The sequence below is a fragment of the Juglans regia genome, chromosome 6, assembly GCF_001411555.2.
Source record: "Juglans regia cultivar Chandler chromosome 6, Walnut 2.0, whole genome shotgun sequence".
NCBI classification, from domain to species: Eukaryota; Viridiplantae; Streptophyta; class Magnoliopsida; order Fagales; family Juglandaceae; genus Juglans; species Juglans regia.
This window is the reverse complement of record NC_049906.1, coordinates 5069060-5141148: the sequence shown is the minus strand read 5'-3', so window position 1 is coordinate 5141148 and position 72089 is coordinate 5069060. Positions and strand designations below refer to the sequence as shown.

The 72089-nt window shown below is 36.7% G+C and overlaps 4 protein-coding genes across 10 annotated transcripts; all 4 read left to right on the top strand.

Annotated features, from left to right (window-relative positions):
* The first annotated feature begins 10473 nt into the window (after window positions 1-10473).
* On the top strand, window positions 10474-15514 carry LOC108979594 (TMV resistance protein N-like). 4 transcript variants are annotated; one of them, XM_035690923.1, is made up of 6 exons: window positions 10474-11073; window positions 11531-12635; window positions 12753-13031; window positions 13133-14188; window positions 14757-14781; window positions 14813-14959. In XM_035690923.1, exons 1-6 carry the CDS (start codon window positions 10583-10585, stop codon window positions 14842-14844), a joined length of 2988 nt encoding a protein of 995 aa, XP_035546816.1. In that variant the 5' UTR covers window positions 10474-10582; the 3' UTR covers window positions 14845-14959. The 4 variants fall into 4 exon arrangements, with proteins under 4 accessions (XP_035546816.1, XP_035546819.1, XP_035546817.1 ...); XM_035690926.1 differs by having other exon boundaries at window positions 13133-14192; window positions 14813-14911; XM_035690924.1 differs by having other exon boundaries at window positions 13133-14192; window positions 14757-14874.
* Window positions 15515-37493: 21979 nt separating this feature from the next.
* LOC118348591 (disease resistance protein RUN1-like) lies at window positions 37494-39024 on the top strand. Its single transcript, XM_035690621.1, has 3 exons — window positions 37494-37816; window positions 37918-37998; window positions 38301-39024. Exons 1-3 carry the CDS (start codon window positions 37494-37496, stop codon window positions 39022-39024), a joined length of 1128 nt encoding a protein of 375 aa, XP_035546514.1.
* A 282-nt stretch (window positions 39025-39306) lies between these two features.
* On the top strand, window positions 39307-41497 carry LOC109020431 (TMV resistance protein N-like). The gene is made up of 5 exons (XM_035690620.1): window positions 39307-39408; window positions 39538-39638; window positions 39775-39805; window positions 39918-40851; window positions 41385-41497. The coding sequence occupies exons 1-5, from the start codon at window positions 39307-39309 to the stop codon at window positions 41495-41497; spliced, it is 1281 nt and encodes a 426-aa protein (XP_035546513.1).
* A 4340-nt stretch (window positions 41498-45837) lies between these two features.
* Window positions 45838-50705, top strand: LOC109020430 (TMV resistance protein N-like). Of its 4 annotated transcripts, none has more exons than XM_019002887.2 (6): window positions 45838-46412; window positions 46874-47981; window positions 48123-48401; window positions 48501-48618; window positions 49492-49583; window positions 49960-50705. In XM_019002887.2, exons 1-6 carry the CDS (start codon window positions 45922-45924, stop codon window positions 50482-50484), a joined length of 2613 nt encoding a protein of 870 aa, XP_018858432.1. In that variant the 5' UTR covers window positions 45838-45921; the 3' UTR covers window positions 50485-50705. The 4 variants fall into 4 exon arrangements, with proteins under 4 accessions (XP_018858432.1, XP_018858431.1, XP_018858428.1 ...); XM_019002886.2 differs by having other exon boundaries at window positions 49489-49583; XM_019002883.2 differs by having other exon boundaries at window positions 48501-49583.
* The last annotated feature ends 21384 nt before the right edge of the window (window positions 50706-72089 follow it).

The following is a 72089-nucleotide window of genomic DNA, read 5'->3' as shown; positions in this document are numbered from 1 at the left end:
ATTTTGATGGAGGAATTGGGGTGCCTCAAACAACGCCAAGCTGTGACTATTTTTTCAATCTAATATTCATTACAGTTTCATTCTTAATTTCCTTACATATTCATATTTCTATATTTCTCATTTCTTAGTATCTCTTTTTTTTTTCGTTGAGGTTCATAACAGATTCTATAGGACATCAGTTTGGGCCTTTTCAGTTTGAAGCGTTTAGTACCCGTTGGAACGATACAATTATATATATATATATATATATGAATACTTGGATGGAGTAGAATACTCAAATTGTACAATCTCGATTTCTTGTAAGGTCTCCTTGCTGGCAGGTCATAGACCGATCAAATTTATCTTACAAAGGAATCGATGGGTATGGGCTGCTTGAAATTTGCCAGCGTTGAAGGTCTTCCCTTGGATCATCGTCACCAAATGACCATGGCCTTGGGTCATGGCCTTCGATCGTGCCTTAGAGCTATACGTAGTGGGTTAGATTAGTTGAGAAAGAGAGTGACCGGAGGTGGGGAGAATTGTAGTCGGTCGTTAAAAAAGTGAGAGTGAGTGAAGGTATTTTCAGGGCTAGCAAGTCACCATTAAACTCATATGTGGAAGAAAGTTTTTTGAAGGAGCATAGGTTGCCATAAATGTGATTTGCATTGGTATGAAAATCAATTATCACCTTTCCTACACAAATTTCGGTCGTGGGTAATGTAAGTTTGTTTCACTAACCACTTTTATCATGAATGAATGCATGTCATCATAAAAGGATATTAGGTGCAAACTTTTTCTGATGTAATTTTTACGAAAAGAAAAGTCTTTAGTTCTCATAAGTTGTAGCAAATAATGTGGTTAAAGGTAAATATTTGACATGCGAATCACTCGAAACGGTTAGATATACGATTTTTACATATCTTATTATTATTTTTTATCTATATATGGACTACATTTATTGAATTTGTTTGGACTATATGAATCAAGATTAAACTCGAAAATTAAAATTACCACTCCGATACAATGTTAATCACCAAATGTCTTAAAAATTTAACAACTTCATGTCAAAACCTTGAGGATCCCGCAAAAGAAATAATATTGTACAAGTAATATTTTTGAAACTATTTTTTGTTATACATATATATTTCACCCATAAATTAGTTGAGAAGGAAGCCACATGGATGAAATAGACACTACAAGTACTGTAAGGTATATTCATTATCTATTTTTATTCTTATCATATGAAAAATTACAAGGTATATAGTACATTAACGGACAAGATTCAGGCACGTCACTTGAACTGACCTTATTGGCCAACACCAAGGCTTTGTTTTTTTTCTTTTTTTTAAAAAACTATTTTTATTAACTCTTTATACAAGTTTTTTTTTTTTTTTAATATATATGTATGTACATAAGAATGCAGCATATATAGTGCGTCAAGTGACACATGTCGAGATTAGGAAAAAAAAAAGTGACACATGTTGAACAATCTTATACACTGATGTGTCATTTTAATGGTTTACTGACAGAACTATGCTGAACAAAAACAAAAAGGGTAGTGATAGGATAGTAACCCATCTACTACCCACTTATTATCCAAGCACATTTCAAATTTTTTTATTTTTTTATTTTTTTCTTTTAAGTATTTTTTTTTATCATCATTAATCATTAAGAAAAAATTAAAAAAAATATATAATTTTATTAATATTCACTTCTTTAATCATTAAGTAAAATTAAAAATTAAAAAAAAATCAAATACAATTTAAATAGTAAATAAGTAATAATAGAGTAGTAACCTTATCATTATTCAAACAAAAAAGACTGATTCAATCATTCTTACAATTACTGAGTAAAAAGATCAATTGAAAACCATATGAACCAATTTGACTTTGAATCAAACTGCAAACACTTCTCAGAGCATTGGCAATGGACTAGCCATTTGCCAATGCAAGTCTAAATTAAAAGTAAATATAGAAAAAATCATCTACATTGGCCTAGCTAAACTGTAAAAGTTTAACATTTTATCTACAGTAACTCTTCACCCCTCGCCAAGTTTGGCGAGTTACTGCACACGGATCAAACGTTTATTTTATCATTTGTTTTGCTCCCGCGAAACTCTTTCCCTCGGTTTTTGTATGTCTCTTCCCAAAACCACCATTTCTTCTTTCTTTTCTTTTTCTCTCCCGAAACTCATCTCTTCGTTTCTTCTTCGGCCTTCTGTCTTTTTCTTGAAACCGATTTCCTCTTTATTTTTTTTTTCTCCCGAACTTCTTCTCTCCTTTCTTCTTCGATTTTCTCCTTCTTCCCGAAACCCCCATTTTTCTTTCTTTTCTTTCTTTCTCCCGAACTCCTTCTCTCCTTTCTTCTTCGATTTTCACTTTCTTCCCCAAACCCCCATTTTTCTTTCTTTTCTTTCTTTCTCCCGAAACCCCTTCTCTTCCTTTCTGCGTCGCCCTTCTCTTTCTTTCTCCCGAACCTTCTCTTCTTCTCTTCCGCCCTTTTCTTTCTCTCCTCTTCTTCACCCTTTTCTTTGTTTCTCCCAAAACTCCCTTGTTGAGTTCTCTTCTTCGCCCTTTTCTGCCTTCTCCCGAAACTCCCGAAGTGGTTAGCAGGTCTTCTTCGTCTTCTCCTCACTGGAAGTTTCCGTTGGTGGTAAGTCACTCACTCTCTGTTTTACTCACGGGGTCTCACACCCTCGATTGGACAAATGCACACACACACTCAGATTTCTTTACTTTCACATGATTAAATTTGTGGGTTTTACAATTCCAGACTTGGAGGCAATTTTGCATCATTGACCGTGTGGCACGCTCGTGAAAGCAATCGATCCCCACGTCCAGGTTTAGGTAATTTTAATCTGTTTTGTGGAGTGTGCAATTTATACAAAATTTTCTTGCGGATGTATATATTTTTTTTATAAGAATTTGGGGGATGTTTAATTAGCCGTGATTTGTGGAGATTTATGAGGGTTTTATTGATGTGTGCAATGTTGTTGGTTATTGAAAAATGTTGATTGGTATTCTGTGAGTGATCTGTACATATGAACTCAAACGAGTATTTGACAATGTACGAACATCATACATGCTGAGAAATTGGACTGTTTCAACTTTGGGAAATTCATCAAAGTAATGTTGCATGTTTTCAAAGCATGGCATTTTGTTTTCAAAGCATGGCATTTTTGTTTTCAAAGCATGGAAATTCATCATACATAGCTTGTTTTCAAAGCCTATAAAAATGACAGATACTTGCTGGATTTTAGTGGATTTCTGTGCTTTTTGTTTTCTGCTCTTTTTACCTTTTGTTTTGATCTGCACAGTAGCAACAAAAGAAGAGAGATTTTTCAGCCCAAAACATCATATATATTTGTATATATTTCCCTTTTGCTGGCCATTGATGCACTTTTGTTTTATGAATCATACAGCATATATATATATATATATATATAACTCAAGAACTGTTTTTGGTACATGTATATTAATTAGTCAGCCCAAAACAGTTGCTGACTTTGATCTGTTTTTGGTACTTGCCTCACTATTGCATGTGCTTATTACAATTACCTGCCAAGAGGAAAAGAAACTTGTAAAAACATATTGAAATTAGTGTTTCAGTTTGCTGCTTTGGAATTTCACTACTTGATATATGTTTCACTACTTGCCTCAATATTGCATGTGCTTATTACAATTACCTACCAAGAGGAAAAGAAACTTGTAAAAACATATTAAAATTAGTGTTTCAGTTTGCTGCTTTGGAATTTCACTACTTGATATATGTTTCACTACTTGCGTCAATATTTTGGAATTTCAGTTTGTTGCTTTGGGCTGTTTGCTGCTTGGATATTGGACTGTTTTGTTGCGATAAGCATGCTGCCCCATTAGATTATTCATATGCATTATATATATATATATTTATATATTTCAGTTTCCATGATTCATATGGTTTTATATATATATTATGAAGTTAGGATTTCACCTTTAGACCTAGTCAGTGTATAACTTCACCCAATCTGAGTTAATGAGTTAGTCTGAGTTAGTTAATAAGTTTGAGTTAGTTTTAGGCACACTGCATATATAATGCAGATGCTGATTTTCGGTCAGAGTTTGTATGTGGGACCACCTCATCTCAGAGTGCTTTAAAACATAAGAAATATGAATTACATATTGTGCACTTATAACTATTGGAGCTGGAATTGCTGAACCCACTATTGTGCACTTATAACTCAAGCTGAATGTTGTGAATATGCTGGAATCTTGTGGATTTGGACTTATATTGAGTCAATTTTCTGACTCATTGAAAATTTAATCTTTCTCAAGGATGGACACACATTTTGAGGATGACCCATTCTTCACCACTCTCTTACAAAGTGGGGGAGGAGGTTGTAATAGCACCCCAACGCAACATTCTAATGTTGTGATCCAAGCAACCACAACTGACTGTGAAAAGAGGCATCATTCAAAAAAAGTTCAAAGAGGTGCATCTTTCACTGTAGAGGAGGATAATCTCCTCATCTCAGCTTGGCTCAACATTAGCATCGATGCGATCAGAGGTACTGATCAAAAGTCAACTCAAATGTGGGAAAGAATTACCACATTTTATCATGAATATAAAAAATCAAACATTGCTGACCGTTCTGAGGGCTCATTGATGAATCGATGATCCACGATTCAAAAATTAACAAATAAGTTCTGTGCATATATAGCACAGGTAGAGTCATTGCACCAGAGTGGTGCAACCGAGCAAGACAAGGTATGTAATTATTGGATTTTTAATCATGAATTACATACCTGGACTTATTTATGAACTAAAACATATTCCTTCACCTTTATAGATTGAGAAGGCCAAGATGTTGTACAAAGAGATGGTAGGGTCTAATTTTACAATGGAACATTGTTGGTGTCTTTTGAGACACCAACCAAAATGGCAGCAACACATATCTACCTTTGGTAAGAAGAGAAAGCCACAAGAAAAATATGTTGGTGAAGTTGATGTTGATTTAGCCGAGGAGGACCTGGAGGTTCTTACTGAGAGACCTCCAGGCAAAAAAGCTGAGAAAGAAAGGGAGAGGAAGCGGAAGTCAATGGAAAGCAAAGAGGTAGAGATCAAAACAGCGTTAGCCAAAATGACCGAGGACAGAGCGACGACCATGGAAGAGCGGAGAAATGCTATGTTGAAAGCATATGAAAAAAATGATAAAATATTTGAACTAAAGAAGAAGAAGTTTGAACTAGAGGAAAAGAAATTTGAACTAGAGAAGAAGAATTTTGAACTAAAGATAATGATGCTAGATGTACGTGGCATGAATGCCATGCAACAAGAATATTTTAGTAATATTCAATTTGTAATTTTTAAGGATTCGAAGTCTCATTTTGGATGTACATCTACATCTCCGTCGACACCTTATGGAGGTGTCTAACTTCTAGTGTTGGTGCTACTAATTTTTTGAGAATTTAGTCACTGCCTAGCCACATGTGGGATGTATAAACATGTGGCTGGATAGCAACTAAATTATTGGACTGTCTTTATGGATTAATAGACTGTTTTTGTAATTTTAGTGGACTATTTTGTAATTATTGGACTGTTTTGATGGATTAGTAGACTGTTTTTGTAATGGTAATGAACTATTTTGTAATTATTGGACTATTTTGATGGATTAGTGGACTATTTTTATGGATTAGTGGACTGTATCTACCATTTTAGTGGACTATTTTGTAATTAGTGGACTGTTTTGATGGAAGGGTGGACTGTTTTGTAATTTTAGTGGACTATTTTGTAATTATTGGACTATTTTGATGGATTAGTGGACTGTTTTTATAATTTTAGTAGACTGTTTTGTAATTATTGGACTGTTTTGATGGAATAATGGACTGTTTTTGTAATTTTAGTGGACTGTTTTGTAATTAGTGGACTGTTTTGATGGATTAGTGGGATGTTTTTGTAATTTTAGTGGACTACTATAATTATTGGACTGTTTTGATGGAATAATGGACTGTTTTTGTAATTTTAGTGGACTGTTTTGTAATTATTGGACTGTTTTGATGGAATAATGGATTGTTTTTATAATTTTAGTGGATTGTTTAGAAAAATAGAAGAAATGTTAGTATGTTTATATATGTGATTTTTGGATGAATGATTTACAAAATATATTTATTGAATAATTAGGTTGAGGGAAAAAATAATTCAAAAATAATAATTTTATTCTTTAATAAAGTTATTAATTAAATTTGTAAAATATTAAAAAATATATATTATTAAAATAATAATATTTTATTATTATTTAAACTTTAAGATAGCAAGTTCAATATGAATTATTTTAGCTATAAATTCATGTTTATAATCAAAACAACTCATTCTAACTAAATTTTAAACTTGACAATGGCTAGCCATTGCCGATGCTCGTCTTTAACCTTTCATTTAATATCATCTCGTCGTCCATACGCAACCAAAAGTGATTTTCCGTGAAAGAGTTGGTAACGGGGCCTCATAAGCACTGCTTCGTTGACAGGCGTGAATCGTGATGGATGGAATTCAAACCATTTTAATATCATCTCGTCGTCTTTACGCAACCAAAGTGGTCCTCGGGAATAATGTTTGGTCGGCAAAACTTGCCATAATTTCGAAAAGACATTCAGACTTTTGTTCAAACTAACGATTGGTCCGTAAAAGAAGTCTGGAAAAAGAAAAGAAAATTATCATAGGCAATTTTTAGTCTAGTCTTCCATTTCATTTCCTGGGCTCCACGGGAATAATGTTTGGTCGACATGCAGACTTTTGTTCAAACAAGGCCTAGCCGCCTTGGGCAACTGGGAACATAGCTGTCGATGGCCACAATCCTGTCACAACAGAGATACATCACGATAAAAGTTACCCATTATTATTTTATCTTTTTTAATTTTATTGTTAAGAAAATATTTTTAAATGAGTTTATAATTTTTTAAAAATACTTAAAACAATTAAAAAAATATTTAAAAAATGCAAAATTAAAAATATATTTTACCTCGATAGAAATCGGGGTGACTCTAGTTTGACTCATTGTTAAAATATAAGTTAAATAATGAAATTTAACTGTTTAGGATATATTTAATTGGTTGAGTGATTTCAATTCATATCAAATTATTGATGGAATTTATTTTTTTATCTTCTAATTTAAAATTAAATTTTTTTAATTTATTTTAAATTAATTATTGATGAGATTTATTCTTTTTTAATTTCTAATTAAAAAATTAACTCCATCTTAATTTTTATTATATATTTATACATATATATATCAATCTATTTATATTTAAATATATTTTAATAAAATTTACAAAATATTACTGTTAATAAATCAATTCAAATCATTTATAGAAATGTTTTGGGATTCGAATTTAGGTCTTGAAGAAATGTCTCAAATGTTTTTTTTTTCTTTTTTATTTTTAGTGATTAAAAAAATAATTTTTAATGATATTATAAATTTTTATTTTTTTAAAATATATTTAAGATAATTAAAAAAATATAAAAAAAAATAAAATATAACGTTCAAAATATTTTTTCGAGATAAACTTCGAAAGTTGTAACATTACTCAATCATTTAATATATGAAAAATTTTATTTACAATATTCAAGTAAAAATTATATGTATAGACACATTATTAAATAAAAAAATATATTATTTTAAAAAATATAATTTTATAATTTAAAAAAATTTAAAATTAAAAGAGCTTAAACTTATATTATAATCTTTATTTATAAATTGTACTTAACATTGCTCTTAATATATATCGTCGTCTTTACGCAGCCAAAGTGATTTTACGTGAAAGAGTTGGCCCCATCACTGCTTCGTTGACAGGCGTGATGGATGGGACTTCGCTAGATATTCTCGAGCACACAATGACTTTTGTATTAGTGCGGTGACTTTTATCGATAATGTGTTTGGTAATTTTCTCTATTCATATATTTTTAATATTTTTTAAAAAATAAAAAAATTCATTAATAAATTTAAAATCACTTTTTTAATTACGAAATAAAAATTAAAAAACAATTTTCCTAAGCAGTCAACTAGAACAGTAATATTGAGGCGCAAAACAGTTTTTTCCTATGTATCATATAAAAAACAAATTATTTTAAAAAGGAGTTCTATAGATTATATAAAAATAATTATGAAATATAATTAACTACAGTAACTCATATGTAATAGGTACCGTTTATCCTGTAAAATATTTTTTATTATTAATATTTCGTTTACTCCTTATTTGTTTTCCTTGTATTTTACCATATAAGCAAATTTTTTTATTATTTGTAATTTAAAATACATATATTTTCTTTTTTAAAAAAAATATACTAAATATATTTTTAAACTAATTTTTTCACATTTTTTTAAACCGGGTTTTTTTTCTTTGCTATTTCGAGTCTGAAAGTCAATTTACCGCGTTTTGGACCTTTCCAAGCAACAGGCACTCCAACACAAGCATCCTTGGATGTCGATCAATTGATCGTTAAGGCTGTGTTTGAATCCTGAATTGAATTCAATTAAATTGAATTTTTTATAAATAATAATAAATTAAATAATAAAAAAAGTTATGTAAGATTATCTAAATTGAATTTAAAATATATTTAAATATTATGATGAGTTTAATACTTTTTACAAAAATTAAAAAAAATAATAGATCTTACATATAAAAATATTTTAAATTAAAAAAAATTATAGATATCATATATAAAAAAGTTTTGAATTGGAATAAATTTAAATTTAAAAATTAAACGCAACTTTAAGGTCTCACATCTTGTAGATCCAATGTTCAGCACCTTAACATGAACGGGATTTACGTATCTATCATTACAAAAAAATATATATTTATTTTTTATTAATTATTTTTTATTAAAATCATTTTATTTTTATTATAACTAACTCAACACAAATATATATTTTTCTTGTACCGTTATATACAAGAATGTCAGTGTCCGATATTCCGGTGCCTGGGCTCCACTGGAATAATTAAAACCAACCACATAATTGGGGGCAATTGTTCGGAAATTCCCACGGTACTCTATATACTTTATACAGAGTATTATGGGGATACATAGCATAGACTATAGTCTTGTTTAGGAACGCAAACTATCTTATAATTTTCTCAAATCGTTAAAACACAAAAATAAGAATTATTGTCCAATCATTATAATTTTCTCAAATTTTAAATCAAAACATAAAAATTAATTCAACTTTTTCAAATTCTAAAATAAAAATTATTATTATAAAAAATTATAATAATATTTTAATTTTATAAAATTTTTATTCGACTTTCTCTCTATCATTTCTCAAAATCTAATAAAATGTATATCTTAATTCAAACTAAGTTTATTATTATTCACAAATCATTTTGCTACTATTTAAAAAATTTTCATCTCATCTCATTTCACAATTGAGGCCTAAATTATAAGTTGGAACATGTTAAGCTATATTGTTTGATTTTAAGGTCCTAAATTAAAGTTTTCTTTTAGGTAATTGGTAGAAGAAAAGTGTAGGCTGAGATTTTAAAAGAAAAATAATAATTCAAAATCTATGTAATACCTCATACTAATTAATAAGTGTAAGTGATATATTAAATCTCTTCACAAGCCTAAGGTTGCGTTTGGATGTTGAAGTGAGTTGAGTTGAGTTGAGTTGAGATAATAAAATATTATTAGAATATTATTATTATTATTTTGGGATTTGAAAAAGTTGAATTGTTTATTATATTTTATGTTGGGATTTAAAAAAGTTGTAATGATGAGTTGAGATGAGTTGAGAGAAGTTGTGATTCCAAACGAAGTCTTAAATAGGAGAAAATGTCATTCCTGACTCATAGAGGTGTCTCAAGTCATGATAAAGCGGTCTAAAGCCTATATGGTGGTTTGGGGCGTCGGTATAGTATTTGTACATACATTTATAACATTAAATAATAAAGATTACAATAATGAAAATAGACAATAAGATGTACAGATTTACGTGATAGTTAGTGATGCGACTTGCGGCCTATGTCTATTGGTAGTTTAGATAGCGAATCTATTATAAGAATAATATTTTATAGTCCCTCTTAATTTCTTGTATCCTACTATACAAATGGGAGTTGATGACCCTTTTTTGGGCCGGGGAAGATGGTCATTGGGAAGATGGTCATTGGAGTCTACTCCCATTGAAGATATCCACAAATCTTTTTTTAACCGAATTGCTTTTTATTTATTTAATATTTAAGGAAGTAGTTTTTAATAAATTTGAGATTTATTTTAAATGTCTAAAGGATTTTAAAAAATGTTTGAAAAATAAATTTGAATATTCCGTGAAGGATTTCGGTGGCTTCCCCATGTGGTTACTGTAGCTGTAGCATCACCATCATAATAAATGAACAACTCATCACGTACAAAAGATCATACGCGCAAATTTTGTTTTCTTGCTTCCGAATTTCTAAATACTTTGCCAGGTCGTGGTCAATTTGAACTCAACTTTATTTAATTTATAGTCATCTGAATAGAAATTAATCACTTTATATATATCGTCCAGGTGCATATACATTGCACAAGATCAGGTCATGGGAGAGTAAGATCTATTGTTGTTAACCAAATCTGCAAACATGGCTATGTAAATTTCCAATCAATGGCGTCTCTCACCACGCAAACATCCCCTTCTGCTTCTTCGCATGAATGGGATGTTTTCCTCAGTTTCCATGGCAGGGACACCCGCCAGAGATTTACCGCTCATATGTATAAAGCTTTGGAACAAAGAAGCCTTTCCACCTTTATGGACGATAAAGAATTGGAGAGGGGAAGATATATATCTCCAGAACTCTTGAATGCAATTGAAAACTCCATGTATGCGGTCGTCGTTCTCTCTCCATGCTACGCTTTTTCGAGGTGGTGCTTAACCGAACTCACCAAGATCGTTGAATGCATGGAAAAGAAGGGGTTGATACTTTTGCCAATTTTCTATCAAGTGGATCCCTTTGACGTGAGAAATCAGAAAGGTACTTTTGCAAAAGCTTTTGTTAAACATGAAAACGATCTCAGGATTGTCGGAGATGATCTGCAAACATGGAAATCTGCTTTGAGCAAAGTGGGCAATATCTCCGGATGGGATTTACGCGATAGGTAATTGTTTAACGTTCTAGATCTTCAGAAACCTGCTTTTGGGAAATAATTATGTTTTGGTTCCAGTAATATATATATATGATCAACTATCTTTAAATTTAAAAGTTTTGTTTCTATATAATGTATTTTATATTAATTATAAGTACATAAAAAAAAACATTTCATTTGAACAGCTAACTTATATCTTTTTTATTATGATAACCATATTAATCTCTCTCTAGCTTGAGACGGCCTGTGGCCTGTTTGAACTTGAAGTATTGATGAAGTGCGCATAATGGGTTTTCCTTGGAAAGTTCACAATTTGTGTGCTAGCGATATCATGGCCATGGCTGGATGCTAATAATTATATTCTTGTTGGGTTTAATTGTGATAGAAATGTGTTATTTTTGAGCAGCCACTTATATATATTTTTTAAAATAATTAGTTGGCTAAATTTCAATCGTCTTAATTTTGGCAGAGATGAGTCAACTGTTATTGAAGAGATCGTAGGAGAGATACTTGCTAAATTAAATTCTACATTCTCGACTGTTTCCAAGAAGCTTGTTGGAATAGACTCTCGTCTAGAGAAATTGGTGAATTTATATTTAAATATTAGGCGGGATGATGTTCGCTTTTTAGGTATATGGGGGATGGGTGGTATTGGGAAGACCACTCTTGCACGTGCTGTTTATGACAAAATTTCTAGTCAATTTAAAGTTAGTAGCTTTATTGCCAATGTTAGAGAAACAAGTACTCAAGGTGGTCTTGTTAATTTACAAAAACAACTTCTTGCCGATCTCTTCAAGGATAAGAGTAGCGACATAAAGGATGTCGACAGAGGAAAGAACAAAATAAAACATGGACTACGTCATAGAAGGGTTCTTCTTGTTGTGGATGATGTGGATCAAACCCAACAATTAGAAGCATTAGCAATTGAGCGTGATTGGTTTGGTGGAGGGAGTGTAATCATTATAACAACAAGAGATAAGCATCTGTTGATAGAACGTGGATTGGCTGAGGATGAAATATATAGGGCTAAAGAATTGGATGACGATGAAGCTCTCCAACTATTTAGTTGGAAAGCCTTCAAGAAAGACCTCCCTCTAGAAGGTTTTGTGGAGCTTTCCAAGGAAATTATACATTATACTAATGGCCTTCCTTTAGCTCTTGAAGTTTTGGGTCGTTTCTTGTGTCATCCAAATGTAGTCTTTTGGGAAAGTGCTTTGAGAAGTCTAAGACAAGACCCCATGAAAGAAATCGTGGATATACTTAAAATAAGCTTCGATGGACTCCAGGAAAAACAGCAAAAAATCTTTCTAGATATTGCATGTTACTTCAAAGGGGAGAAGTATGTCGACCGTGTCAAGAGCATACTAGAAAGTTGTGAGTATGAACCAATCAGCGGTATAGATATTCTTATCAGTAAGTCTCTTGTAACAATCTCGGAAGGAAGACTATGGATGCATGATCTACTCCAAGAAATGGGTCATAAAATTGTTCGCCACCAATCTCAGGGAGATCTTGGCAGACAGACTAGGTTGTGGCTCTCTAATGATATCATTCGTGTACTGAAGAACAATAGTGTAAGTGTATCTTAGAATAAGCACGCTCATTGAATTGCATATGTTAATGCAATTAAAATTTTCAGTATACTTGATTATATTCATGCACTGCACTAATTTGTTCTCGTTGGTCTCAAGGGAACAAACTTGATCGAAGGCATAGTCCTAAACTCTCCTCCACAAGAAGAACTAAACTTGAATTCTAGCGTCTTCTTGGAGATGAAGAACTTAAGATTGCTCAAGATCACAGGTAATGTGCACCTTTCTCAAGGCCTTAGTTATCTTTCTACAGAGTTGCGGGTTATGGAGTGGCATGGATATCCTTTAAAATCTTTGCCAATGGGTTTCCCACCTGATAAACTCGTTGAACTCAATATGCATTGCAGCCACATTCAGCAACTGTGGCAGGGAACTAAGGTAAGATTTTTGCTTATACAAGTGTCCTTTCTTTCTGAAAAACTAATAAATTAATGTATGCATCAAAGTAATTAATTCCCATATTTATTGTTATGTCCCAGAGTTTATACAAGCTAGAGCATGTTAACCTTAGTTACTCTCGGTACTTAGTGGAGACCCCGGACTTCACTAATGCCCCAAATCTTAAGAGGCTGATTCTTCATGGCTGTACAAAATTGCGTAATCTCCACTCATCGGTTGGAGCTCTAAAACGCCTTATTCTTCTGAATTTGAAAGGTTGCACATCTCTTACAAGCCTTCCCTGTAACATTAGCTGGGATTCCCTAGAAATTTTGATTCTTTCTGGCTGTACGAGACTTTGGAAGTTTCCAGAAACGGTAAGAAATATGAATCGTTTGAGGCAACTTGATTTGGATGGGATTGCACTAGAAGAACTTCCATCATCAATTGGGCATTTAACTAGCCTTACTTATTTGAGTTTGAGAAGCTGCAAAAGACTCTTGAGTCTTCCAAGTGCTATTTGTGGTTTGACATCTCTTAAAACTCTCGCTCTCTTTGGTTGTTCACAACTTGAGGAAATGCCCGAGGGATTGGGGAATTTGGAACATCTGGAGGAGCTCGATTTAAGTGAAACCGCTATAAGGAAATTTCCATCCTCCATTACACGTCTACAAAATCTTAGAATGTTGTCCTTCCAAAGATGTTCAGGTTTGCCACCTAAGTCGTTTCTCAAACGATTAGTAACTGGGTTTTGGGGGAACCCCAACACTGGTTTGGTGTTGCCTACTTCGATGTCAAGTACTCCATGCAGCTTGAATATGTTAGATTTAAGTTATTGCCATTTAATGGATGGAGGAGTTCCCGATGACCTGAGTGGCTTGTCATCGCTACAATTTCTAGATCTAAGTGGAAATGATTTCACGCTCTTACCTGAAAGCATCTCTCAACTTTCGAAGCTTTTTATCATTTACTTGAGATGCTGTAGCCAACTTCGATCATTGCCAGAACTTCCGTCAATTATAGTATACGATAATGCTCAAGATTGTATCACATGGAAAAAACGTTCTATTGACATTAATATATTGGTAGTAGATGCTGGATCAGCTATTCTAAAGAGTACCCATAAGCCACATCGATTGGATGAAAGAATCATTATGGTATGTAAGTTTCTTCTCTCTTGCACCTTAAAATATTTAACTTTATTTCAAATTGCCGCAATCCTTTGTCAAATATCATATAGAGGCTTTTAAATGTTAAATGTGCGGTCAAATTATAGTGCTTTTTTAACCCTACTTGGTGAAGATAAGGACACTGATAATATCATCTCAAGTTCATAAAATAGACGGTGCCAACAAGATTAAGTACTAACGAAAGGCACTTAAATGAGCAATAAAAGTTGCAATTTAAGAACAGTAATTTGGACTGAAATCATGGATATTGAATGGTTTAACGTGACAAAAGAGTTTTGCTATGTACAAGCAAGTTTGTGTACCAATCTGCATACAAATGCTGTTGTCTTCATATTCTAAATTCAAATTAACATTATTTTCAATAAAGTCTACTTTATGACCAATCATATTGAATAGATGCGTGTATTAGTGCGCATAATCACTTACAACTAGATTTTTCCGTGACGAAATGTCATATTAATATACCTTGTTAGTTGAACAATAAAAAGTTAGCTTTTTGTTTCCTCTTTTTCTTAATTTAATTTATTTTTCACAGGCAGAAATTGATGTTGCGGCCAGAGGAGTAGGAATTCCAATGTATTTCCAGAATCAGAGTATGGGTTCCTCGATTACAATCTCATTAAATTCGGATTTGGATGATAGTAGAAAGTGGGTGGCATATGCTCTTTATATTTTCTATGAAATCAATGACCTTGAAAGTTGGGAGTCAACACGTTTTACGAGATTAGATTGTGAGGAGCTTGTGTTTCATTTTGTTACCGATGAAGTTCCTTTCAAAGCCCTCCTAAAGTTCGATACACTCCAGAAATTCCCCAATACTATTGATACACCAGCAGGATATTGGATATATGTACCACGCAAATGGTTTGATGAAAAGTCAAATGAGGTGGATACATGGAGTTACATTGAGGTTTCAATTACGATTGGCAATCCAATCACGAAGGTGGAAAAGTGCGGGGCTCAACTAGTATACGTGCAAAATTTTCCAGAGTTTATAGATGCAGTTTTCTGGCATCCTCATTTTACGAATAAAAATTCAATTGTGACATCCTTAATTTACGATTAAAAATTCAATGATGACTTTGGCTAATAGACTTTAAAAATAATTTACATTGAATTATGCAAATTCAAAAGGATATGACTTTAACTACAGTAATTTGGGATTGGTGGTTATATTTGGTGGTCACTGTAGCTAGACCAAATTGATTAAAAAATATTTTTAAGTACTTGCTATTTCCTTTGCTTTTTCTTTTGCCCCATTTATTTCGTTTCAAAGTTTTTTTTTTTTTTTTTTTGCCTGTTATTAATGGGTTCAATCTTTTAGATTTAGGACTTTTTTTTTTGGGAGGGGGGGTGGGGATTTGTGCTTTGTTCTAGTGCTCCCAGGGCTAGGATTTGAGGTGGAAACAAAAAGAAAATTAATTGGTGCTTTTTTTTAGGTAAAAATGTAATAGACAAATGTGTTTTTTTTTTATGGTGTGTATTAAATATTTAGAATATATTTGCTGCACTCCAAAAATATTGCTCTGCACTTGTATTAACGTATTTCCATATAACTCTTAATTTAAAAAAAATTAATTGAAAAAAATATTATTAAATTTATAATATTTTATTATTATTTTGACTAATAGATGGATAATCTAACGAGGGAATAAGTTTTGCGTGGAATACCCAAATGCAAAATCATGTTATATTATGCAAATTTTGCATTTGCATAATCCAATGCTAATGCTCAGAAGATGACTCTCAAAATTTGCGATGGAAATGGGCATTTCAAATTCCAGAGCTTTCTGTTATGTGTCCATATATGGCCCACGGATTCACATCCTAGAAAACCGGCTTGCTAGGTGGAGGTGCTCTCAAGCTTATATGCACACATACTATTTGACTCCTAACTAATGTGGGACCATAACATACCCCCTCCTTCAAGATTAACGCCCATGTTGGTCGAGCACTATGGGAGGCTTTCACTAGGCTAGGACAACATGGCCTGTCCCACTAGATCCAAAGCCGGCCACTCCTCAAGCCTAGCCCGTTAGATGAGGTAGTATGGAAGCCCACAACCTTCTCTTATACCATTTGTTAAAAACGCAACCATTGATCCAAAAGTCCTTAATACTCTCTGCGAAGTAGCTATCCAAATGGTTCCAGTTTTTCCTTTCAAACCTGATTACGCCAAAGAATGTTGATGAAATAGACTCTAGTGGTCCAATCTATTGCATAAAGGTTTTACCTCAAATGAAATATTAGAATGCAACTCAAAGAATTAAAGTAGTTCTGTTAAGGACCCAGGCTGCATTAACAGTGACTCAACCATCCGTCTAAAAACACTACTTGAATCCTTGCTTCTCAGATACCTCGTAGACTTTTTCTGTTCCACATACCCCGTGTTCTTTTCACTGATAAGTTGAATCAACGAAGCAAGATCCAAGCTTCATTTGGAACCAACGATCAAAATATGGAGGTTGTAATGTGTCGCATCTATGTAGTATACAAGCAAGGCTTGATTGGGCTTGTCCATACACTAGTAGACTGCGTATCAAGGAGTCCAGATATCCACCGTCAAAGCTATCTCCAAAGTTTTGTAAATCAAGTCAATAATCTGCCAAACTATGTTTATGATCAAGCAGTATCAACTGAGTGCAATCCAATATTACCAGGAGAAAGGCCCTGTTCTTTTGGTTACTTCTCAATGGAAAGGTTAAGTTTTTGCTAAAACAATTTAATTTTCCAATGAATCCTGAGCCAGGCTCATTAACTTTAATTTTATAAGCTTCAAAACTGATATGTTTTATTTTATTTTTTTTATTTCTCATTAATTGATCTGAAAAAATGTAGGAAGAATCTTTTCTCGAAAAAGCATCCATCAAATAGTGAAGAACAGAACAGAAAAGCTTCGATCAAATAGTGAAGAAAAGAAAAGCTTTCATCAAATAGGAAGAATCAAATGTCGGAAAAGCTTCCATCAAATGAGAAATGCTTGACGCAAATAATTGCTGGAAGGGTTTCAAAAGATTTGAGTTCTAATTTTACTAATGCTGGAGCAGTGTATTTGAATTAATTCAGCAAAGGAGGTCCTGTAAAAGCCTCTCATGTGAATTTAGTTCTAAATCACTTCCAAGTTCCTCTCTCTCTCTCTCTCTCTCTCTCTCTCTCTCTCTCACACACACACACACACACACACACATATACACACAAAGATTGAACATCAAGTCTCCATAATTCTTTATGTTATGGGGACTGCAAAGCGATTTTCATGGATATTTCTTTCCTCAAGGTGAAATTCCACCGTTGTTCAATAATCGAAATGATGAAACCTCAATAGAAATCCACTTGCCACTGAATTTGTATAATAACGAGAGCTGGATGGGATTTGTTGTATGTGTTATTTTGGGTCGCCCAGTTGACTCTCGCAACAAGTCAAACCCAAAAACTCCTACCATTTGCATTCTTCATTTGGATAGCAATGAAGGTTGTTTGAAACCTCACTTAGTCCTTAGGATCCCTAGATCCAGATTGTTGAACTCAAACCAATTACTTGCCATGTATTAACTATCACCACAATTCTTCCCAACAAACTAAACCAATGGAGTTATGTTAAACCTATAGTTGAATGCAACACCCCTAGTGTGGAGACTCAAATATGTGGGATACGGCTAATGTACAAACAAGATGTTGAAGTAGCTATTCGAAACGACCAACTTTGCTACTAGCATCTATCTTTTGTAGATAAATTGAAGTTTCTGAAAACCCATGGTAACATAACTAAATCTAGGGAGCGCAACTTTTATGCATATCACTCCCCCATAATTGAAAGGTAATCCATTGTCAACTAGCCCTTTATATGAATGCATCATTATTCATACTCCCTATATGAAATATATTAAATTACTTGGGTTATTTTGTAGGCGCTATGAATCCTTGTCAAAGCCTCCATCTATTTGTAAACATGAAGCACATCAACAATGTTCTTCATCAAAAATATTATCGAAGGAAAGAGTTTCAAATAGCACGACTTCAGGAAATGGTGTTGAAATAGTTCTACCACTTGGGTATCTAGACTGCACCAGTGACTCAGTTTTCTCATTGAAAACTGATTTTGAGTACTTCCTTCATAAAGGCATCACAGTACTTTATTTCCTCACCTATGGACTCTCTCTCTCTCTCACACACACACACTAGAACCATGTTCGGTTTAGCAGGCCTTTAATCTATCCTCCACATCCTGTATAAGTACCGCTTATTTGCCTCAGACAAAGGTTCTGTAGTAGTTAAACCATCAAAGTAGTTTGTGAATATCCAGCTACCTCCAAATGTCATGAATGATAGAAATTGGTTGGGGCTTGCTCTATGTGCTGCCTTTTCAATCCAATATTATCAATATTCGACTTATCTCTCTTGAAAATCTCGATTCCAATGTTTCTCACGAGCTTATTTGGTGATTGGATATTGATTTAGGTGGGTTGATACTTCTCCTTATCACTTGCCTTACTAAAGAAAAATGCATGTGGTTTTATCTACGTGGATTCATATGGCTAGCCTATATAGCGCATGGACTTCTGAGAAATGGCTTGTGAAACCCATGTAGTCAAATTAAGGCTTTATTTGGAAGCAATTGCCCTAATTTGACAGCGCAAAATTGTAGGCTCTGCCTCTTATACCGTCAAGCTATGGAAGAGTGTGAGCAAACATTTCTAAGTGTTTTACCCCACCTTGTCAGTACCAAAACTACGAGGTAATAAACTATAGAGAAAATCTATTCTTAATCCGGTTTGGGTATCACACGCCACACGAATCTGATGTGTCAAACCAGTTTAACTTAGAAAAAATATTTACATCAGCCTACTATTTATCACACACTCAACACACTTAGTGTATTGAATTAAAAAATAATAATAATAATTTGAATGCATAGTGTATGGAGAGTGTAGGCTGATATATAGAATTACTCTTTAACTTAATGTCTGGTCCAACTGAAATATCTGAGTCCTTCTCTTGTGAAGCCTCTCCTCCCTTCAGAAATCCCTCACCAAAATACATCCTCCCCCGAGAGAAATTCCTTTCCTCCCGTGAGAAATCCCTCCCCAAATCCCTCTCCCCTCATGAATGAGACTCCCTCCCCCTAAATCCCTCTCCCCATGCAATTTTCCGATGAACAAGTGAAGTTAAGGCCAATCGGAAGGGCCTGGAAACGAAATTTGAAGACCTATAGTCGACTTTCTCTGTTTCGTTGCATGGAGATCCAATTGCAATAAACCTGAGGTTGCATCTTTTAGACGTTAGTGAGGTGTTTGATGAGATGCCTGAGTGAGTCTTGGCTTCACAGGCTTCCAAAAAATGGGTCTTCAAGGAGTTACATCCATGCCACACCTGTTATGGTTCTTTGGCATAGCCACCTGCGTAAAGCTCCCCCTCATCCCCTCTTACCATAGCATGGACTTCAAGGTCCACCACAACTAGCTTGCTCTCACAAATTTCCTCCCTTTCTCCCAGTGGTACTTTCTCCATTTTCGCCAACCTTATCGGCCCCCAAATCGTTCAGTTACAAAAGGGGAAACGAGTTGTACAATAATAAATTCACCTCTCAATGAGTGCAATAGTATTGATGCTTGTTTTGTTCCTTTTGTTTTTATTTGTTTTTATTTTTTTTATAAAAACAAAGACATAGTATATATTCTGATATTTATGAGGTTGTTTAAGTTACAATCGCTAGGTTTGTTCTTTTTATTTATTCCATATTTATTTTTGGAGGTTTATATATCCTGTAATTAATCAATCAGGGTTGTTAGATTAGTAGTCATGCCAAATTTCTAGAGAATTGATTTTGAAAATCTTATAAGGTTGTCAAATGAATTGATTCACACCAAGAAGATAATATTATTTAATCGTCTCGAGGGAGGACCAATGATTTTGACATATATAGGAATATGGATAACTATATTATTATTTTTTAATTCTTCACTTACAATCTTTTTTTTTTTTTTAGAAGATGATGGTACCCCAATTTTATTTATAGCTCTCACTTGTGATGGAAGAAAATTGTGATTACAACAAGACACCTGGTGGATACATATTAATAAAGAAAAAATCAAACTCAGGCATCAAAATGACTAAAACATCCTGATTACAAAATAGAGGATTAATAAAAATACAATAGGCCAAAACTATATTTTGCAATGCCAACCCTAGACAAAATATTAAAACCTGCAAACAAAATACTTGTAGAGCAAATAAATCAGCAAAATTGCGTACCAAGAAACTCCTTACAAAATCCACAAATAAGGAAGATCAATTATGTCCAAGTGAAGAATACCTTTGAGACTACTAGGCAGCAAATTATCTCTAGACCAGTCGAAATTAGAACCACCAGCTCCCCACTAGGGAAGAAGCTCAGCCACAACATTACATTTCCGAAAAACATGTCTTATTCTATACTCCATGCAATTCACATGAATATGTAATTCATCCCAGAAATTCTCTAAATACCAGATATTACAATCACCCTTAGAGCATCCCCATACAGTTCTCCATCTCTCCTCCATCCCCATAATTTAGGGATTATTTTAGGATTTTGGAGGAAAACACTCTCCATCCTACTCCCCATTTTGCGGTTTGTTTATACAGTATCTACAGTCGTTCCCCATATATGGGGAACTACTGTACATCCGCATTGTCATTCGACGTCTTCTTCTTCCCGCAAAAACTCTCTCCATCGGTTGGCCCCTCCCTCGTGCCACCAACGAACACAACCCCTCTCCATCGGAAATATTTGTAAGTTTTACTTTAGTTTCTTCAAAATCAAAACCGTTTCTCTCTTCCCTCATTTTCTCCCATTTTCTTGGAATATCTCTCTCCTTCTATGTTTCTCTTTTCTCATTTTTCTTCCTCCTGATGCCATGATCAAGGTAAGCATACAAGATCTTCAACTCTGTCTCTGGCTCTACAATGTCTTCACTATTTGGCTGTCGGGAAAGTTATGGCTCACTTTCACTGATTTGCATTTTTTTTTTTCATCTGAGAGATTCAGTTTATGATTCTGGGCTTTGTTAGACGAAACCGCTTCTCATTTTTATTCTTGCATTGCCATTGATTTTCCTGTATTATTTTGGCTCTCTTCGCTGTTTGGTTGTCAAGAAACACCTTGGAATCGTCTACTGTTTGATTTGCAAATTTTTTTTTTCACTCTCGTTTAGATTTGTGATTTTGGGCTTTGTTGAGGAAACCGAGTCTAATTTTTATGACATGTGTTGCCATTGATTTCTCTGTATTATTTTGACTCTCTCGAGTTGTTTGGCTGCCAAGAAAGTTATGGGAAATTATTTCTATTTTTTTTAATTACTCTGTTTCTCTCATTGTTGTGTTGATTGTTGGCTGTGTTAACTGTTGAAATGTTGAGAATTTGATGAAAAAAAGTACACAGATTTATGGAGTTTTTGGTTTTGAGAAAAATTTGATGGAGTTTGTGGTTATAGAATGTGTGAGGTTTTTGGTTTTGAGGAGAATTTGGTGGAGTTTGTGGTTATGGAATGTGTGGGGTTTTTGGTTTTGAGGAGAATTTGGTGAAGTTTGTGGTTATGAAATTTGTAGGGTTATTGGTTTTGAGGAGAATTTGGTGGACGAAGTGGTTATGGAATTTGTGGGGTTATTGGTTTTGAGACCATTTTGGTGGAGTTTGTGATTATGGAATGTGATTTCTCATTGTTTGTGGTTATTCATTCATTAATTTATTGTTTTGTTGGGTCATCTGCTGTGTTTCGTATCTTTCGGGAGAGAGGGCTATTATTAGGCTGTGTTGATGGTGTTATAGTGCGGGTTAATTCACAAGTGTTAATAGGGCCCCATTGATATGGCGGGGTAATCCTCAACCGGATTGTCATATTGCAGTTTCTGGTACTTTCCAAAAAAGGCAATGGACGTTCGGGTGGGATTTTGTAGCCATTCGATGTGAATGGCTCCTTGCTTACGCATGTTGTCAATATTTCCACCATTCTGAACCCCATTTATTTATAAATTCGATATAAAGGAACCTGATGAGAATGCTTTTATTTAGCATTATTGTGATTTGCATTGTTGTTCGGTTGTTTTGTGTGAATATGTGAATTGGTCAGTTCTGTTCAATTGCTTTTTTGTTGTGTCTTTGTTTGAGAAAGTTATGTTGTGATAAAAAAAAAAAAAAAAAAAATTGTGTAAATTAAACCCCCTCAGCTGTGATGATAACAAAACCTAGTGGAGATACAAGAAATTTATGGTCATTTCCTCAATGGCTAGGTAACCCGGACGGCCAACAAGTAGTGGCAACCGGTTGTTCATGCCATGAGAGGGTGGCCAAATTTCGTAGATGTCACCATTTGGTTCCTGAGCTAGCAATCGGAAAAAACTCCAAACTTCATACTTAAGTGTCTAACATTTCAATGCATTTTTAGATATGGATTCACAAGACCCTGGACATATGTATTTCACAAACCTCCTAAGTGAAGATCCTCAGCTAGACCCCACTTACGGTGGGCAAAGTGGAAACTCTCCTATGACTGTTGACGACTCTCCACCCTTACCCCATAATGATCTTATCAACGTTAGGAAGTCAGTCAGGGGTGCGAACTTCACTCCCGAAGAAGACAAGTTACTTGTCTCCGCATGGCTTAATTGTAACCTTGATGTCATCTAGGGAACAAATCAAAAACACTCCCAACTTTGAGAAAAACATTTTGAATACTTCCAGCAATTTAAAGAAATCACAAATGATCAGACCATCAAGTCTTTAATACATCGGTTATTCAAAAGGCCACAAACCAATTTTGTTGCAAACTAACGCAGGTTGAAGGGTTGAATCAAAGTGGCATGACCGAGCAAGACAAGGTAGAATATCCATACTCTTACTTGTTTTATGAATAATTAATTTTTTTATACGTTGGTTTAACATAAAAAATTTTGTTTGCATGCAAGTTTGACAAGGCGAAAGTTATGTACGCATCGCTAGAGAAATATTCCTTCCAGTTCGAGCATTGTTGGCACCTGTTAAAGGACCAACCTAAATAGATTTAGCGTTCGACAAAGGAGGATCCAAAGCGAAGGAAGATGATGTCTCCGTCCCCGACCCCGACCCCGACCCCTACTCAATGTTCGAGGGCGACAGTGGATTCAGTCTTTGATCTCACAGTAGATAATGTGATGAATAATGACGTGATCGAATTGGACCGACCAATGGGAAGGAAAGCTGAGAAAGGAAAACGAAAGGCCCAAGCCAAGTCAGCACAGGAGATTGTTGGGCTCAGCAAGCTGAAGTATACGCTTTTGGAGGAGTCACGTGCTCAGGAGAAAGAGTATTTTCGTCTTAAGGCCGAAAAGATGGAGTATGACAAGGAAAAATAGCTAAATCTCATCCATCTCGAGGATGAAAGACTGAGATTGGACGCTGAGAAGATAGAAAATGAGAAGAAAAATGAGTTAAATAAAATCCGTCAAGAGGACGAAAGACTGAGGTTAGAGGTGGAGAAACTAGAGCTCACCAAGAAGGAAGTGGATCAGCGCATTATGATGATGGAGGTGAGTGCCATGCCAGGACTGCAACGGTTATATTTTGAGCAACTCCAGAGGGACATCATGTTGAGACGCAATGATGTAGGACATTTGGATTGATTTTTTTATGTAAAAAGTTTATTTCTTTATTTATTTTTTGTTTCAGACAATGATGGATGACAAGTTCCGTGATACTAAGACAGTTTAATTTTTAATTTGGATTGTGTAAATTGATATTTTGAAATAAGGAAATTGCCTATTACAATTTCAGAAATTATTACTGATTATCTCAAATATAATCACTACTAACATGAACGAAATACGAATGAAAATGTAATTAAAAAAAATATTTTATACTAACATAAAGGAAATACGAATTGAAATTTGATTAACTCAAATATAGTCACTATAACATGAAGGAAATACCAATCAATTATGCGACATGTTTACTGTTGGGAATATAATAGCCATTGATGTTCAATTAGATCTGCTTGGAGTTGATGATGTGCCAAGGTGTCTCTAATATTATGATGACATTGGATGAAGTCCGTAAGCTCAGTTCTATGATTGCGCGATAGTTTGGGGACTTCATCATCAAGTTGATCATACTCAATATTCGATTCCTCACTATCATCACACTCGTCTTCAATTATCATATTATGTAGAATAATACATGCCTTCATTATATTTGTTAGTTCCTTGACTTTGAACATTCGGGAAGGTCCACGAATAATCGCAAATCGTTGTTGAAGTACCCCGAATGCACGTTCGACATCTTTTCTTGCGGATTCTTGTGCTTTCACAAAAAATTTTTGCTTATTCCCTTATGGTGATGGGATCATCTTTGCAAAAGTTCACTACTTGGGATAAATGCCATCCGCAAGGTAATACCCGATCTCGTAGTGGTTGCCATTGATTGTGTAATTGACTGGAGGAGCACGCTCTTGGGCAAGTTCCATGAAAATAGAAGATCTCTCTAGCACATTAATGTCGTTATATGGACCAAGCATACCAAAAAATGCATATCATATCCAGAAATCATATGAAGCAACTACTTCTAAATTAATAGTTAGTTCACAAATGTGGCCGGAGTACATACATTTCCAAGCTGCAAGACAATTTTTTCACGTCCAATGCATGCAGTCAATGCTTCCCAGCATTCTTGGGAATCCTCGTTGTTCACCAACCGCAAGCAATCTAGCAATATCATTAACATTTGGAGACTGCAAATATTCATCTGAAAAAACACTTACTAGTGTCTCAGAGAATTTTTTAAGGCTCTCAATTGGGGTGCTTTCACCAATACGTATGTATTCATCCATAAAATCACCAGTAACCCCATATGCCAACATTCTAAGTGTTGCGGTTATCTTTTGCATAGAAGATCAATCGAGTCTTTCGGCATTATCTCTTCTTTGGAAAAAGTACGGCTCGTAAGAATCTACCTTATTTAGAATACGAAGAAATAGGGGACAGTTCATCCGAAATATCCTTCGAAATAGATTTGAAGGATATATTGGATTTTCTGCGAAATAATCGCGAAATAGGCGCTCATGCCCATGAATATGATCAAGCCTAATAAACTTACGGCGTTGACAATTGGCACGATGCCTCGATGACTATCCATCGACCTCGTCATTAAGAACAACATCCAACTCATCTTCAAATGATAAGTATGTGAGCAATTTGCGAAAGAATGTACGAGCCATTTGATGAAGGGAGTGAGATATCAGGGGAGATTGTTGAATTTCGGTTCTTTAGATCAAATGAGACTTGAGTTTGTGAGAATGTGAATGCAAGCAGAATGCGTATTTATAGAGAAAAAAGTTACCGTTACATATAGGACAAAAAATGTTACCGTTTGATAGAAGACAAAAAAAGTTACCGTTGGAGAAAAAACAAAAAATATTACCATTGGAGGCAGGAGTTCAAGGTGTTACCATTGGAGGTAGGAGTTTAAAATATTACTGTTAGAAAATGTACGTATTAAAAAAAATATTATTTTTATAATACGGATTTCGGTTTGAAAAATAATACTGTATTCAGTAGTCAAAATCGTATAGGTATTTAGTAGAATGTGATATTTGAAAAGAATGAAGATAATAAGACAAAATAGTTAGTAGTTAAGATTGTAAATGGAAGTGAGAGAAAAAAATAATAAAGAAATAATAGAGAATTATTATTTAATAAGATAGAGATTGGGATAGGGAATGGGATGTAGAAGGTTTTTGAAAGATGAGTAAAATTTAGGGAAAAATTTTAGGAAATGTACTTTTTAGTTAAATTATAAGAAATTTTATGGGGAGCCCAATGTGAATGCTCTTAGAGCACTCTCATTGGATTAGTCAAAGTTAAATGACAGTTTTGATGAATGTAAAAGAAATTTGATTTTTGACTATTCCATTCACATAAATCTCGATTCTCTACATTGGAATAGCTATTTTTTCATTATATAATAATAAAATAATATAAGATGAATTTGATTTTAGTTATTCACATCAAATCTCCACATTAGATTATATATTTATTCATTATATAGTAATGAATAACTAATAATTTCAAAAATATTTAATTTTTTTAATTATTAATATATTTAATATTATCATATTTTACTATTCTATTAATTATATGTTAATTAATAATCATGTTCTTATTAAATTAATATATTAATTATGATAAAATATGTGATAGAAAAAAAAAGAGAGAAATAATTAATAAAATATGTATTTGATGTATGTACAGTAACCTTCAAATTTGGAAAAACTTTTGAAAGTCACTGTAGCTAAATTCCAAATATTTGGAATTTGACTAATCCAATGTGAGCATATTTTACTCTTTAATAGCTAAATACTCATTGAATTTAGCTTTTAGCTAATCCAATAAGAGTACTCTTAATGGGCCAGTTAACTAGGATTTAAGAATCAATCTCAATCTCAACCCGAGAAAAGCCCAAATGGTAGCATCTACGAATCCCTTTCAACAAACTTCTCATTTCAGCAAAATTATTAGAACCCGAGCCCAAAGCCACAGAATAAGCGCAAGTAACAGACTACAATCATCATGAATGACACCCCATGCTCTTATTAGTCTCGGATTACAAACACTACTACCATCCGTATTAAGCTTCACCCAATTCTGAGGGAGCCGAGTCCACCTCATCACAAGAACCTTCTTAGGTCTAGGTTCTAGGATTGGGATTTCCAATATTTGTAAATAGCAGTATCCTTGGAAGAAATTATGGAAACTTTCATGATCAAATCCATAATACGGCGAAGCAATAATTTAATTACATGTCAAACCGACTCCATTGTGTCCTCCTTATCTCCATGTCGAGCTTTACAACAGTTGTCCCAAAGCTTCCATGAAACAATAGACGAAAGGAGGCCAAAAATGATCCGCACCTGGGTAGACTTACCCGCCCGACGGAACCAAAATTTAATTTGTTCCTTACAATCTTTTGATGATAATAATAATAATAATAATAATAATAATAATAACTCTTTTTTTTTATCCTAACTCTTTGTATCCTTCTGCATGCCATAGGTACGTACATATCACTCGTAACAATTAGATTTGTTTTTACCTCTTATATATATATATATATATATTTTTATCTATATAAGAACTACATTTATTGAAGTTTGGACTAAGGCTATACAGAAACCGATGCCACATGCCGCCATCGACGCGAACCGACCGGCCTCGTCAGGAACCGGCCGGAACCAGTGGAGAATCAGTCAGCATGCGGTGGCAATTTGAAGAAACTGACGTTCAGCGGTTCGGTCCCAGTTTGTAGCTGGACCGGAGCGCTGAACCGACCGATATTATAAAAATAAAATAAAATTTTAATATACCCTTATCAAAACAACGTCGTTCCTGGAACGGCGTCGTTTTATAAATATAAGTAGTACAAAACATAATGGAAACGACGCCGTTTGGCATTAAACCAAACGACATCGTTTTATTAAGGACGTAAGAAAAAAAAATAAGTCTGAAATGACATTGTTGCACTTAAATTTAAGTGGAACGGCGTCATTTCAAAATGTGTCTTCTTCCTCCCCAGCGTCTTCTTCCCGATTTAGTCTGTAACTCTCTCTCTCTCTTCTCTATAACTCTCTCTCGCCTATGCAACTCTCTCTCTCTCTCTCATTGTTCTCTCTGTAGATTATCGGCGCTAGGAGAACCGACGTCGACCGAGAACCGTCTCGATCGGTTTCCTCCTCCCCATCGACCGGTTACGGTCGGTGGCTCCCCCATTTTTTCAGACATCAGTCGGTGTCGGTTTTGCCCAAAAACCGCGCCAATGACATCGGTTTTCACCCCTAGTTTAGACTTATATATATGAATCAAGATTAAAATCAAAAATTAAAATTACCACTCTAATACAATGTTAATCACCAAATCATGTCTTGAAACTATTTTTTGTTATACATATATATTTCACCGATAGAATTAGTTGAGAAGGACGCCACGTGGACCGAATAGACACTACAACTCTAAGGTACGAAGCACAACGTACAAGATTCGGGCTCGTCACTTGAACTCTTCTTCGCCAACACCAAGGCGCCGTGGTCATGCGGCCGACCATAGATGAGCCAGGGCTTTGTATTTTTAAGAACTTTTTAAATGAATTTTCTTAAGTATTTATACCAGTTTTTATTTTTATTTTTATTTTTATTTTTTTATGTACATAAGCACGCATATACAACGTACTTGACACATGTCCAACTTTCGAATATACCGACGTGGCATTTTAATGGTTTACAGACAGAACTGTGAAATAAACAAAAAAACTAATTCAATCATTCTTACAATTACCGAGTAAAAAGTTCAATTGAAACCCAGATGAACCAATTTGACTTTGAAGCAAACTGCAAACACTTCTAAGTCTTTAACCCGTTATTTAATCCCATAAGGCACCTCGAGCAACTTAAAACAGACAAAAAAAAAAATGTTGTACAGAATATGGAGCCACCATAAAAGCTCCGTACATAGAACAACATGAAACAAAATAAGAGACGTCAAGTGCCAGTGGAGGAAATCCTCTAAATTCATAACGTGTAAATGAAACACAGTTAACTCCTCCCTTTACATGGCTCCGCTGATGGAGGACTTATTAGTGTGATAAGGATCTTTCTGCAAATTTGAACCCCCTCCCTCACTTGGTCCACCAGTGGAGGAAATCCTGCGCCTGTTGATCTTCTTCTGCAACTGGAGATCGAGTCCATACAATAAGGCCTCAGGAGTAGGCCGAGGGCAACTGGGAACATAGATGTCAATAGGCACAATCCTGTCACAACAGAGGATATCTTGCGAGTGCTGAACAGTAACAATGTAAGTGTACATTATTAATAAACTAATTGTAGAATTGTATATATAGATGCGGGCCATCGAAGTCTTGATCATGTCTGTCCTAAACTCTCCTCCACAAGAAGAATTACACTTGAATTTTGATGTCTTCTCGAAGATGAAGAACTTAAGATTGCTCAAGATCATAGGTAATGTGCACCTTTCTCAAGGCCTTAGTTATCTTTCAACAGAGTTGCGGGTTATGGAGTGGCATGGATATCCTATAAATTCTTTGCCAACGGGTTTCCCGCCTGATATACTCGTTGAACTCAATATGAATTGCAGCCACATAATGCAACAATGGCAGAGAATTAAGGTAACATATATTCTCACTTATACGAGCAGTGTTGTTATAACGCCTCAATCCCATATGTTCGGAGAGCTAGCTCTTTAACTTAAAACCGTCTCCATAACATATTTCTAAACACCAAATTTCTCATAAAATATAAACTGGTTTATTCAAACCCAAAAATATACATCCCTCTAGAAGGACACCAAGAAAACCTCATTGAAATAAATTAGAATCTACGTAAGGATTCTGAAATATTCACGTCTCGAAATATCCAAGTAACATAAAATAGTAATTTTTACTAAAAAAAAGTCTTTAATTCTCACAGGTTATAGCAAATAAAATAGTCAAAGGTAAATATTTGACGTGCGTATCACTCAAAATGATTAGATATACGACTTTTACCTCTCTTATTATTTTTTTTATCTATATATGGATTACATTTATTGAATTTGTTTGGACTATACATGAATCAAGATTTAACTCGAAAATTAAAATTACCACTTTGATACAATATTAATCACCAAATGTCTTAAAAACTTAACGACGTCATGAGATCAAAACCTTGAGGTTCCCGCATAAGAAATAATATTGTCCAAGTAATAGACATATATATTTCACCCATGAATTAGTTGAGAATTAAGGAAGCCACCTGGACGAAATAGGCACTACATCTATAAGGTACGTAGCACATTAACGGAGACGATTCGGGCTCGTCACTTGATCAAGTACTGATCGTCTGAACTCTTTATACAAAGTTTTGTTTTTAATTTTTTATATATGTACAAAAGAATGCATGTATATATATAGCGTGTCGACCTTCTTTCACTAAGTAAAGGTTTGGCTCTCCTTCTCTAAGTTTCTTTGTAAACCTAGAGGTTTTCATCCTTCGGGACTGCTATCTGTGAAGGCCAGAGAATGGAAGGGGACATCTCAAAATTGTGTGAGGATTTGAAGCTGAAGGAAGAGGAACAGGAGGAAGTGGCGATAAGTGTGGAAGATGTGAGACTCTCAGCAACAAAAAGTAAACACTGTTTTGTGATTTTGGTAGTGGCTGAAAAGGAGGCTAACAGAGATGCGCTCAGGAGTACATTAACCCAAATGTGGCAGGTTGAGGATAAAGTTCTTTTCAAAGAAATAGGCAGGAATAAGTTCCTAGTGGAGTGTAAACAGAGAGAAGACAAGAGGAGGATAATGAAGGGTCGTCCCTGGTCCTTTGACAAGAACTTAGTTTGCATGCAAGATTGTGAAGAATCAAAGTCTTGGATGGAGATGAAGTTTCAGAAAGAGCCATTCTAGATTCAGTGCCATGACCTGCCTTTCGCAGGTATGAACACTAATACTGGTGTTAATTTATGTAAAGGGGTGGGAGAGGTTCTTATGGTGGACACTGATAGCAGTGGGCTTTGTTGGGGTAGCTTTTTAAGGGTTAAAGTCTTCTTAAACATCACTAAACCTTTGGCGAGAGGGAAGTTTATCAGTTTGGAGGAAACCAAGTACTGGATTCCGTTCAAATACGAGAGGCTACCAAACTTTTGTTACCATTGTGTGGTGATTAAACATGATACGGGCATTTGTGAGAGCATGGATAGAGGGAAGTCGAGCATGGAGAGCTTTGGACAACAATATGGTCCCTGGCTAAGGGCAAAGCTGAGATCAACCTCGACTGGCAGTAACCAAGATAGGAAAATACAGGGCAATGGTAACCAGCCAGGAAAAGAGCCACAAGGAAGGGAGGTTCTCGAGGCAGAATATGTGGAAGAGGCTCAGGGTGTAATAAATGCAGAAGGAAGTCCGGGATTGTGTCCCAGCAAAAGAGATCCCATTGGCTTGAAAAGGCAGACTGACCCGGCGAACATGGGAGGACAGGAAGTGGTTTCCATGTTGGCAGGGGTAGATACATCCCTAGGAGGAAAAGAGCCTGTCTCGGGATCAAAAGAGCAGAACCTTTCTTTTTTGAGAGAGGTCCCCATTACTTATTTAGTAAAGCACGTGGAGTATAACACAGATGGTGGACCCATTGTGCCATCTACCAAATCAGTCTCCTTAGAAGACAAAGCACAGACTGAATTGAGAGGCTATTCTGTTACATCCCGTTGGAAGAGAAGGGCACGTGATGGACTAGATACGGGGAGTAAGAACATCACGTGTGATATGGATATTGACAAAGCAAAGACTGGACAAAAGAGGAAAAAACTACATGATCCATCTGGAGAGGTGGGCAAGAAACTCAAACACGGAGCTGATGGAGAAGCAAAAGAGGGGTATAGCAAGGCAGTGGCTGCTAAGCAGCACTACCAATCTCCATGAAGTTCTTATGCTGGAACTGCCGAGGGCTTGGGAACTCTCAGACAGTTAATGAACTTCACTTCCTGGTGAAGGAAAGAGGCCCGTCAATAGTATTTTTGTCTGAAACCGAGAGTAACAGGTTCAAAACAAAGAAGATAAGGAACAAGCTAGGTTTTACTAACAGCTTCATAGTGGATAGCATTGGAAGGAGTGGTGGACTGGCATTATTTTGGAAAGAAGAGGTGGGGGCTCATCTACAATCATATTCAAATAATCACATCTCTGTAAATGTTACTCCTGAGATGGGAGGGCAAACCTGGATGTTTTCAGGTTTCTATGAAAATCCAACTACATAAAAGAGGAAAGAGAGCTGGAGACTTATGAAAATGATGAAACCCGAGGACCACAAGGCATGGATCTGTATGGGGGATTTTAATGAAATATTAAGTAATGAGGAGAAAGTGGGGGCAGCTAACAGATCCTTTTCTAAGATGGAAGCTTTTAGAATGGCACTTGATGAATCCGAGTTAAGTGATCTAGGGTATATTGGCTCAAAGTACACATGGTGCAATAATAGAGAAGGAAGAGGTTTCATAAAAGAAAGGCTAGATAGAGTGCTAGCTAATGGTCAATGGCCTATGCATTATTGGAACAATGAAGTTCATGTTTTACCTGTGATGAATTCAGACCATACCCCACTACTAGTTCTTTGCGAAAATGAAGAAGGTGATACTAGTAAAAGGGCTAGATTATTCAGGTATGAGGCATGTTGGTCATCGAGACTGGGCTGTAAGGAGTTAATTAAAAATGTTTGGCAGTCTAGCATTAGAGGGGAGAGCTCAGTGGACAGCCTCAAGAATGATTTGAGCAGAAGTAGAAGGAGCTTAGTGGCATGGGATAAACACTCGAGGGGAAACAAAAGGAACCAAATAAGGGGAAAAAGGCTAAGAATCTAGGAAATGATGAGAATCAACCAAGGTGATTTCAATGAGACCATTAAGGAAGTACAAGACGAAGTGAATATGCTGCTAGAAGAGGAAGAGATAAAATGGAGGCAAAGATCAAAACAAAATTGGCTGAAGGGTGGTGACAAAAATACAAGCTTCTTCCACAAATGTGCTTCCGAGAGAAGGAAAGCTTAGAAGATTTCCAGGATCATTAATGAGGAGGGGGTCTGTGCAATCGATCCAGAAGGGATATGTGAGACGTTCCAAAAGTTTTACAAAGACTTATTCAAGACTTCAAACCCGAGAGACATTCCTGAAATTCTGAGAGATTTGAACCCAGTGGTGACCCCCGAGATGAACTACCAACTCACCAAAACATGTACATGGGAAGAGGTTAAACAAGCATTATTCGAGATGAACCCATTGAGCTCCACAGGTCCTGACAGATTCTCAGCAGGCTTTTACCAAGATCATTGGGAAACAGTAGGTGAGGGGGTTGTCTCGGCTGTAAAAGAAGTCCTTGGAGCCAGCAGGAGGATGCAAGACCTAAACGAGACATACATTGTGCTGATTCCCAAGAAAAGAAACCCAACAAAGGTGGTGGAATACCGCCCCATTAGCCTCTGCAATGTAGTGTACAAAGTAGCCTCAAAAGTCTTGGCAAACAGAATAAAGGCCTTCCTACCAACATTGATCTCACCTTCGCAGAGTGCGTTTGTTCCTGGTCGATTAATCTCCGACAACATAATAGTAGCCTATGAAGTTATGCACTCCATGAAGCACAAAATGAAAAACAGAAAAGAGAGCTATATGGCAATGAAGCTGGACATGAGTAAGGCGTACGATCGTATAGAATGGCCTTTCTTGGAAGCTGTCCTTCTTAAGATGGGTTTTGAAAAGAAGTGGGTTGATTTAATTATGCAATGTGTGTCCTCAGTCAAGTATTCCTTATTGATCAATGGCACACCTCAGAACTTCTTCTCACCAACGAGAGGCTTGAGACAAGGGGATCCTCTATCCCCTTATCTCTTTATCTTATGCACTGAAGTACTCGGAAATAATCTGGACGTAGCTGAGAGAAAGGGTTTTATTTCGGGTTTCCCTTTTGCTAGAGGCTGCTTGTTGGTAAATCACCTTTTTTTTGCAGACGACAGTCTGTTATTTTGCAAAGCTAACGCCCTGGAGTGGAGTAGAATGCATGGGATTCTCAACTCTTATGAGGTAGCATCTGGCCAGAGGTTAAACTTGGAGAAATCTGCCATCTATTTCAGCAAAAATACCCCTGCACTAGCTAAACAGGTGATCCTGTCGACAGCCAAAATGAAGGAGGCAAGCCATTTTGAGAAGTATCTCGGCTTACCTTCTTATGTGGGGAACAACAAAGTCTCCTCTTTTAGACCAATCCTGGACTCCATCAGATCCAGAATGAATAATTGGAAGGTGAAGTTTATCTCTAATGCAGGAAAAGAAGTACTTATGAAGTCAATAGTGCAAGCCATTCCATCGTACTGCATGAGTATATTCAAACTCCCCAAGGCTATCATCAAGACAATTAATTCTCTAATGCAGAAATTTTGGTGGGGTAGTAGAGGAGACAAAACAAAAACCCAATGGTTGCCATAGAAACTGCTAGGGAAGAGCAAAACAGAAGGGGGTCTCGGTTACAGGGAGTTTGATCTCTTCAATCGAGCTCTATTAGGAAAACAAGGTTGGAGACTGATCCAACAAAAGGATTCTCTAGTGGCTCAAGTCTTAAAAGCCAAGTATTTTCATAGAACTGACTTTTTGCATGCAAGAATTGGTAGATGTCCCTCTTATGTCTGGAGAAGTATGATGGAGGCCAGACCAGTCCTTGAAGAGGGTTTGATATGGCGAATTGGGAATGGAAAGGAAGTCAACATGTGGAGGGACAAGTGGATACAGCAACCAACCTCTTATAAGGTTCAGACTCCTCGAGTTGAAGGAATGGAACACTGGACAGTAGACAAATTGATAGATGACCAGACGAAAGGTTGGAACTTGGACCTTCTGAAGAACATACTCAGTGAAGAAGATATTAGCAATATATCTAAGATTCCTATCAGCTGGAGGGGTATCGCGGACAAACAGGTATGGAGGTGCACCAAAGATGGGTTATACACTGTGAGGAGTGCATACCATCTCCTCGGGGATATGGAGAAACAGGTAAAAGGACAAGCTTCTCAATGTGTGAACTGCAGAGAGAGCTGGACCCATATGTGGAAGTTAAAGGTCCCTAATGCAATAAAAATGTTTTTGTGGAGAGCCTGTCACAATTCGCTGCCGACAAATCTTAATCTCAGCAAAAGGAAGATCACGGAATCAAAAGGAAGGTAATTGCTACCATGAGATCTCAAAGGACTTTGTTTCCGGAGGCAAAGCTGGCTGAGGCTTTGGCGGCTCTAAAGGTAGTAATCTTATGTAAACATCTACAACTTCAAAATCTCATATTGGAAGGTGACACACTCAATGTGGTTCAAGACATTAACGGAGAGAGAAGAGATTGGAGCACAGTAGGTCTGATGATTCAAGATATTAAAGCAGAACTTAGAGGATTGAAATCCTGGTCATTTCATCATGTACCTAGATCATCAAATTGTATAGCCCATAGTTTAGCAAAGGACGCTGTAAAACTCTCTGAGGAGAGCATCACTCTGGAGGAAGCCCTTCCATGTATCCAACATTTGCTGTAGTAATGAAAAACAAGTTTGGATTCAAAAAAATATATATATATAGCGTGTCAAGTGACACATGTCAAACATTCTTATATACTGATTTGGCATTTTAATGCTGGCGTATTGACAGAAATATGAAAAAAACAAAAAAGGACTAATTGAAAACTAGATGAACCAATTTGCCTTTGAAGCAAAAAGCCACCGTACATAGAAGAGCATGAAACAAAATAAGAGACGTGAAGTGCAAGATAACGTGTAAATTAAACACAGTTAACTCCTCGCTTTACATGGTGCCACAGAGTGATAAAAATCCTTGCGCCCGTTGTTCTTCTTCTGCCGCTGGAGAAGTCCACAGAGTACATAGATGTCAACGGGCACATTAATCTTCTTACAGCCGACTACGAGTAGTACTGGTAGTATCCACCACCATTTGCACAACTTCCATGGAGATGACCCCAACTTACAAGGCTCGACATTTGGTTATTAAATTTTATATTAATAACTTAATATTAATGTTGATGATTAAAATTAAAATTTTATGTTATATTAATTAATAATTTAGTACATAATATATATATAATATAATAAAATAAATTATATAAAAATGTTTTATATATAATATAATAAAACATTAAAAATATATATACTGATATAGTTCGGTCTAAACGATTTTTATAATATGAAAATCAGTACCGTACCGGTTTCAATTCTTAAGAGCAGGTACCGAACCAGTTCGGTTGGGATTAATGGGCTTTCTGATTTTTTTTACGCCCCTACCGCCCACGATAAAGATCAAATAAAACTAATTTTCTTCATCAATGTCTCGCATATTCCTTTTTACTACGTACCTTGATATATCTTATATTGGAATAAAAATATCTTATATTAAGTTATACATGAAAATATTCAGAACGCCACAAAATCATCTTTCACATATTAATTATTATATTAATTAGCAATTTAGCATATAACATATATAATATAATATCACAAGATTAGATATAATATTCTAATATATACATATGTCCGGTTCGGTTTAAGCCAATTTTTAAAATATAAAACTCAAAACTCGATATTGTTGTATCGGATCAGACCGGTTACGAACTAAACCTACTAGTTCGATCAGTTCAATTGAATTTCTAGCTTTTTTTTACGCCCCTATACTGGGGCTTGGGGCAATTATTGGGAAATCCCCACAATACTCTTTATAGATATGCTATTTCGATTTTCTAAAAAGATTGCTACCATGATTTTAAAACAAATTAAAGTGCTATAGCTTAGAATAAAGTTCTCTTTAGTGCTATAGCATAATACAGGTTGGAACATCCGAAGCGACCGTTGTTTGATTTTAAGGTCCTAAGTTAAAGTTCTCTTTTAGATAATTGGTAGAAGAGAAGTATAAAATCATAAGATTAAAAAAAATAATCTAAGATTTATGTAATACTTCATATTAACTAATAAGTTATGCGGTATATATGAGATCTACATGATTTAGAAGATAGAAATTTTTACAATAATTTTTATAAAAATCCACTTATATAATTGATTAGTCTGGTATGATCCAAACATTATTGAGCAATGATATTTTTATTTATTTTAGAAACATATATTTTATAACTTATCTTCAACCTTTCAACTTTCAAGTGATGAAACAAATAGACAAATTTTCCAAGTAAAATAAGGTGCAATTATTAAGGTGCATGGAAGATTAATGCTCGATCTTTTCATGGGCGACTTTTTTCTTTACACGTGGCACAGTCGAAAGCCCCCGTCGGGAGCCCCATATGTAAGAGTAGCATTTCAGATAATTTTATATTCTTGCTATGAACCGTGCTAAACCCACTGACAAGATCATTTTATTTTTTATTTTAATTAAAAAATAAAAGATTTGTATTTGTACGTCGCTGGGTTAACTTTTCTCTTATGGCTATTGAATTTTTTAAGGTAGTGAGATTATGTCTCTCAATTTACTTATTTCATGTGCTTCTGATATAAATTCCACCTTTTTTATTTTAAATATTTTTAAAAAAATAAAAAAACTATCAATACACTACATTACCCTGCATCTTCCAGGTGCATACAGTACATACTACATAGCACAAGATCAAGTCATGGCAGTATAAAGATCATCTCTTATTGTTGTTAACCAAATCTGCAAACAAGGCCCTGTAACTGTGAGTTTCGAATTAATGGCATACTCTCCAACGACTCAAATATCCCCTTCATCTTCTTCTTCTTCTTCTTCGCCTCCGTGGGATATTTTTCTCAGTTTCCATGGCGAGGACACCCGCAAGAGTTTTACTGCCCATCTGTATACTGCTTTGAAACAAAGAAGCCTTTCTACCTTTAGGGACGACAAAGAACTGGAGAGAGGAAAATATATATCTGAAGAACTCTTGAATGCAATTGAAAACTCCATGTATGCGGTCGTCGTTCTCTCACCAAACTACGCTTTTTCAAGGTGGTGCTTAACTGAACTGGCCAAGATCATTGAATGCATGAAAAAGACGAGGTTGATAATTTTGCCAGTTTCTATCACGTGGATCCTTCTCACGTGAGAAATCGGAAAAAAACTTTTGCAGAAGCTTTTGATAAACATGAAAATGATCCCAGGATTGTCGCAGATGATCTGCAAACATGGAGATCTGCTTTGCATAAAGTGGGCCATATCTCCGGATGGGATTTATGGGATGGGTAAATAATTTAATTACGTTCTAGATCATCTTCAGAAACCTTGTTTTGGAAAATAATTCTGTTTCGGTTCCAGCATTTTATCATTATATATGTTCTACGGAAACTAGTACATGAAGATGACATATTCATAGAATTGCTTAATTTGCCAATTAAGAACGAATCAACGTGCATGACATTCATTCATATATAAAGTTTCCAGTCAAGATGAGCCAGAGATAAAGGGTCTCTTGATCAATAGTTTATCAGATTGCAGCAGTATATATGTCAATGAAAATTATTTTTTCAATCTTCTTAATTTGTAGGGATGAGTCAACGGTTATTCAAGAGATTGTTGGACAAATACATGATGGTAAATTAAATTCCATAGTCTCAGCTGTTTCCAAGAAGCTTGTTGGAATAGGCTCTCGGGTAGAGGAAATGATGAATTCCTATTTAAATATTGGGCCGGATGATGTTCGCTTCGTGGGGATATTGGGCATGGGCGGTATCGGCAAGACAACTCTTGGACGTGCCGTTTATGACAAAATTTCCAGTCAATTTGAAGCTAGTAGTTTTATTGCCAATGTTAGGGAAGAAAGTGCAAGAGGCAGTCTAGTTCCTTTACAAGCACAACTTCTTTCCGATATCCTGATGACGAGCAATATTGTCATAAGGGACATTGAAAGAGGAAGTAATGCGATATGCCATGGACTTTGTCGTAAAAAGGTCTTAGTAGTTGTTGATGATGTGGATCAAACCCAACAATTAGAGGCATTGGCAAACCGGCGGGATTGGTTTGGTGGAGGGAGTATAATTCTTATAACAACAAGAGATAAGGATGTGTTGATAAAACATGGGTTGGCTGAAGATGAAATATATAAGGCTAAAGAATTAGATGATGATGAAGCTCTCCAACTCTTTAGTTGGAAAGCATTCAAGAATGACCTCCCTCTAGAAGGTTTTGTGGAGCTTTCCAAGCAGATTATGCATTATGCTAAAGGGCTTCCTATAGCTCTTGAATTTTTGGGTCATTTCTTCTGTCGGTAAACTGTAGACTTTTGGGAAAGTGCTTTGAGAAGTCTAAGACAAAACCCCAAGAAAGAAATCGTGGATACACTTAAAATAAGTTTCGATGGACTCGAGGAAAACGAGCAAAACATTTTTCTAGATATTGCATGTTACTTCAAAGGGGAGAAGTATGTCGACCGTGTGCAGAGCATACTAGAAAGTTGTGAGTATGAACCAATCAGCGGTATAGAGATTCTTATCAGCAAGTCTCTCATAACAATCTTGGGGGGAAGACTGTGGATGCATGATCTACTCCAAGAAATGGGTCATGAAATTGTTCGCCGCCAATCTCAGGCAGATCCTGGCAGACAGAGTAGGTTGTGGCTTACTAATGACATCATTCGGGTATTGAAGAACAATAGTGTAAGTCGATCTTGAAATAATAAGCTCATTGAATTGCATATGTTAATGCAATTAAAATTTTCAGTATACCTGATTATATCATGCACTGCACTAATTTGTTCTCGTTGGTGATCTCAATGGAACAAACAGGATCGAAGGCATAGTCCTACACTCTCCTCCAAAAAAAGAACTACACCTGAATTCTGGCGTCTTCTCGAAGATGAAGAACTTATGGTTGCTCAAGATCATAGGTAATGTCCACCTTTTTGAAGGCCTTAGTTATCTTTCTACAGAGTTGCGGGTTATGGAGTGGCATGGATATCTTTTAAAATCTTTGCCAACGAGTTTCCCGCCTAATAAACTCGTTGAACTCATTTTGCGTTGTAGCCACATCCAGCAATTGTGGCAGGGAACTAAGGTAAGATGTTTGTTGAATAAAAGTGTTCTTTTCTGAATTCTGAAAAACTAATAAATTAATGTATGCATCAAAGTTAATTCCCATATTTATTGTTATATCACAGAGTTTATAGAAGCTAGAGCATGTTGACCTTAGTGACTCTCAATACTTGGTGGAGAACCCGGACTTCACTAATGCCCCAAATCTTAAGACGCTGATTCTTCAAGGCTGTACAAAATTGCGTAATCTCCACTCATCAGTTGGAGCTCTAAAACGCCTTATTTTTCTGAATTTGAAAGGTTGCACATCTCTTACTAGCCTTCCCTGTAACATTAGCTGGGATTCCTTAGAAATTTTGATTCTTTCTGGCTGTACGAGACTCTGGAAGTTTCCAGAAACGATGGGAAATATCAATCATTTGAGGCAACTTAGTTTGGATGGGATTGCATTATTAGAACTTCCATCATCAATTGGGCATTTAACTGGCCTTTCTTATTTGAGTTTGAGAGGCTGCAAAAGCCTCTTGAGTCTTCCGAGTGCTATTTGTGGTTTGACATCTCTTAAAACTCTTGTTCTCTGTGGTTGTTCACAACTTGAGGAAATGCCCGAGGGAGTAGGGAATTTGGAACATCTAGAGGAGCTCGATATAAGTGAAACCGCTATAAGGCAATTTCCATCGTCCATTACACGTCTACAAAATCTTAAAAGGTTGTCCTTCCTAGGATGTTCTAATCTGCCACCTAAGTCGATGTTCAAACGATTTGTAACTTGGTTTAGGGGGAACCTCGACATTGGTTTGGTATTGCCTACTTCGTTGTCAAGTACTCTATGCAGCTTGGAGAGATTAAGCTTGAGTTATTGCCATTTAGTGGATGGAGCAATTCCCAGTGACCTAAGTGCATTGTCATCACTGCTAGTTCTAGATCTAAGTGGAAATGATTTCACGCTCTTACCTGAAAGCATCTCTCAACTTTCGAAGCTTAGCGTTATTTTGTTGAGTCGCTGTAGCCAGCTTCAATCAGTGTCAGATCTTCCGTCAAGTTTAGTATACGTTAATGCTCTAGATTGTATCTCATTGGAAACACGTTCTAATAAACTTCATGCTTGGGTATCATATGAACCTGGATTAACTATTCTAGAGAGTACCAATATGCCACGTCAATTGAAAGATGGACAACGCGACATATTGAAAAAAAGAACCATTAAGGTATGTTAGTTTCTTCTCCCTTGCACCATCAAATTTTTAACTTTACTTCAAATTGCTCCCATCCTTTGTCAAATATCATATAAGAGGCTTTTAAATGTTATATGTACAGTCAAATTATAGTCCTTTTTTTTCCTCACTTGGTGAAGATATGGACACTTATAATATCATCTCAAGTTCACAAAATGGACGGTGCCAACAAGATTAAGTACTAACAGAAGCCACTTGAATGAATAATAATAAAAGTTGCAATTTAAGAACAGTAATTTGGACTGAAATCATGGAAATTGAATGGTTTAACATGACAAAATGTCATATTAATATACCTAGTTAGTTGAACCATAAAATGTTAGCTTTCTGTTTTCTCTTTTTCTTAATTTAATTTATTTTTTGCAGGCACACATTGTTTTTTCCAGAGGCATCTCGGGTGGTTCAAGAGGAGCAAGAATTCCAACGTGGTTCCAGAATCAGAGTATGGGTTCCTTGAATACAATCTGGTTGCATCCTGATTTGGATGATAGTAGAAAGTGGTTGGGATATGCTCTTTATTTTTCCTACGAAATCAATGACCTTGAAAGTTTGGAGTCAACACATTTTACGAGATTACATTGCGAGAAGTTTGCATTTCGTTTTGTTACCGATGAAGGTCCTCTCAAAGCCCCCCTAAGGTTCGGTCCACTCACAAAATTCCCCAGAATTATTAATACGCGAGCAGGATTTTGCATATATGTACCACGTAAATGGTTTCAAAAATGGTCAAAGGAGGTGGATACATGGAGTTACATTGAGGTTTCAATTACGATTGACAATCCATCCATGAAGGTGGAAAAGTGTGGGGCTCATCTAGTATACAAGCAAAATGCTCGTGAGTTTGTCGATGCAATTTTCCCCTCTAAGAAAATGACTCAAAATATGTGATGGCATGGGGTATCTCAAATTCTGTATAGAGAGCAACTTCAGGCAGGTCGGGTGATTAGCTTCAATTTACACCAACAAATCACAAGCTACCACATAGGAAAAGCAGCAAATTACAACATAAACTCATGCACAGCTGAACATTTCTTTTTACAGTTCTAATCTTTCCCCTCTTTCTCTCCCTCATCCCATCCCGTGACTTGCTGTAACTGGTAGTTGGGGCTTCTCTGGTTTTTCTTAACCAGCAATGACGTCCAAGACTCCAATCTTCCATGTTTTTGTATTCACACTTCTCTCTCTTTCTCTCCCTCTCTCTCTCCATAGCAAATCTAGTTTCCCATTGTTCCTTTTATCTCCACAAGAAGGAGATAAAAGGAAGTACTAGTAATGAGAAAGAAAGAAAAGCTGTGAACCCAGTACGCCCTCTACATTTTTCTTTGCTTGATTTGATCATCCGCCTAACCCGCAGAAGTGAATACGACTCCCATGTATTGAAACAAAATAAATAAGCATGAAAAATATACATATCGATGAATATAAAAATGAAGATGGGTTTAACAGGTCTTCAAATCAAAGAAGAATGGCTTCAAATTAGAGAGAAAATGGCTTTGGGGAAGACGAAAATTGCTTCAGAGGAGGAGAAGGGCTTCGGGGGAAGAAGAAGGCTTATGGGGAGAAGAGGAAAGAGAGAATGAGAAGGGAGGGGTTTAACTGGATACACACCCACCGAAACTATCATAAGTTTACTACGTGTTGAGCTTTTATTTGTTGGGTGTAAAAGAAAAACACACACCCGACCGATTTTAAGGTTTTCTCTTCTGTATAAGCCAGGGAAACTTTTTGTTTTTGTTTTTTTATTTTGCAAATGATGCTTTCCTCATTCATTCACATTGTAAGGAGATTTTTCTTTGGCCCATGAAATTTCTTAGGCCGCAATTTGGGAGGAGATTCAATAGAAGATAAAAGATGAGAGAATGAAAGGGGACAAGAGGGGAGAACGAGGGAAAGTAATGTCAGGAGAGAATAAATGAGTGATTTAACATAAAGTAAAGGAAGATAAGATGTAAGGTGTCAAAAGAGAAAAAGTAAGGAAGTGACTTAAAGACAAAAGAGAGGGGGTCAAACATGCAAAAAAAAAAAAAAAAAACATGGGAAATGCTTTGGGTCCCAAAAAACATCCCTTACAATTACCGAGGAATAAGCATGAAAAGAGTCATATAAAATGGGCGAGGACTTCAACTTTGGGCGATCCTTTTTTTGGAGGCTGGAACTTCTTTCGAATTTTTAGTTCAACTTCAACTTCTTCAACCTGATTAGTCAGTATGATCCCCCGATACTCTTTATATATATGGTATTTCAATTTTCTAATAGGATTGCTACCATGATTAGAGCACTCTCATTGAATTAGTTAAAAGTAAAATTTATTGAAAATTTAGCTATTAAATCATAAAATGTGATCACATTAGAATAGCTAAATTCACTTCTAAAATTATTTTCAAATTTGAAAGGAACTATTCATTCATAAAATATATTTTATATTAATTATTTATCTCTCCCTTTTATATCAATTATTTATTTCTCCATTTTAAATGACAATTGGAAAAATATAATTAAAATATGATTACTAATTAATATATAATATTATGAATAGTAAAATATGATAAAATAAATAAATTCATAATTAAAAAAATTAAAATATTTTTGAAATTATTAATTACTCATTACTATATAAAGAATAAATAAATAATTCAATGTAAAGATTTGATGTGAATAGCTAAAATTAAATTCATCTTATATTATTTTATTGTCATATAATGAAAAAATAGTTATTCTAATGTAGAAATTTATGTGAATAAAATAGTTAAAAATTAAATTTATTTTACATTCATAAAAAATGTATTTTAATTTTAACTAATCCAATTAGACTTTTCAGAAGGCACGGTTTGTAGGCTATTGAATTTGTTAAGATGGTGCTGCTATGTATCTCAATTTGTCCATTTGGTGGTCCATGGTACAAATTGGACTTCTTTTTTTTAATTTTTTAATTATATTCAAATATTTTTAAAAAAAATTAATATATTAATAATCATTTTCTTAATTAATAATTAAATTAAAAATTAAATACATGAACGGAGTAGAGGATACTAGCATTATTCATTTCTTAATACTTTATCCAAGTCGCCATGCTCTAGTCCAACCGGAGGAAAGTTGCAGGTGAATAGAAATTAGTTTCCTTTATCTTCAAAAGCAATCTGAACTCAACTTTATTTATAGTCATCAACTGAATAGAAATTAATCACTTTTGTCTTACAGGTGCATACAGTACATATATATATAGCACAAGATCAAGTCATGGCAGTATAAAGATCATCTTGTAGTGTTGTTAACCAAATCTGCGAACAAGGCCCTGTAAGTTTCGAATTAATGGCGTACCATCCAACCACTCAAACATCCCTTTCATCTTCTTCTTCTTCTTCTTCTTTGCCTCCATGGGACAACACCCGCAAGAATCTTACCGCCCATCTGTATACTGCTTTGAAACAAAGAAGCATTTCCATCTGTATACTCTTGGAAATATTATTTATTTAACTTTTTCATATTTTGATTTTATTTTTAATTTTTATTTAACTTATATATTTTTATTTTATGTGTATAGGACTGAATTATATTATATTGTATATAATAATATATTACAAATATAAAACAATATATGGATATTACAAATTTATTGGTAGAAATGAAATGTTTAAAATGAATAAAAAAATATTATTTAAATAATATGAAAAAAATAAAAATAAACTTATGTATGATATATTGTAAAAATTAATATGTAAATTAGAAAAAATAAAATTTAATAATATATTTTAAAAAATAAAATAAAAAAATTATTGTGAATGCTCTAAATTACGTTGCTAAGAAAAATAAAAGAAATGAGTTTTTTCTCTTCCCTCTTTTACACAACCTAAATATCTCCTTGTATTTACTTTCTCCTGACCCGGCCCCTCCAGCCTCGTGCCAAAGGGAAGAAGTTCACGCGCTTCTCCTATTTACCATTTTCGAGTCTGAAAGTCAATTTACCGCGTTTTGGACCTTTCCAAGCAACAGGCACTGCAACACAGGCATCGTTGGATGTCGATCAATGAAATTGACGTTAAAGGTCTCAAATCTTCCCGATCCGATGTTCAGCACCTTAACATGAACGGAATCTACGTATCTATCACTACAAAAATAATTATATATTATTAATTATTTCTTATTAAAATTATTATTTTTTATTAAAATAAATCTATTTTTATTATAAATAACTCATCATTAATACTTATTTTTCTTGTAGCGTTATATACAAGAACGCGTGTGTCCGATATTCAAACCAGACCTAAAACATTCATGTGTACCATTGGTCCGTATTGTTCTTTCAAAAATATTTTACAATCTCTCGTAATCTCTTTTACTCTATTATACAAATAGGAGTTGATCACCGCTTTTGGACTTGAGATCAAGATGGTCTTTGGAGTCTACTCCCACCTAAGATATCCACAAACTTTTTTTATCCTTTTTTTATTTTTTATTTAATAATTAAATAAATGTTTTTTAATAAGTTTGTGATTTTTTTTAAATGTCTAAAGAATTTGAAAAAGAAATAATTTGAACATTCGTCAAAGAATTTCGGTGGCTGTGAAGCGTCACCATCATACTAATTGAACAACTCATCACGGCGAAAGATACGTGCAAAATTCGTTTTCTTGCCTTCGAATTTCTAAATACTTTGCCAGGTCGTGGTCTACTAGTCCAACCGGAGGAAAGTTCCGGGTGAATAGATATTAATCACTTTTATCTGCAAAAGCAATCTGAACTCAACTTTATTTAATTTATAGTCACCTGAATAGAAATTAATCACTTTATATATATCTTCCAGGTGCATATAATACATAGCCCAAGATCAAGTCATGGGAGAGTAAGATCTCTTATTGTCGTTGTTAACCAAATTTGCAAACATGGCGCTGTAAATTTCCAATCAATGGCGTCTCTCACCACACAAACATCCCCTTCTTCTTCCACGCATGAATGGGGTGTTTTCCTCAGTTTCCATGGTCGGGACACCCGTCAGAGAATTACCGCTCATCTGTATAAAGCTTTGGAACAAAGAAGCATTTCCACCTTTAGGGACGATAAAGAACTGGAGAGAGGAAGATATATATCTCCAGAACTCCTGAATGCAATTGAAAATTCCATGTATGCGGTCGTCGTTCTCTCTCCATACTATGCTTTTTCAAGGTGGTGCTTAACCGAACTCACCAAGATCGTTGAATGCATGGAAAAGAAGGGGTTGATACTTTTGCCAGTTTTCTATCAAGTGGATCCCTTTGACGTGAGAAATCAAAAAGGTACTTTTACAGAAGCTTTTGTTAAACATGAAAACGATCCCAAAATTGTCGGAGATGATCTGCAATCATGGAAATCTGCTTTGAGCAAAGTGGGCAATATCTCCGGATGGGATTTACGCGATAGGTAAATATTTTACGTTCTAGATCTTCAGAAACTAAATAATTATGTTTTGGTTCCAGTACTACACATACATACATATATATATATATGATCAACTATTTTTAAATTTCAAATTTTGTTTTTTATATAATGTATTTTATATTAATTATAAGTACATAAAAAAACATTTCATTTGAACAGCTAACTTATATCTTTTTTATTATGATAACCATATTAATCTCTCTCTAGCTTGAGATGGCTTGTGGCCAATTTGAACTTGAAGTATTGATGAAGCGCACATAACGGGTTTTCCTTGGAAAGTTCACAATTTGTGTGCTAGCGATATCATGGCCATGGCTGGATGCTAATAATCATTTTCTTGTTGGGTTTAATTGTGCTAGAAATGTATTATTTTTGAGCGTCCACTCATATATATTTTTTAAAATAATTAGTTGGCTTAATTTCAATCGTCTTAATTTTGACAGAGATGAGTCAACAGTTATTGAAGAGATCGTAGGAGAGATACTTGCTAAATTAAATTCTACATTCTCGACTGTTTCCAAGAAGCTTGTTGGAATAGACTCTCGTCTAGAGAAATTGATGAATTTATATTTAAATATTAGGCAGGATGATGTTCGCTTTCTAGGTATATGGGGGATGGGTGGTATTGGGAAGACCACTCTTGCACGTGCTGTTTATGACAAAATTTCTAGACAATTTAAAGTTAGTAGCTTTATTGCCAATGTTAGAGAAACAAGTACTCGAGGTGCTATTGTTGATTTACAAAAACAACTTCTTTCCGATCTCTTCAAGGATAAGAGTAGCGACATAAAGGATGTCGACAGAGGAAAGAACAAAATTAGACACGGACTACGTCATAGAAGGCCGGTTCTTGTTGTTGTGGATGATGTGGATCAAAGCCAACAATTAGAAGCATTAGCAATTGAGCGTGATTGGTTTGGTGGAGGGAGTGTAATCATTATAACAACAAGAGATAAGCATCTGTTGATAGAACGTGGATTGGCTGAGGATGAAATATATAGGGCTAAAGAATTCGATGATGATGAAGCTCTCCAACTCTTTAGCTGGAAAGCCTTCAAGAAAGACCTCCCTCTAGAAGGTTTTGTGGAGCTTTCCAAGCAGATTATACATTATGCTAATGGCCTTCCTTTAGCTATTGAAGTTTTGGGTCGATTTTTATGTCGGCAAAATGTAGAATTTTGGGAAAGTGCTTTGAGATGTCTAAGTAAAAACCCCAAGAAAGAAATCGTGGATACACTAAAAATAAGTTTCGATGGACTCGAGGAGAACGAGCAAAAAATTTTTCTAGATATTGCTTGTTACTTCAAAGGGGAGAAGTATATCGACCGTGTCAAGAGCATACTAGAAAGTTGTGATTATCACCCAAGCAGTGGTATAGAGATTCTAATCAATAAGTCTCTCATAACAATCTCGAGAGGAAAACTGTGGATGCATGATCTACTCCAAGAAATGGGTCATGAAATTGTTCATCGCCAATCTCAAGGAGATCCTGGCAGACAGAGTAGGTTGTGGCATACTAATGACATCATTCGTGTACTGGAGAACAATAGTGTAAGTGGATCTTAGAATAATAAGCTCATTGAATTGCATTAACTAATAAGCTCATTGAATTGCATATGTTAATGCAATTAAAATTTTCAGTATACTTGATTATATCATGCACTGCACTAATTTGTTCTCGTTGGTCTCAAGGGAACAAACTGGATCGAAGGCATAGTCCTAAACTCTCCTCTACAAGAAGAACTACACTTGAATTCTGGCGTCTTCTTGGAGATGAAGAACTTAAGATTGCTCAAGATCATAGGTAATGTGCACCTTTCTCAAGGCCTTTGCTATCTTTCTACAGAGTTGCGGGTTATGGAGTGGCATGGATATGCTTTAAAATCTTTGCCAATGGGTTTCCCACCTGATAAACTCGTTGAACTCAATATGCGTTGCAGCCACATTCAGCAACTGTGGCAGGGAACTAAGGTAAGAATTTTGCTTATACAAGTGTTCTTTTCTTTCTAAAAAACTAATAAATTAATGTATGCATCAAAGTTAATTCCCATATGTATTGTTGTATCCCAGAGTTTATACAAGCTAGAGCATGTTGACCTTAGTGACTCTCGGTACTTGGTGGAGACCCCGGACTTCACTAATGCCCCAAATCTTAAGAGGCTGATTCTTCAAGGCTGTAAAAAATTGGGTAATCTTCACTCATCGGTTGGAGCTCTTAAACGCCTTATTTTTCTGAATTTGAAAGGTTGCACATCTCTTACTAGCCTTCCCTATAACATTAGCTGGGATTCCCTAGAAATTTTGATTCTTTCCGGCTGTACGAGACTCTGGAAGTTTCCAGAAACAATGGGAAATATGAATCATTTGAGGCAACTTAGTTTGGATGGGATTGCATTTGTAGAACTTCCATCATCAATTGGGCATTTAACTGGCCTTGCTTATTTGAGTTTGAGAGGCTGCAAAAGCCTCTTGAGTCTTCCAAGTGCTATTTGTGGTTTGACATCTCTTAAAACTCTCGATCTCTCTGGTTGTTCACAACTTGAGGAAATGCCCGAGGGACTAGGGAATTTGGAACATTTGGAGGAGCTCGATATAAGTGAAACCACTATAAGGCAATTTCCATCCTCCATTACACGTCTACAAAATCTTAAAATGTTGTCCTTCCATGGGTGTTCAGGTCTGCCACCTACGTCGTTGTTCAAACGATTTGTAACTTGGTTTTGGGGGAACCCCGACACTAGCTTGGTGTTGCCTACTTCGTTGTCAAGTACTCCATGCAACTTGAATAAATTAGATTTGAGTTACTGCCATTTAATGGATGGAGCAGTTCCCGATGACTTGAGTGGCTTGTCATCACTGCAATTTCTAAATCTAAGTGGAAACGATTTCACGCTCTTACCTAAAAGCATCTCTCAACTTTCGAAGCTTTCTTTCATTTACTTGAGACGCTGTAGCCAGCTTCGATCATTGCCAGAACTTCCGTCAATTATAGTATATGGTAATGCTCAAGATTGTCTCTCATTGAAAGTACGTTCTATTGACATTGATATATTGGCAGTAGATGCTGGATCAGCTATTGAAAAGAGTACCCGTAAGCCACGTCGATTGAAAAATGGACAAGGTGACCTGTTGAAAGAAATTAGAACCATTAAGGTATGTTAGTTTCTTCTCTCTTGCACCAGCAAATATTTAACTTTATTTCAAATTGCTCCAATGCTTTGTCAAATATCATATAGAGGCACTTTTAAATGTTAAATGTGCGGTCAAATTATAGTGCTTTTTTTACCCTACTTGGTGAAGATAAGGACACTGATAATATCACCTCAAGTTCATAAAATGGACGGTGCCAACAAGATTAAGTACTAACAAAAGCCACTTAAATGAGTAATAAAAGTTGCAATTTAAGAACAGAGATTTGGATTGAAATCGTGGATATTGAATGGTTTAGCGTGACAAAATGTCATATTAATATACCATAAAAGTTAGCTTTATGTTTCCTCTTTTTCTTAATTTAATTTATTTTTCACAGGCAGACATTGATGTTGCGGCCAGAGGATTAGGAATTCCAATGTATTTCCAGAATCAGAGTATGGGTTCCTCGATTACAATCCAGTTGCATCCGGATTTGGATGACAGTAGAAAGTGGTTGGCATATGCTCTTTATTTTTTCTATGAAATCAATGACCTTGAAAGTTGGGAGTCGACACGTTTTACGCGGTTAGATTGTGAGCAGCTTGTGTTTCATTTTGTTACCGATGAAGCTCCTTTCAAAGCCCTCCTAAAATTCGATACACTCCGAAAATTCCCCAATACTATTGATACGCCAGCAGGACATTGGATATTTGTACCACACATGTGGTTTGATGAAAAGTCAAAAGAGGTGGATACATGGAGTTACATTGAGGTTTCAATTACGACTGGCAATCCATTCACGAAGGTGGAAAAGTGCGGGGCTCAACTAGTATACGAGCAAAATCTTCACGAGTTTATGCATGCAGTTTTATTGCATCCTCATTTTACGAATACAAATTCAATTATGATTTTGGCTAATTGACTTTAAAAATAATTTACAGTGAATTATGCAACTTCAAAAGCATATGACTTTAATTTGGGATTGGTGGTTATATTTGGTGGTCACTGTAGCTAGAGCAAACTGATTAAAAAATATTTTTAGGTACTTGTTATTTCCTTTATTTTTCTTTTGCACCATTTATTTCGTTTCAAAAAATTTTTTAAAATCTTTTTGCCAGTTATTACTAGGTTCAATCTTTTAGATTTAAGACTTTTTTTTTTGGAGGGGCTGGGATTTGAGGTGGAAACAAAAAGAAAATTAATTGGTGTTTTTTTTTTAGGTAAAAATGTAATAGATAGATGTGTTTTTTTTTTAATGGTGTTGTATTAAATATTTAGAATATATTTGGAAATATTGTTTTGCACTTGTATTATTGTATTTCCATATAGCTCTTAATTTAGAAAAAAATTAATTAAAAAAAATTATTAAATTTATAATATTTTATTATTATTTTGATTAATAGATGGAAAATCTAATGAGAGAATAAGTTTTGCAAGGAATAGCCAAATGCAAAATCATGTATAATCCAATGCTAATGCTCAGAAGATGACTCAAAATTTGCAATGGAAAGTGGCATTTCAAATTCCAGAGCTTTCTGTTATGTGTCCATATATGGCCCACGGATTCACATCCTAGAAAACTGGCTTGCTAGGTGGAGGTGCTCCCAAGCTTATATGAACACATACTATTTAACTCCTAACTAATGTGGGACTATAACAACCCTCACCTTCAAAACCAACGCCCACGTTGGTTGAGCACTATGGGAGGCTTTTACAAGGCTAGGGCAACATGGCCCGTCCCACTGGATCCAAAGCCGGCCACTCCTCACGTAACGCCCGTCTTTTTATTGGGACTTTTTTATAAAAATGATTTTAGAAAGCACGATGGGAATTACAGTTTGATTTAAAACTTTTTACTTCATACCCAGGGTGTAAGACTCAACGTTATAAAATAAAATGTACTTTGAGAATAAAAGAGAGTGGAAAACATTAATCTTACAATAAAAGGCATCTCATATAATTAAACTCTCATGCCTAGACTTCCATGCTCTTCCCCATAGGCAGTGTCTGTCCTAACGTATACTTCTCATTCAATTCCTATGGGGGGAGGAGCATCATAAAACTAAAATAGGTCGATGACTCGTAAGTATTAATTCATACAGTTAAAATATAATAACATGGGTTTTCATTCATGCATTCATACATACCATACATACTACACATACATGTTTACATGCACTCATTTGAAAACAACACTGGACGGGGTTTTTCCTAAAAATGGGCTTTCTTCTCGTAAAACATTTTTCTCGTCAGTGCCTTCATTTCTTAAAGAGTTTGATGCATTCATGCATTCATATATTCTTTCTTATCACTTTCATTGGCTGGTACACACTGTTACACCTCATGTGTTGGGGTTAGCGGTCTTCATTTGGACCCGAACTCCGCCCATGGCCACGGGTTGGGAATCCATTTTCAGTCAGGGGGCAGCACAGGGTGCATTACCAGTACTACTCACCCGGCATTGCAATCTGCCCAGTCTTTTGGTACCCTTTTCATTCATTCATGTGGCCGTTACGTATTTTCATACATTAAACGTTCAGTCCTTTCTTTCAGTTTAGTCCTTTCAGTCCTTTTTCAATTCATTTCAGCTCTATCTTTCCAGTTCATTCACGGAAAAACGTCATTTAAAAGCATGAGCTTAAACATCATCTTTCATGGCATCCGTAAAGCATCAGTTCTAGGGACATCCATAAAACATCAGTTCATAGGGACATTTTAAAACACTTTCTTCACTTCGTTCAAAGCATCAGTTAAAGCACGAGGCATAGGCCTCAACATTTCTTTTATTTTCTTGGATAATACATACAATAGATACTGCGTATAGTCATCCATTCACATGCATACAATTAATACTTTTGGGTGCGTAAAAATGGGTTGCCAAGGAGGGTCGTTACATACTTATACCTTTGAACACTTAGCATGCTTTCGCAAAACATCTTTCGTGTCGTTTCGTGAGGTATCGTATAGGAAAAGCGTTTCGTTTTCTTTTTCGTATACTTTCGAAAACTTTAGAAGAGTATGAACGTAATACTTACATAGACTCCATGCTATACTCATTTCATGCAGTCCATTCACGTGCGTGTCAGATGGCAACATACTTGCATACACATAACCTTGATGTCATTCTCTATCTAATGCATAAGCAACTTAAACTAGAAATAGATCTACACTTCACTTGGAATACACTCATTCTATCTCGTGCTCTTACGTGCCCTTTATTATGTTAAAACCTTCAGGGTCAACTTACAGTCACTACCTCTTCCAACTTAAGGTCTTACCTTGAGTGTTCATCCATTAAAGTTAACCTATGATTCACCTTAGGATTAAGACACTAGGACTTTCGTCTTACTTTTCCTACTAACCACATTCCGACGCATGATTCTGACCGACAGAATCACGCATCCTAATCCTAGACAATACACCTGTCACTGCCTTCATGCATGTTAGCCCATACTAAATCCTCATTCCTATCCCTACAAGCCACACGGCTCTAAGCCAACTCTGAGGCTTAAGCACCATGTTACTATGCCTAGTACAGATTACCCATTACATGTGGTGAATCCATCCGGTACATATGTCTCACCAGATTACACATGTACCTTACTCCTTTATCTCCTAAGACTAATATATAACACATTGATCACATGCTCGTAGGGACAAGCACCATACTCTGATACCAACCTTCTCTTAACCCGGCTAGCATGACTCTTCATGCTACCCATACCTTTTGAAAGTTCATCCCAACACTTAACATGACAAGACTCCATTCACATCTATGCCTTACGTCACGTCATATGGTTCGAGACTACTCCCAAACTACACCGTGACCTTGTTGCGTCACCTGACATCCCACTATGTCATTTCTACGCCAACTCTTAACTCATCACGAGTACGGTCTCTCACGTACTCATGTCACATCGTGACATCTCGTCACATTCCTGCTACGCCATTCCTACACTATCTCCTCACCCATCATAAGCACGATTTCTAGTAATAACATTCCCAGTCATGCTTCCACTACTCAATCTTACACTTGTTTTGCCACTTCACACATACTCCTAGCCATAAGTCAAACACGGTGAAACCTGTCACCTTAGACTACAGGCCACATCACAGCTACTTCGGAACACTGTTCCATAGTTACCAACACCACTCGCCACGCTCTATGCCCATTAACCACACAACCATTATCTCTATGACACGCCACATGGTGTGTCGCTTCACCTCATGGAGTTCGCTCCACATGTACTCCCTTCACACACATTACAACCCATCACCACTATGGCATACGCACCATATGGTGCTTCACTCCATCACATGGAATACACTCCACGTGTACTCCATTTACACACGTTACGCCTCACAGAGTACACTCCACATGTACTCTTCCCATCCCACATTATGCCAGGAGGGTATATTTTACATATACTCTCCTTATCCCACACTACGCCACGAGAGTACACACTCTCTTCCCAATCCACACGTCGCCATGCCACCATTACAGCACAGTCCACAACACTACATAACACACTTCTCAACTACGTCCAGCACTTCACTACACAGCACATCACAATACAACGAACTCCACAATACTAACAGCACAGTCCACAACCTAATCAACCAACTAATATTTAACATAAATAATAAGGGAGAGAGGGTTATACCATCAACGGGATAACTCGTACGTTGTTCACTGACCGTCACGGTTGATGACATCTGAAGGGTCGTACTTGGTGGCTAACCCACGTACAATGCCTGTTCACCTTACATGGTGGCTGTTTAGGCATTTGGATAGCATGTGTGGTCTTGGAAGGGCTCATGGTGGCCTTGTGGTGGCTGGGGTGGCGGAACATGGTGAAGCCAAGGGAAACCCATGTGTCTCAAAGCATGGAAATGGAAAGGTGCTTGGTTGGTCGTGGCTGGCCATGGAGGGGCTGAGGGATGTGCAGTGGAGCTTGTGGTGGCGTTGGGGTGGCGCCATGGTGGCCTACGGCAGCGAATCTAGCTGTGAGGTGGAGGGAAAGTCTGTGAGAGAGTGAGAGAGAGTGGGGGAGCTAGGTGGCTGGGTTGGGCATAGGGGTGGCTAAAGGAGGTCGCCAGTGGGAAGGGAAGCCTTTGGTGGTGGTGCGATGCCCGTGGGAGGCGGAGCTCAGCCGTGGGTATGGAGAACCCGTGCATTGGAAGAGCTCTGTGTGGCTGAGGAAGGGGTTATCGACTTCAAGTCAAGGGGAGGAGGAAGGGGGAGCTCAGGGGAGCTCATGGTGGTGCTCGGTGGTCGTGGGTGGCCACGTACGGCTGCTCTAGGGGCTGCACATGGTGAAACCATGTGTGAGAGGCTGCGTGAGTGCATGGGAGAGAATGGCTGTGAGGTGGAGGCTGAGCTCGGTGGTGAGAGCTCACCGGCATGGGAGGACGCCGATGGTGGTGGCAGTGCCGGGCTAGGCTGAGGAAGCATTGGGCAAGAGGAAGGGGGTGTGCAATGTACGCTGGGGGAGAGGGAGGAGAGAGAGAGAGAGGGTGCTTGGGCATTTAATCCAGGCCCTTTATCTTGGGATCTTCAAAATGATCTCACGGTGGGCTTTAAATACTGATTTGAAAATGCGTAAACATTAACTTAACTAAAAGCACTGAGAGGAAATAAGGTAGAATATTATTTAAACTAAACTTTAGTTTATAAAATACTATCCCTTCATCATTAATAAAATGATGAAGTCTTATTTAATATCTTTAATAAAATAAAACCATTTAATTAATTAGAGTTTTCAATATAATTTAAATTTCATAATATTTTAAATAATTGAAATCATTTTAATAATAATATTAAAATAATTTCTAACAATTATAATATTTTGGAGATCTTCAAAATATTGTAATTGTCTTATTTAAAATCAAGCTTAGTTCAATAACACTGGAAATACCTCATACAAATATTTTCAGCATATTTAAATCACTGGGCGTACTTTAGAAATCACCTAATATCTTTAGAAACACGCCATCGAGGTTCGACATGAATGACTAGGCTTGTAGTCTCTAAAGAGAAGTGCAGATTGTTACATAATTTTTCGTCCTCGAAATTTGCTTACATCAGAAGAAGGAGCGAGGTATTACACCTCAAGCCCAGCCCGTTAAGTGAGGCAGTATGGAAGCCCACAACCTTCTCTGATACCTTCTGTTAAAAACGCAACCATTGATCCAAAAGTCCTTAACACTCAGCAAAGTAGCTATCCAGGTGGTTCCAGTTTTTCCTTTCTAAACCTGATTACGCCAAAGGAATGTTGGTGAAATAGAATCTAGTGGTCCAATATTTTGCATAAAGGTTTTACCTCAAATGAAATATTAGAATGCAACTCAAAGAGTTAAACTAATTGTTCTGTCGAGGACCCAGGCTGCATTAACAATGACTCGACCATCCGTCTAAAAACACTACTTGAATCCTTGCTTCTCAGATACCTCGTAGACTTTTTCTGTTCCACATACCTCGTGTTTTTTTCACTGATAGGTTGAATCAACAAAGCAAGATCCAAGCTTCATTTGGAACCAACGATCAAAATATGGAGGTTGTAATGTGTGGAATCTGTGTAGTATACGAGCAAGACTTGATTGGGCTTGTCCATACAATAGTAGACTGTGTATCAAGGAGTCCGGATATCCATCGTCAAAGCTATCTCCAAAGTTTTGTAAATCAAGTCAATAATCTGCCAAACTATGTTTATGATCAAGCTATATCAACTAAGTGCAATCCAATATTACCAGGAGAAAGGCCCTGTTCTTTTGGTTACTTCTCAATGGAAAATTTAAGTTTTTTATTAAACAATTTAATTTTCCAATGAATCCTAAGCCAGGCTCATTAACTTTAATTTTATAAGCTTCAAAACTATGTTTTATTTATTTTTTTATTTCTCATTAATTGATGTGGAAAAATGTAGGAAGAATCAATTCTCGGAAATGCATCCATCAAATAGTGAAGAACATAATAGAAAAGCTTAGATCAAATAGTGAAGAATAAAAAAGCTTCCGTCAAATAGGAAGAATCAATTGTCGGTAAAGCTTCCATCAAATGAGAAATGCCTTATGCAAATAATTGCTGGAAGGGTTTTAAAAGATTTGAGTTCTACTTTTATTAATGCTGGAGCAATGTATTTGAATGAATTGAGCAAAGGAGATCCTGTTAAAGCCTCTCATGTGAATTTAGTTCTAAATCACTTCCACGTTCCTCTCTCTCTCTCTCTCTCTCTCTCTCTCTCTCTCTCTCTCTCTCTCTCTCTCTCTCACACACACACACACACAAAGATTGAACATCAAGTCTCAATAATTCTTTATGTTACAAAGACTACAAAGCAATTTTCATGGATATTTCTTTCCTAGGTGAAATTCCACTCTTGTTCAATAATTGAAATGATGGACCCTCAATAGAAATCCACTTGCCACTGAATTTGTATAATAATGAGAGCTAGATGGCATTTGTTGTATGTGTTATTTTGGGTCGCCCAGCTGACTCTCGCAACAAGTCAAATCCAAAAACTCCTACAGGTTGCATTCTTCATTTGAATAGCAATGAAGGTTGTATGAAACCTCACCTAGTCCTTGGTATCCCTAGATCCAAATTGCTGAACTCAAATCAATTACTTGTCGTACATTACGTATCACCACAATTCTTCCCAACAAACTAAACCAATGGAGTCATGTTAAACCTATAGTAGAATGCAACATCCCTAGTGTGGAGACTCAAATATGTGGGATACGACTAATGTGCAAACAAGATGTTGAAGTAGCTATTCGAAACGGCCAACTTTGCTACTATTATCTAAATTTTGTAGATAAATTGAAGCTTCTAAAAACCCATGGTAACATAATAAAATCTAGGGAGTGCAAATTTTATGCAGATCACTCCCCCATAATTGAAAGGTAATCCATTGTCTAGCCCTTTATATGATTGCATCATTATTCATATTCCCTAAATGAAATATATTAAATTACTTGGGTTATTTTGTAGGCGCTTTGAATCCTTGTCGAAGCCTCCATCTATTTGTAAACATGAAGCACATCAACATTGATCTTCATCAAAAACATTATCGAATGAAAGAGTTTCAAGTAGCACTGCTTCAAGAAATGGTGTTGAAATAGTTCTACCACTTGGGTAACTAGACTGCACCAGTGGCTCAATTTTCTCATTGAAAACTGATTTTGAGTACTTCCTTCATAAAGGCATCACGGTACTTTATTTCCTCGCCTAGGGACTCTCTCTCTCTCTCTCTCACACACACACACACACACATACACATTAGAACCATGTTCGGTTTAACAAGCCTTTAATCTATCCTCCACATCATGTATAAGCACAGCTTATTTGCCTTAGACAAAGGTTCCGTAGTGGTTCAACCATCAAAGTGGGGGGGCGTTTGTGAATATCTAGCTACCTCCAAATGTCATGAATGATAGGAATTGGATGGGGCTTACTCTATGTGCTGCCTTTTCAATCCACGATTATCAATATTCGACTTATCTTTCTTTTGGAAATCTTGATTCCAATGTTTCTCACGAGCTTATTTGTGGATTGGATATTGATATAGGTGGGTTGATACTTCTCCTTATTACTCGCCTTACTAAAAAAAATGCATGTGGTTTTATCTACGTGGATTCCTATGGCTAGCCTATATCGCGCATGGACTTCTAAGAAATGGCATGTGAAACCCATGTAGTCTGATTAAGGCTTTATTCGGAAGCAATTGCCCTAATTTGACAGTGCAAAATTGTAGGCTCCGCCTCTTATACTATCAAAGCTATGGAAGAGTTTGAGCAAACATTTCCAAGTGTTTTACCCCGCCTTTTCAGTACCAAAACCGCGAGATAATAAACTATAGAGAAAATCTTTTCTTAATCCGGTTTGGGTATCACACGGCACATGAATCTGATGTGTCAAACTTGTTTAACTTAAAGTCCGGTCCAACTAAAATATTTGAGTCCTTCTCTCGTGAAGCCTCTCCTCCCTTCAGAAATCCCTCACCAAAATACATCCTCCCCCAAGAGAAATTCCTCTCCTCCTGTGAGAAATCCCTCACCAAATCGCTCTCCCCTTATGAATGAGACTCCTTCCCTCTAAATCCCTCTCCCCCTGCAATTTTCCGATGAACCAATGAAGTTAAGGCCAATCGGAAGGGCTTGGAAACGAAATTTGAAGACCTGCAGTCGACTTTCTCTATTTCATTGTGTGGAGATCCAATTGCAATAGACCTGAGGTTGCATCTTTTAGACGTTAGTGAGGTGTTTGATTAGATGCCTGAGTGAGTCTTGGCTTCACAGGCTTCCAAAAAATGGGTTTTCAAGGAGCTACATTCACGCCACACCTGTTATGGTTCTTTGGCATAGCCACCTGCGTAAAGCTCCTCCTCATCCCCTCTTAGCATAGCACGGACTTCAAGGTCCACCACAACTAGCTTGCTCTCACACATTTCCTCCCTCTCTCCCAATGGTACTCTCTCCATTTTCGCCAATCTTATCGGCCCCCAAATCTTTCACTTACAAAAGGGAAAATGAGTTGAACAATAATAAATCCACCTCTCAATGAGTGCAGTAGTACTGCTGCTTGTTTTGTTCCTTTTGTTTTTATTTGTTTTTATTTTTTTTAACAAAAACAAAGACATGGTAAATATTCTGATATTTATGAGGTTGTTTAAGTTACAATAGCTAGGTTTGTTCATTATCCTTTTCTTTTTATTTATTCCATATTTATTTTTGGAGGTTTTTATATCTTGTAATTAATCAATCAGGATTGTTAGATTAGTAGTCATGCCAAATTTCTAGAGAATTGATTTTGAAAATCTTAGAAGGTTGTCAAATGAATTGATTCACACCATGAAGATAATATTATTTAATTGTCTCGAGGGAGGACCAATGATTTTGACATATATAGGAATATGGATAACTATATTATTATTTTTTATTTCTTCACTTACAATCTTTTTTTTTTTTTTAGAAGATTATGGTACCTCAATTTTATTTATAGTCCTCACTTGTGATGGAGGAAAATTGTGGTTACAACAAGACATCTGGTGATACATATTAATAAAGAAAAAATCAAACTCAGGCATCAAAATGACTAAAACATCCTGATCACAAAATAGAGGATTAATAAAAATACAATAGGCCAAAACTATATTTTGCAATGCCAGCCCGAGACAAAATATTAAAACCTGTAAACAAAACACACACAAGTATTATTTTTACGCCCCTACCGCCCATGATAAAGATCAAATAAAACTAATTTTCTTCATCAATGTCTCGCATATTCCTTTTTACTACGTACCTTGATATATCTTATATTGGAATAAAAATATCTTATATTAAGTTATACATGAAAATATTCAGAACGCCACAAAATCATCTTTCACATATTATATTAATTAGCAATTTAGCATATAACATATATAATATAATATAAAAAGATTAGATATAATATTCTAATATATCCATCTGTCCGGTTCGGTTTAAGCCAATTTTTAAAATATAAAACTCAAAACTCGATATTGCTGTATCGGATCAGTCCGGTTACGAACTAAACCTACTAGTTCAATCAGTTCAATTGAATTTCTAGCTTTTTTTTACGCCCCTATATTGGGGCTTGGGGCAATTATTGGGAAATCCCCACAGAACTCTTTATAGATATGCTATTTCGATTTTTAAAACAAATTAAAGTGCTATAGCTTAGACTAAAGTTCTCTTTAGTGCTATAGCATAATACAGGTTGGAACATCCGAAGCGACCGTTGTTTGATTTTAAGGTCCTAAGTTAAAGTTCTCTTTTAGATAATTGGTAGAAGAGAAGTATAAAATCATAAGATTAAAAAAAATAATCTAAGATTTATGTAATACTTCATATTAACTAATAAGTTATGCGGTATACATAAGATCTACATGATTTAGAAGATAGAAATTTTTACAATAATTTTAATAAAAATCCGCTTATATAATTGATTAGTCTGGTATGATCCAAACATTATTGAGCAATGATATTTTTATTTATTTTAGAAACATATATTTTATAACTTATCTTCAACCTTTCAAGTGATGACACGACTACACTTCGTCAGATTTTTCAGGTAAAATAAATGTCTTAATTCACACGCAAGTATACTCAGCATTAAATGATTACATGGAATGGAAGATCAATGCTCGATCTTTTCATGGGCGACTTTTCACAAGGCAGATCACATGTTACCATACAGGTGGCACAGTCTGTATTCACTTTCGACCACTTTGCCACCCTCTCCTTTTATGTCACTAACCCCATCCAGATTTAGATCCCATGCAAAAGTTTGCCAAAAATAGCCAATACGTTTATTTTTATATCTTAATTATTAAGAAGTAATTATTAATAAATTTATATATTTTTTTAATAAATTATGACTTATTTGAGATCAAATGTCTGACTCAAATAAGTGCTGGAAGGGTTTCAAAGTATTTGAGTTCTAATCTATTTAATTATATAAGAGTCGAGTTACAATTGTCTATGTGGCATTTATACCATACAAATCGGGAATGAAATGGTGCAAAGAGAGACTTGCACCAACTGATGCCATGAATCCAAAGCAGCAGTTCTGTCCCGAAAATGACAACTCCGAAAATGAGGGATTTTGAGAGATGATCAGACAGATTAAAAAGGAAAAAAACAATATTCCACATAAACAAAGAAGACAGTTTTTCTTAGATAACTGTAATTGTGTTAGCCCCAACTTTTCCAGAAAATCTCCGAACTTTCCTTAAGAGAAAAAGTGATGTTGTTCAAGGGGAAAACAAAGGAAATCGTTCAGCTACCAAAGAATGAAAAAAATACTCTCTCAATCGCCCTCACAACTTGCTTTAAGCAACCTTATGACACGTTTTTTTCAAAACTAAGCAATCTATACTTTTTTTCCAAAGCCCAACTTTCTATATTTTACATGGAACCAGTCACATTGAACTTTTTTGTTTCAAAACTCACGTTCTGTGTTTTTCATACACTAGAGAGAGAGAGAGAGAGAGAGAGAGAGTACTCAATGATGGGTTTTATACCTTTCAATGAACTATAGAACCTTAAGACCGATGAGCATTATCAAGGCAGCAGCATCACCACTCAGTAAACCAGAGGCACATTCCAGAAGCTTGGAGAATAATTCTACAAAATCTTCTTGTTATGAAAAAAGGTGACTAGGCTATTACGTGTCATGAGATGAGTGGTCAAGGCATTGTATTCTATTATGAAGTCTATCTATAAATATTCATTATTGTACAGAGGTCATTGTATTCAAAAATCAATATATTCAATACATGGTTTTCATTGAAACCTTTCTACAAACATCTGTGTTGCTCAAGTTTTATTATGGTATCAAAGAGCCGCGAAGGACCAATGTCCCGACTTTCCTCCTTTTAAATTTTTTTTCTTCTCTCTGCTATCCATGGCTTCTTCTACAGATACTTCTATCAATTCCCTCAACTCAACTTCTCATTTCATTAATATTAAATTTACTATTGAAAACTTTCTTTTATGGAAAGCCCAACTCGTTCCCTTCCTGGAAGGACATCAACTCTTTCCCTATATTGATGGCTCCTTTCCTCAACCTCCTGCTACCGTCAATGACAACCCGAATCCTGCTCATGCTAAGTGGCGGCTTCAAGACAAATTAATTGTCTCCACCATTAATTCCTCTCTCTCTGATTCGATGTTGGCTCAGGTGCTGGATTGTTCTACCTCATGTGAGGTTTGGACGACTCTGCAAAATCTGTTTGCTGCCAAGTCTTCCGCTCATCTCATCCACACCAAGTTTCAATTAGCCACTATTAAGAAAGGACCCGAATCTGTGACTGATTATTACAATAAAATCATATCTCTAACCTCCACCTTAAGCGCCGCAGGATACCCTTTGAATGATTCTGAACTTGCTATTTACGTTCTTCTTGGTACTGAGTATGAATCTCTTGTGACCTCTCTTACCACTCGGCCAGATGATCTCTCCCCTCATGAGATTTTCAGCTACCTCTTAAACCATGAATCTCGGCTTGCACATCAAACCCAATCATTGTTATCTGGTACTTTTCTTACTGCCAACAATACCACCAAGCCCATGAACTCGCAATTTCTTGGTCGTGGTCGTTACAATCCCTCACGAGGTCGTGCTCGTGCTCGAAACAAAGGCAGGGGTTTACTCCCTGCTCCTAGATCTCCCCATCCATCTTTCACTCCCAAAGCCATCTGCCAAGTGTGTCTTAAATCTGGTCACATAGCAGCCACTTGTTATCATCATTTTGATCAGGCTTACCAAACACCACCACCAGTCTCTTTTACTACAAACAATACCTCTCTCACATCCTCTGCCTTACAGCCCAACACATAGTTTCCTGACTTGTTCCTCTGGTTGTGTAGTGAAGGTAGCTAGCGGTAGGAAGAAAGCTCTCGAGTGATGAGGTAGAAGATGGGGTATCTGTTTGTGTGGAATGAGAGGACCGAACCCTAGATGATGAGTGTATGGGGCTCGTGTGTGGGCTTTAAGAAGAAGGAGATACGTCTGAAGGTGAGCTAGGGGGGGAATGGGCTGACTTAATGTGAAAATAAATTGTGGGAAGTGAGTTGAAGGAGAAGGCTGAACAGTAGGCAGTATGTGTGAGAAGGGAAACTTGGACTCATCAAAGATGACATCTCTAGAAATAAAATTTTGGGCCAATGGAATATGGTAACAAATATACCCTTTATGGTCTGGGCTGTAGCCCATGAATACACATTCCTTAAATCGATAGTCCAATTTGTGATGATTAAAGGGCCTTAAATTGGGCCAGCATGAACATCCAAAAACTCTTAGGAATGTGTAATCAGGAACATAGCCCATTAAGAGTTCATAAGGGCATTTGTTTTGAAGAATTGGAGTAGGCATGCGATTAATTAAGTTAGTAGCGGTTTGAAATGCTTTGGCCCAATAAATGTGAGGAACCGAAGCATGAGAGAGTAAAGACAAACCCGTCTCAATAATGTGTCGGTGACGGCGTTCCACAGTCCCATTTTGTTGATGAGAATATGGACAAGTGAGTCTGTGAGAGATGCTAAGAGAACGAAAAATGGGTTGGAGAGATCTAAATTCACCTCCTCTATCAGTTTGAATGGAAACAATATTTTTGGAGAAAGTATTGCACACAAGTTGAGGAAAAGCAAGAACCAAGGTGGTGACATTTGATTTGAATTGCATAGGAAATAACCATATGAATTTAGAGTAATCATTTACGATTAAAAGATAATAACAAGATCCTTTTGTAGACAACATTGAAGCTGGAGCCCATACATAAAAAAAAAAAAAAAAAAGTAATTGCAAAGATGAAGATGGTCGGGTTGGAGAAGACGAGTGAGGTTGAGCGTGAGCCTTGGCAGAGGAGCAGGTTGGACAGTGCTAAATCACAGCAGACGAGCTGAGTGGTAGATTGTGTTGTCGAAGTATGAGGGAGGTAGTGCAAGGAGAGGGATGTCCTAACCAAGAATGCCAGAGTTGTGCCGATGTTCTAGGACCAAGAAAAGCATGTGGAGAAGCTATGGAAGACTTGGAAATGGGCTCTTCATCCGTCCGAAAAATATATAAACCATCCTCAACGTGGCCCTGAAGAAGAACCTTCCTGGTGCATGAATCCTTCACAAAGAACAGAGAAGTGTGAAATTCAAAAAAGACTCTATTATCATGACATAATTGACGTACTGAAAATTAGTACGTATGGGTGTCGAGCCAATGCTGTGTATGGGTAGAGAAGAACCATCACCAATGTTCACTTGCTCAGGGCCCTGATAAGTAGTCGCATCCAGCCTCTGAAATACATGTTCTCCTTCTCAACCAAACTTGGGATCTTGTACCACCATCATCCTCCTACAATCTCCTCGGTTCAAAATGGGTCTTAAAGACTAAACGTTGTGCTGATGGAACCATTGAAAGGCGCAAGGCATGGCTTGTGGCTCAAGGGTTTCATTAGCAACAGGGTATAGATTACACTGAAACGTTTAGTCCAATAGTAAAACCCACTACTATTCGGCTTCTCCTCTCTTTGGCAGTCTCGTCGAACTGGGCTCTTCACCAACTGGATATATAGAATACCTTCCTCCACGGGGATCTTGAAGAAGCGGTATATATGAAACAACCACCCGGATTCGTGAACTCTGATTTTCCTCTCCATGTCTGTAAGTTGAGAAAGTCTATTTATAGTTTAAAACAAGCTCCTAGAGCTTGGTTTGCTAAAATTAGTGATAGATTGCTTTCTCTAGGTTTTCGATGTTCTAGTGCAGATTCTTCTTTGTTTATCATGCGTAACAAGTCTGATTGCATTTATATCTTGATATATGTCGATGATATAATTGTAACTGGGTCTAATTCCATGCTTATTTCTGAGTTTATCACTGCTCTGGGTGCTTACTTTCCTGTTAAAAATCTTGGTCTTTTACATTACTTTCTTGGCATTCAAGTTCACAGAACATTTGCTAGTCTTTTTCTGTCTCAATCCAAATATATTACTGACTTATGAAAAAGGAAAAATATGTCTAACTCTAAGTCAGTATCTATGCCTATGTCCTGTTCAGAGAAGCTTACAGCCTTAGATGGCTGTACCTTTGAAGATCCTCAGTGGTATCGGAGTGTTGTAGGTAGTCTTCAGTACCTTGCATTTACTCATCCAGATATTTCATTTGCTATCAATCGTGTCTGTCAATACATGCACTGTCCACGTCTTCCTCACTAGACTGCTATTAAACGAATCTTGTTTTATCTTAATCACACTCCTCATCTTGGTTTATGCTTTTCTCCTACTTCCTCTTCTAAATTGACTGCTTTTACTGATGCTGACTTGGCCTGGTGCCCTGATGATAGGAGATCCACTGGAGGATTCTGTATCTATTTTGGAAATCATTTAGTTTCATGGGGTTCCAATAAACAACCCACAATTGCTCCGTCTTCTACGGAAGCCGAGTATAAATCCGTTGCTAACACTGCATGTGAGGTTCTTTGATTGCAGTCACTTTTGAGAGAACTCGGCATTGTGCTTCCTGAGTCTCCCACACTTTGGTGCGACAACATAGGTGCTACGTACATACCTATCCATGAATCTAGTCATGCATTCCAGGACAAAACATGTTGAGTTGGATTACCACTTTGTACGTGAAAGAGTTGCAACAAAATCTCTCCAAGTTTCCTTTGTTTCAAGTAAAGATCAAATTGCAGACATTCTTACAAAACCTCTCTCTACTACTTGGTTTACTCTTCTTCAATCAAGCCTCACTCTCACAATGGTGCCACTTGAATCGCGGGGGGATATCAAGGCAGTAGCATCACCACTCAGTAAACCAGAGGCACATTCTAGAAGCTTGTAGAATAATTCTACAGAATCTTCTTGTTATGAAAAAGGGTGACCAGGCTACTACGTGTCACGAGATGAGTGGTCAAGGCATTGTATTTTGTTATGAAGTCTGTCTATAAATATTCATTACTGTACAGAGGTCATTGTATTCAAAAATCAATATATTCAATACACGGTTTTCATTGAAACCTTTTTACAAGCATCTGTGTTGCTCAAGTTTTGTTACATGACAACATTTTTTTTTTTTTTTTTTTTGTAAGTAAAGGCAGAAAAGAAAACTCATCATCTATTTCTATTGGTAAAAAACAGAGGCTTCCACTTGCAATGATTTTTGGGTAAAAGAAGAGCTACAGAACGTCAAGCCACTATATATTTCTGCATTAAATAGTGTTTCGGGTGTGGAGGTGCCGTGACCACATCTCAAGAATTTTGGTTTCAGATCCTGTAGCAGTTAGTGATTAATTATTTTCCAGAATGATATTTTTATCCGCAAATGCATTGGCATTTCCTGTTCTAAAAACAACTTGATAGATGTGTTTATGTGGAGAGCCACTGTTTCTGAATTAGCTCCAATATTGTGTCATTTCTTAATTCTTTTTTTTTTTTTAAATCAATGCAAGTTTGGTCGTAGAAAGTCTTCAATTGATAGGCAAATGACCGTTTGAAATAGGGACAATCATAGTAACTCCAGGAGATCTTGATATGCTCATTAGTTCTAAACATATACACGGTAGTCTTGAAAACTTTTCCAGTTTGTAATGGTTTGGGTTTTTTATAGCAGTTTGGTATGTCTTTTATTAAGATATTTCTGATGAAAATAAATGATAATTTATGACATAATTCCTCTCTCTAAACTGAATGTGGAAGAAAGAAAATGTTTCACAAATAATTGTTCTACGTTTGCTTTTTTCCCATTTCAAATAATTGTAAGCGAGGACATCGCCAATTCAGTGTCACATTATATAAGCTTTGCAAATTCATTTTATATAATAGGTTGGATTTACATGATGCAAGTATAATGATATTTTCTCCAACCGATATCAGATAATAGCGAGTCACCATCACTTTTTTAGGCCCCACCTCCACCCTCAAGTACCATCCTATTTGATGCCTCCTGGCTCACAACTAGAACCATTCCAATGCCCATGTTAAAAGTCCATCTCATCTCAGCATCTTCTATTTTTCCCACCTAATCAGAAGTAAAGAAGAAATTCAACTATTTTTCATGGGCCTAGGCAACTTCACACTCCCGACATATGGTGTGAATTATTTAAAACCCCCAATAGTATCCTGGTGCTACTGTACGGTGGCGGGTCGTATGTCGATGGCAGTGAATAAAAAATAAATGTTGTGAAAGTAAAAAGAGATGACACAAGATTTACGTGGTTCGGTAATATGCCTACATCCACAGGGTTTGGGGAGGGAAGTTTCCAATATAATATATCAGTTTACAATCACTCATGGATCATTATATCGCACTATATAGAGAAGGTTGAAGCTCTTCTTATTGAGGGCGATGTCTTCCTTTAGGGATTGCTTGAAGAAGATGATCTTATTAAGGGAGAGCTCGTTCCCTCCGAGAAGTAGAAGTCATTCATTATTCTCTATCCTTTCATCTGGTTGTATGCTTTATATATGTACCCATTTGTTGCGTGTGTCAGCTTCCTTCTTTGGCCTACTTTCTTTTTGGTATGCTCTAAAGCTCTCTGCCATGATATGAATTCTCCCATTGGCGTGTCTGACTTGCTCTCCTTGATCCCTTCCTATCTCCTTCTAACATTCACAACTCTTATATCTCTTTTATCCCCCTATTTTGTCCCTAATGGTATCTTGATGGGCTGGACCCAATTTATGGGCTAGTGTATTTTTTTCTTCTCACAAAAGCCCACTAATTTTCAACATCATTTTGGGGCTGGAAATTATAAAGAAAATTTATTGTGTTCATATTTCCTCCGCTTCTTTCTGACCTGGGCGGGTACGTTTGAAGGTGAACAGTTTTGCGAACTGATATCCAGCGTTTTAATGAGTATGCATATGTTGTGAGCGCCCGAATGGTGTGAGAGATGGGACTCGACCGCGTAAAGCGCGAGCGCGAAGCTTGAATGGTGCGGGAGTTGACTCGACCGCGAAAAATGCGAGCGCGAAGCTCGAATGGTGCGGGAGTGGACTCAACCGTGTAATAGCACGAGTGCAGAACTCAAATGGTGTGAGAGTTGGACTTGACCGCATGATAACGTGAGCACGGAGCTCGAATGGTGCGGGAGTTTGGACTCGACCTTGTAATAGTGCGAGCACAAAGCTCAAATGGTGCGAGAGTGGACTCAACTGCTTAATAGTGCGAGCGCAAAGCCCGTGAGAGTCTAACGACTCGTTTTTTATGATGGAGATTCCGTTCGATGGAGATTCTGTCACTGATGGAGATTCCACTTGATGGAAATTCTGTCACTGATGGAGATTCTACTTGATGGGGATTCTGTCACTGATGGAGATTCTGTTTGATGGAGATCTTTGCACGAAGCTCGGCAAGTCATTTAGACTGCGTTGAGAATAGTTGTTATCAGGTCAGAGCTCATAGCTCGGTTCCTATGCTTTATACTTTGTGAACTGGCACTTATAGGTTGCAGAGCCCGAGGGCCCTGCTCCCTCACCAATGCGTTCCGTTTCCTTTTTACACGAAACTCGGCAAGTCATTTAGACTGCATTGAGAATAGCTGTTAGCAGGTCAGAGCTCGCTCATGGCTCTATTCCTGTGCTTTATATTTCGTGGATTAGCACTTATAGGTTGGTAGAGTCCGAGGGCCCTGCTCCCTCACCAACACATTCAGTTTTCTTTTTGCACGAAGTTCGACAAGTCATTTAGACTACGTTGATAATAGCTGTTAGCTGGTCAGAGCTCATGACTCGGTTTTTGTGCTTTATACTTCGTGGATTAGCACTTATAGGTTGGCAGAGCCCGAGGGCTCTGCTCCCTCACCAACGCATTCCGTTTTCTTTTTGCATGAAGCTTGACAAGTCATTTAGACTGCGTTGAGAATAGCTGTTAGCAGGCCAGAGCTCATGGCTAGGTTCTTGTGCTTTATACTTCGTAGACTGACATTTATAGGTTGGCAGAGCCCGAGGGCCCTAATCCCTTACCAACGCATTCTGTTTTCCTTTTGCACGAAGCTTGGAAAGTCATTTAGACTGCATTGAGAATAGCTGTTAGCAAGTCAGAGCTCATGACTCGATTCCTGTGCTTTATACTTCGTGGATTGGCACTTATAGATTGGCAGAGCCAGAGGGTTCTGCTCCCTCACGATCGCATTCCGTTTTCTTTTTGCACAAAGCTCGGCAAGTCATTTAGACTGCGTTGAGAATAGCTATTAGTAGGTCAGAGCTCATTGCTGGGTTCCTGTGCTTTATACTTCATGGTTGATCTAGAGACCGGGTATATTTCTGGTAGGTCGGGCGGTTCTTGAACCTTCGCTCCCGGCAGTTTGTTTCAATGATAGAGATAACTTCATTAGTAGAAATAGAATTCACATGAATTTTAAAAGTAGCAAACCTGGAGTTATTTATTAGTCAGGAAGAGTATGTGCTTGCTTACGTCGTAGTGTAAAGCAGAACAGAAAAACCGAATAGGAAAATCGAGCCAAGCAAGAAAATCGATCTGAGCAAAGAAAATAGCGCAGCAGAGCAAAGCAGAATATCCAAACCGCGTAGAAAAACAGATCTGAGTAGGCAAAAAATAGCGCAGCAGAGCAGAGCAGAATAACCGAACCGCGTAGAAAAATCGATCCAAGCATGATAGCCAAATCGCGCAGAAAAACCGAACGGAGTAGAAAAAAATAGCACAACAGAGCAGAGATAAATAGCCGAACCGCGCAAAAAAATCGATTTGAGCAGAAAAAAATAAGGCAGCAGAGCAGAGCAAAATAGCCAAACCGCGCAGAAAAATTGATCCGAGCAGAAAATCCGAGCCAAGCAGGAAATCCGAGCCGAGCAGAACATTCGAGCCATGCAGATCAAAATAATGCAGCAGAGCAGAATAGGATAGCCGAACCGAGCAGAGAAGCCGAACTGAGCAAAATAAAAAAGTCTCATGTAAGTTGTGCATTTTTATCCAAAACACGATAGATGTAGCCGTGTGATGGTTTTTGAGTTGGTGCTTCACTTGCAATAATTTCCAAGCTAAAGGATCCGAGTAGATAGTAGCCGAATTGAGTAGTTTGTGCATGTGTTGCCGAGCTGAGAATTTCCCATGTTGAGTCTGTCGTACTGAGTTTCATGCAAGTTTTGTTGCCTCCGTGCATGTATTCCGGGCAAGTGGGTCTTCATGCTAATGAGTGATGCCGAGGAGATGAATGCCATGGTCATGGCAGATTATGCCGGTGCAAGCTATTACGCGGTTGGCTATCGCCACTGTCCACCGTGCATGATCCGAGATCATCTCGGCTGCATAAAGTCGTGCACTCACAGATATGTTTTGCGCGCGGCCATTGTAGGAGGTGGCCACTAAGGTGGTCACAGAGGTGGTCAGTGGACCACCTGGTAATGTCGCCGTAAATCCCTTTGTGCCATGGCAGTTTTTAGGCTGGTGAAATCCTTGTCCCGCGCAAGCTGACCATGCGGTCTTTTCGCCATAGCTGCCTCCCCGCAGGGGAGGAGGATGGTTGCCGCCAGAGACTGCCGGCAAGCCATGTGGTGGTCGCCAGTAGAAGCAGCGAACTCGGGGTGTGGCACTTTCGGACATTGGAAAACCACAGTGGAAGACTTTCGCGGTCCTCTCGTCAAAGCAGCTTCCCGATGGGTAGAGCAGCAGGTGACGCTCCAGCAAAGACAAATGGGGCTGGAGAACTACATGGTGGGCACTGGCCCTCTGCCATCGTGTCGTGGCTAGGCCACGACATGATCTCCATGCGCACGAGAAGCACCGCTCATGACCCCTTAGTGGGGGCCACGTCTCTGGAGCCAGAGTCCGTCGGTGGTCCAAGTGGTAACTGTCGGCTAGTGACTGGGCTCGTGGCTTGCCACCGTGAGCTCCGAGGGCACGGGAGGCTGGGCCCCATGCACTAGCTCGGTGCATGGTGGCCATGCCTACGGATGTGCATACACGTACGTTTTGAACGTGCATGCTCATGCACTGTGCAGTGTGCACTTAAGTGCACAATGTTTTTCCCAAGCAAGGTCTGAGGAGTGTTTGTGTGCTACTGTGCACTTAAGTGCATAGTATTTCACTTGTAACTACAATGTGATTTTTACGCATTCGGTATTTACAGGGTGTTTTAATCCTTGCACAGTTCATTAGAATGAACTGAATGCAATGGAGCTCAAATCTTCGACTAGGCGTGTAAATATTTACTCGCCCCCTGTTTATAAATGTAAAAATTCTAAGAAAGTTGAGAATACTTATTTGGGGGAAGCTCCCTTCTTTATTCGGAATTTATTTGGTGCACTGGAAAAATCGTTCTTCTTGCACCTTTATTGCGTTCTTCTTTTGTGTTATCGCAGATTGTTCGTCTGTTCTTCCTTCCATCACTTATTTGGAATTTATTTGCAAATTGATTTTATATAATAGGTTGGATTAACATGATGCAAGTATAATGATATTTTCTCCAACCGAAATTAGATAATAGCGAGTCACCATCACTTCTTAAGGCCCCACCTCCGCCCTCAAGTACTATCCTATTTGATGCCTCCTGGCTCACAACTAGAACCATTCCAATGCCCATGTTAAAAGTCCGTCTCATCTCAGCATCTTCTATTTTTCCCGCCTAATCTGAAGGAAAGAAGAAATTCAACTATTTTATCAAGAAACATATATACAACGTAACCCAAAGTAAAATCATTCATATCAAATAATAAAAATTTTATATCAAATAACCAACAGAAGTACTCAGCCAAACATTCAGTTGGTCTTCGTCTCATATTTCTATTAGGAGAAGTGTATTTTACCTCTTGAATCCACTTAAACAAAGTTGGGACTTCCTAGGAGTTCTTATGGATGACAGCTCCAAGGCCTTTTTGAAACACGCGAGATATGTTGTCAGCAAAACCACCACATGTGATGTGGGCAATCCCCTTTATCCCACCCTTGATAATCAAGCCAAGCAACTAATTTGGAAGTAAAGGAGGATGTTGATGTCGTGTTTCGCGGGTTTTGGCAACTTCACACTCCCGGTATACGATGTGAATTATT

Coding starts and splice junctions, on each gene's coding strand:
- LOC109020430 (XM_019002883.2), top strand. CDS start 45,922: ATGGCGTCTCTCACCACACAAACATCCCCTTCTTCTTCCACGCATGAA. Junction 47,982..48,122: donor GTGTACTGGAGAACAATAGT/GTAAGTGGATCT, acceptor GTTGGTCTCAAG/GGAACAAACTGGATCGAAGG. Junction 48,402..48,500: donor AACTGTGGCAGGGAACTAAG/GTAAGAATTTTG, acceptor GTTGTATCCCAG/AGTTTATACAAGCTAGAGCA.
- LOC108979594 (XM_035690922.1), top strand. CDS start 10,583: ATGGCGTCTCTCACCACGCAAACATCCCCTTCTGCTTCTTCGCATGAA. Junction 13,032..13,132: donor AACTGTGGCAGGGAACTAAG/GTAAGATTTTTG, acceptor GTTATGTCCCAG/AGTTTATACAAGCTAGAGCA. Junction 14,189..14,756: donor TGGATGAAAGAATCATTATG/GTATGTAAGTTT, acceptor TATTTTTCACAG/GCAGAAATTGATGTTGCGGC.
- LOC118348591 (XM_035690621.1), top strand. CDS start 37,494: ATGGCATACTCTCCAACGACTCAAATATCCCCTTCATCTTCTTCTTCT. Junction 37,817..37,917: donor GAATGCATGAAAAAGACGAG/GTTGATAATTTT, acceptor AAATGATCCCAG/GATTGTCGCAGATGATCTGC. Junction 37,999..38,300: donor GGATGGGATTTATGGGATGG/GTAAATAATTTA, acceptor CTTAATTTGTAG/GGATGAGTCAACGGTTATTC.
- LOC109020431 (XM_035690620.1), top strand. CDS start 39,307: ATGGGTCATGAAATTGTTCGCCGCCAATCTCAGGCAGATCCTGGCAGA. Junction 39,806..39,917: donor AATTGTGGCAGGGAACTAAG/GTAAGATGTTTG, acceptor CAGAGTTTATAG/AAGCTAGAGCATGTTGACCT. Junction 40,852..41,384: donor ATACGTTAATGCTCTAGATT/GTATCTCATTGG, acceptor TATTTTTTGCAG/GCACACATTGTTTTTTCCAG.